The sequence below is a fragment of the Bos taurus genome, chromosome 16, assembly GCF_002263795.3.
Source record: "Bos taurus isolate L1 Dominette 01449 registration number 42190680 breed Hereford chromosome 16, ARS-UCD2.0, whole genome shotgun sequence".
Taxonomy (NCBI): Eukaryota; Metazoa; Chordata; class Mammalia; order Artiodactyla; family Bovidae; genus Bos; species Bos taurus.
In genome coordinates, this window is record NC_037343.1 from 17082415 (window position 1) to 17154503 (window position 72089).

Below are 72089 nucleotides of genomic sequence, written 5' to 3' on the forward strand. Positions count from 1 at the left end.
AACTGAAAAATACATACATTTTAAGAAGTCTAATTCTCACTTGAAAAATGTCCGTTTTCTTGCGTACCAATTCTAAAAAGAGAAATTTATACTTTCTAAATTTCTCTAAAAAATAAAAAATATTATAAATAAAATATATAAATTCTAACAAAAGACAGATGACTCCCTACGATTTTCTAGAAAACCAGAGAATGAAAAATTAAATATATCAAACTTGATTAAAAGCATGCAAAAATCCAAGGAGACCACTCTAGTAGAGAGACAGAAAAAAATTATCCTTTAGAGTATTTCAGCAACAGTTTCAGGCAATTTATTCCAAGATTTCTAGGAGCAGATAATATGCACATCCTTCAAACTGACACTCGAAACAACCAAAATGTAAAACAATTGAAAATGCAAAGGAAAAAAATCCCATTCACAATAGGAAGGTACTTTATCAAATGCATAGCAATAAAATTAATAACAAATGGCAGAAATTATAAAACTTAGCTGAACAACATAAATAAAACTTGGCAAAACAGAAATCTACATCTACATTGGTATTGGATACACCCATTTGTTTTCAAAATTAATCTAAAATTCATTAAAATACTAAAAAATTCCAGACTTTTTCATATAATTTAATATGATATTTGCCATTATCTATAAGTGAAAGTCAGTAAAATATCTACATTAAAAATCTCTGAAAAACATTAGAAAAATGAGGTAGACCTTGTCTCATAAGGTATTAAAATATTTCCACTGATTTAGGAAAAATTGAACAATTTAGTTGTATTTAAAAGAAACGTTTTTTTAAAATGGCAATCCACTCATGTATTCTTGCCTGGAGAATCCCATGGGCAGAGGAGCCTGGCAGACCTTAGTCCATGGGGTTGCAGAGAGTCAGACACGACTGAAGCAACTAAGCATGCATGCATGCAAAAGAAATGCTTACTTCTGTGAATTTTTTATAAACATAATATTTCTAGAAAACTTTTATAAGAAATATTTTGGTGTATCTGATTTAATTTAAACATTCTTTAAATCAAGAATATAAATCATACTTATATTCTGTAAATTGATTCTCAGAGCTTAGAAAAAAATAGCTGCTGCTGCTGCTAAGTTGCTTCAGTCGTGTCTGACTCTGTGCGACCCCATAGACAGCAGCCCACCAGGCTCCCCCATCCCTGGGATTCTCCAGGCAAGAACACTGGAGTGGGTTGCCATTCCTGGTGCAATGCATGAAAGTGAAAAGTGAAAGTGAATTTGCTCAGTCCTGTCCAACTCTTCGACCCCATGGACTGTAGCCTACCAGGCCCCTCCATCCATAGGATTTTCCAGGTAAGGGTACTGGAGTGGGTGGCCATTTCCTTTTCCAAGAAAGAGACAGAGTTAGTGTAATAAAGTAATTTTCAAATTTCAAAGAGCATGTCAAACATGAGAGAGAATAAAACTGACTGGAAAATATACAATAGAAAGGTGACTCATAAAACATATCAAAGGATTTCTAACCTTCAGCTAACACATCTAAATTCTTTAAGTTCAGTTACCTATACAAACCTTTCCCCAGGGCATGGCAACCCAGTCCAGTATTCTTGCCTGGAGAATACCATGGACTGAGGAGCCTGGTAGGCTATAGTCTATGGGATCACAAATAGTTGGACATGACTGAAGGACTAACACTTTCACTTTCATACAAAACTTTAAGAACAACTAAAAGAGGTGAATTTCCTTTATTCATGTTGAAACTTATGGCAAACAATGAGAAGAAAAATACTGTTATAAAAACATATAAAATATATGCAATATACTTTGGGTGAGGGGTCTTCACAGGTGGCTTAGTAGTAAAGAATCTGCCTGCCAATGAAGGAGACCTGGGTTTCATCACTAGGTTGGGAAGATCCCCTGGAGAAGGATATGGCAACCTGCTCCAGTATTATTGCCTCAGAAATACCACGGACATGGTGGGCTACAGTCCATGGGGTGACAAGAGTCAATACTTAGTGGAGACATGGCTTAGTGACTAAACCAACCAAATACTTCACTTTGCAAATTAGGAAATTATTCTGGTATGACACTGTATGTGTTCTTCTGGTTCTTTAGATTTCTTCAACTACCTTTAATATAAGAACAATCCTCTTTTCAGATGGCAGTTATGGAAAATGGTCTGACTAAAAAGAAAGATCATTTCAGTTCAGTTCAGTCCCTCAGTCACGTCTGACTCTTTGCAACCCCATGGACTCCAGCACTCCAGGCTTCCCTGTCCATCACCAACTCCCGGAGCTTACTCAAACTCATGTCCATTGAGTCAGTGATGCCATCCAACCATCTCACCCTCTGTTGTCCCGTTCTCCTTTTGCCTTCAATCTTTCCCAGCATCAGGGTCTTTTCCAATGAGTCAGTTCTTTGTATCAGGTGGCCAAATTATTGGAGTTTCAGCTTCAGCATCAGTCCTTCCAATGAATATTCCGGATTGATTTCCTTTAGGATGGACTGGTTGGACCTCCTTGCTGTCCAAGTGACTATGAAGAGTCTTCTCCAACACCACAGTTCAAAAGCATCAATTCTTCAGCGCTCAGCTTTCTTTATAGTCCAACACTCACTTCCATACATGACTATTAGAAAAACCAAACCTCTGACTAGACAGACCTTTGTTGGCAAAGTAATGTCTCTGCTTTTTAATATGCTATCTAGGTTGGTCTTAACTTTTCTTCAGATGGATGGATATCTGGGTCTCTAGTTTTTTACCACTGACCTGGAGGAAGTATAGATTTCTGATATAATAAATGTACAAATCAGTTTAAATTTCAGCTGAAATCTCAATATCTAGTAACAGTAACAAGTGATAGTTGTACCAGTATTGTTTCTATTACTAATGTGCTCATTTTATTCATTTGCTTATGAATGCATTTTATGAATGCATTTTAGCATTATATTCTCTTTTCTTTTGTTAGTTAAATTCCTAAGGGCATAATTGATTTCATTAAGATATGTTTTCCTCTATTTCTTTGCATTGAGTCTGAGTGAACTCCGGGAGTTGGTGATGGACAGGGAGGCCTGGCGTGCTGCGATTCATGGGGTTGCAAACAGTCAGACACGACTGAGCGACTGAACTGAACTGAACTGAACTGAAGATATGTTTAGAGAGATTGATATTTTTTCCAGCAATCTTAACTCCAGCTTGTGATTCATCCAGTCCAGTATTTTGAATGATGTACTATGCACAGAAGTTAAATAATCAGGGTGACAATGTAGAGCCTTGTCATACTCTTTTCCCTATTTTTACCCAGTTGTTCCATGTGCAGTTCTAATTGTTGCTTCTTGACCTGCATACAGGTTTCTCAGGAGACAGGTAATGTAGTCTGCTATTCCCATTTCTTCTAAGAATTTTTCAGATGATACCCACTGTAATGGCAGAAAGTGAAGAGGAAGTAAAGAGCCTCTTGATGAGTGTGAAAGAGAAGAGTGAAAAAGCTGGTTTAAAACTCAACATTCACAAAACTAAGATCATAGCATATGGTCCCATAACTTCATGGCTAATAGAAGTGGAAAAAGTGGAAGCAGTGACCAATTTTATTTGCTTGGGCTACAAACATCACTGAGGACGGTTACTAAAGCCATGAAATTAAGAGGCAATTATTTTTTGGAAGGAAAGTTATGACAAACCTAGACAGTGATTATCACTTTGCCAACAAAAAAGCAGAGGTAATCACATTGCCAACAAGCATCCTTACAAAGCTATGGTTTTTCCAGTAGTCATCCATGGGTGTGAGAGTTGGAACCATAAAGAAGGCTGAGCACCAAAGAATTGATGTGCTCAAACTGTGGTGCTGGAGAAGACTGCTGAGAGTCCCTTGGACTGCAAGGAGAGCAAACCAGTCAATCCCATAGGAAATCTACCCTGAATATCCATTGGAAGGACTAATGTTGAGGCTGAAGCTTCTATACTTTGGCCACCTGATGTGAAGAGCCGACTCACTGAAAAGGACCCTGATGCTGGAAATTGAAGGCAAAAGGAAAAAGGGACAGCAGAGGATGAGATGGTTAGATAGCATCACCGACTCAATGGACATGAATTTGAGCAAACTTCGAGAGTTAATGAAGGACAAGAGAGCCAAGCATGCTGTAGTCCATGGGGTTGCAAAGAATTGGACGTGACTTAGCAACTGAACAATACGAGAGATTTCATTCAAAATTATAATGGAACTAATTTAATACAATGTAAATTAGTTGAGATTGTAAATGATGAGGTACAAAATTCTACATAGATATTTTTGAAATTTTGACAGTGAATCTTCCAACTTTGTTATTATTTTTCAAGTTGGTTAGGTTATCCTGGGTCCTCTGTATTTTCATATGACTTTTAGGGGGCATTATTCAACTACTACAGTCTGCACTGCTATCCTCAAAAATTCACATTCAACCCACATGGAAAATATGATTCCTCCATCACAGAGTCAACAAAAATATCATCATATTCCACTATCAACACAAATGGAAAATACATCTAAGTTTCACTAGATCAGAAATTTCTAATTTTTCCATCTAAATCATCTAACTATCAACAGGTGAGGATCCAGTGTAATCCATCCAAAAGTAGAAGTCCTCTCTATCCATCTACTTATAAAACTAGAAAATAAGTTATTTATTCTCAAAGTACTATGGTGGGACAGGCATAGTATAACAGCTATAAACATTTGTGCTCAAAAAAGAGACAATGACAGAAAACATTCAGTCACCAGTCACAATTTTCCAACCAAATTCCATCATTTCTTAGAAATAACAGAATAACCTTCTGTGGTTTGTAGCTCGGCCCTTTAGACTTGTGGCCCCACTCTCTAAGCCACCATTTATGTTTCTAGACAGACAGCATATATTTACATATCTACAGAAGTCAAGTATATTTTTATCAGTTGTTTTTTTACCTGTAGTACAACTGTCCTCTTTCATTTCATACTTTGTGCCTTAGACCTTGCTTTTCAAGCTGGCAGCTTTCCTGCTGGTATAAAACTTTCAAGATCCTTGTCTGTCTTTTGTGTATAAAATGTGGTTTCACCTCTTAGAAAATGGTCTCCTTCAGAGAGACTTCTTGGATAATCACATTTTTGTTACCTCCTTCATCTGTAATGGCTGAGGAGCTGAGGAGATCCATGAACCATTGGTACAGCCTTTTCAAAGGGCCCTCGGTGTGACCAAATGCTCTGGCCTATTGATTTAAGTTGTTATCCAGTGTCATTTCATTTCAACATAAAGGACTCCTTTTATTTCTAGTTCATCATGTCTGCTAGTGACACATCCTTTCAATTTTTGATGATCTGAGAAAGTCTTAAGCTTTCCTTTACTTTTGGAAGAATGTTTTGTTGGATGCAGAACTCTTGTCTGACATAATTCAAGGACTTCAAATATGTCAATCCAGTTCTTTCTGGCTCCCACGGTTTCTTAAAACAACGGTCAATCTTATTGAAAATCTCTTATATGTGATATCACTTCTCTCTTGCTATTTGCACAGTCCTGAAACTTTTTTTATATATTATTTTTTATTGACGGATAATTGCTTTACAGAATTTTGCTGTTTTCTGTCAAACCTCAACATGAATCAGCCATAGCTATACATATATCCCATCCCTTGGAAGCTCCCTCCCATCTTTCTCCCCATCCCATCCCTCTAGGTTGATACAGGGCCCCTATTTGAGTTTCCCGTTGGCTATCTATTTTACATCCTGCAAATTTTGCCTTTGATAATCTTATTAAGAGGTTTCTAGATGTGAATTTCTTTGAATCTATTCTATTTGGAGTTTGTTGAGGTTTTTGGATATACAGATTAGTTTTTCATCAAATTTGGGATAGCTCTGGCCATTATTTATTTTTCCAATATGTTTTCTACATCTTTTTTTTCTCTGTTCTCTTTCTGGGACTCTCATTTTACCTATGTGGGCATGCTTGATGGTGTCCCAGTATCTCACAGGTTGTGTTCATCTTCATTCTTTTTTTTCTGTTTCTTAGCCTGAATAATTTCAACTGATATATCTTAAATTTTGCTGGTTTTGCTAAACATCTTTAATGAATTATTTTAACTTAAAATTATAGTTTCTACATCTCAGATAAAATTCTGTATTTGGTGAGAAACTGTTCTCATATGTTTCTTTAGTTTTCAGATATTTTTTTTTTTCCTATGAACATAACTTAAAATTACCACTTTAAAATCTTTGTCTCATTAAGTCCAGATCTGGGCTTCTTCTTAAGATGATTCCTATGGACTGTTTTATTTTTATGGACTGTTTATATTTTTCTTTCTTTCTTGAGATCATCATTTCTTATCTTCGCAAGTCTTGCAAATTTTGATTAAAAACTGGATGTTTTAAAGGTCACAACATGGCAACTTTATTAAGTAGTTTCTCCCACATCTCCAGGGTTTGTTTTGGTTTCTGTTTGTTGTTGTTTGTTTATTCAGTAATTTTTCTGAAGTAAACACGTCAAGTCTGTATTCTGTGCTTATGTGGCCACCAAGGTGTATTCAGTTAGCTTAATGGTCTGTCAGAGACTGAACAAAGATTTGGTAAGATACCTGAAATCCGCAAGTCTCCTGTTTATTACCAAGCGTCTCTGTCTCCGTATTAAAATTCACCTTCAACGAACACCCAAAGCAGTTTACTACTCCAGCTTAGCCTTCACTTCCTGCCGGTGTGGAGCCTCAGGTTAGCCAAGGTGAGAGCTCAGTGTCTCTTTAAGTGTTTTATGAGTATGTCCAGTTTGGGCATGTACACAGCCTAGCCCATGCTGCTGCTGCTAAGTCGCTTCAGTCGTGTCCGACTCTGTGCGACCCCATAGACAGCAGCCCACCAGGCTCCCCCGTCCCTGGGATTCTCCAAGCAAGAACACTGGAGTGGGTTGCCATTTCCTTCCCCAATGCATGAAAGTGAAAAGCGAAAGTGAAGTCGCTCAGTTGTGTCCGACTCTTCTCGACCCCATGGACTGCAGCCTACCAGGTTCCTCCGTCCACGGGATTTTCCAGGCCAGAGTACTGGAGTGGGATGCCATTGCCTTCTCTGAGCCTAGCCCATACATGTGGCCAAATCTCCAGAATATGCTGTAGCTTATCAAGCTCTCTCTGGATGTCTTACTCTCCAAATTTTTCCTTTTAAGCTTTTTAGTTAGCCTATAGTTTGTCTCATCTGTTATCTACCACTTAAGGCAGCAGTTCAACATTTCCTTTGTTTTGATGAATGATTCCTCAAAAAGGAGCACTTGGTGAGCTCAGTCTGCCAAATAAAAGGCAGCTTTGCAAGCAGTCTTTCAGGGAACATGGTCCTGAAGAAACTCCATTCCTACTTTGCCCCCCTACCCCCCAGCCTAGGGGCTGCCAGGCTGCTGGTTTTCATGCTGAATTCAGGTTTCTGGTTTTCAAGAATACTACAGAATTGAGGAGGGAGAGTTGGAAATGGGGCAAATTGAAATGCCATAAAGCTCACTGTTCTCACTGAGAGTCCACAATTTTTGTTTTTAATAAACACTCTTCAGGACTGCTGCCCATGGTGGTTAGTTTTCAGAATTTTGGAAAAGTTGGTTCTGACATTTTTTCTTATTTTGGTGGAGAAACAAATTTCTGGAACTTCTTATTCCACTATTCTTGCTGAGGTCACACTTCTGCATCACTTGAAAAACTTGGGCAAAGTACTTTATTGCACTACTATTAACTTCTTTTGTATGTAGTCAATCATAGTATTACCACTTTTATTATTATCAGGCTGTACTGGGCTATCTAAATTTTCCCAAACTATCTCTTTTATTACTTTTTTTTCTTTTCTAATTTATTCATTTCCATATACCAATTATATTTTCTTTTCAAAAATTATTTCTTGTGTTTTTGTTATTTCAAAGCACAATTTAACTCACAACCCATGAACAAATACACAGATTATCTTTTTCTTTGGAACTGCTTATGCTGAATAATATACTTCCAGATACAGTAGTATTTTTCTCTCTGCACCTACCCATCTCCTCATTGCCCAATTCTTTAGGTAGAAGCTGTTATTCATATTTGTGGAGGTGTTTGTGTTTTGTTGTTTTGACTTTTTCAACTTCTTTAGCTTCAAAATGTTTTTCTTCTTATCTTTTAATCCTGAATATTACCTGAAAAAGTTATCTTCCCCACTGTAGTTTTTCCAGTTTACTTATTTCCCCACATCAAAATAGTATGGATTTTTGAAATTAATTTACCTGTTGCTTCAAGTTAACTTTTATTATATGCCATTGTTTGTGGATCCACTTAACAAACATTTATGGAACATTTTGTTTGTTTGTAGTAGTGGCCTCAATACATTTCATTTTGTTTAAATGGTACTTATAATTACCCTTTAGCAAATTAAATTTCTCATGATATTCTCTTTTTTTCATGTACGGATTAAAACTGATCTCTTCTTAAAAAAATAAAATAAAATAAAATATTGCTTTTTTTTTTTTTTTTTTGAGGCAGGGGATTGGTTTCTACTTTGGTCCAAATTGCTTTAAGATATCTTGGATTACTTTAGCAAGGAAAGAAACTTACTGCAAGCATTCTGAAAGTTCACAAATTCACCTGAAAGTTTAAAGATCAAAGCTCAGAAAAGGAATAGGAACTAAGATAGAGAAAAGCCTCACTTACATAAAAGTCTGTGGGGGCAAGGTCACAAGCCCTGCTGCCACTCAACATCCTCTCTTATTTATTATTTATCACACTGTTTTATTTAGGTACGTTATTACAATACCATTTGATATTTGCAAAGTTATGGTTTACTTTATTATAAAGTACTTTGACTGTGTGGATCACAATAAACTGTGGAAAATTCTGAATGAGATGGGAAAACCAGACCACCTGAACTGCCTCTTGAGAAACCTATATGCCGGTCAGGAAGCAACAGTTAGAGCTGGACATGGAACAATAGACTGGTTCCAAATAGGAAAAGGAGTACGTCAAGGCTGTATATTGTCACCCCGCTTATTTAACTTATATGCAGAGTACATCATGAGAAATGCTGAGCTGGAAGAAACACAAGCTGGAATCAAGATTGCTGGAGAAATATTAATAACCTCAGATATGCAGATGACACCACCCTTATGGCAGAAAGTGAAGAGGAACTAACAAGCCTCTTGATGAAAGTGAAAGAGGAGAGTGAAAAAGTTGACTTAAAGCTCAACATTCAGAAAATTAAGATCATGGCATCTGGTCCCATCACTTCATGGGAAATAGATGGGGAAACAGTGGAAAGTGTCAGACTTTATTTTTTGGGGCTCTAAAATCACCGCAGATGGTAACTAAAGCCATGAAATTAAAAGACGCTTACTCCTTGGAAGGAAAGTTATGACCAACCTAGGTAGCATATTCAAAAGCAGAGACATTACTTTGCCAACAAAGGTCCGTCTAGTCAAGGCTATGGTTTTTCCAGTGGTCATGTATGGATGTGAGAGTTGGACTGTCAAGAAAGCTGAGTGCCAAAAATTGATGCTTTTGAACTGTGGTGTTGGAGAAGACTCTTGAAAGTCCCTTGGACTGCAAGGAGATCCAACCAGTCCATCCTAAAGGAGATCAGTCCCAGGTGTTCATTGGAAGGACTGATGCTAAAGCTGAAACTCCAATTACTTTTGGCCACCTCATATGAAGAGTTGACTTATTGGAAAAGACTCTGATGCTGGGAGGGATTGGGGGCAGGAGGAGAAGGGGACGACAGAGGATGAGATGGCTGGATGCATCATGGACTCGATGGACATGAGTTTGGGTGAACTCCGGGAGTTGGGGATGGACAGGGAGGCCTGGCATGCTGCAATTCATGGGGTCACAAGAAGTCGGACACTACTGAGCGACTGAACTGAACTGAACTGAAGTTGTCTTATAATGTTATGACCCACCTATGCACAAAACTACTTTCTGCAATTAAAGATGTCTTAACATAATTCGTTTTTGGTTAGTTGATTCTGTGTACTGATCTATATTTTGTATAGAATTAATTGATAATGTCTCATTATCTCAGGTATATATATATATATAAATTATTCAATGTCTCAAGAGCTATAGGCACAGAATATATGGAAAGAAAATAAAGAGGAACTCTATCTAAAGTTCCTGCCCATGATTTATCAAACTGTGAGCATTCCCTTTATCTACCAGTTACCCTCCCCTCTTAACCTTTCCTCTCATCTTGTCAAATGATTTTTCATTAGGACTAACTAGGGACTGCTCCTTTCTGTTTGGATGATCTGTATGATTTAATCATTTTCTGTTCCTCAAGATGGTATCCATTTTTAGCAAACCTTGTTGGTATTTCTGCTAATTGCCTTTGGATCTCTTACATTATGTTGATGCTCTGCTCCCTGGCTTTGGTGGGCTTTGTTTTCTATTACCTGTACCCAGGACTTGCAGCAAAACACAGCTTCCAGGTATCTGGAGCTCCACTTCTCTATGTACACCTATAGTAAGATCCCTCGTGTACCACTGCTTGCCCAGACAGCTCTTAGTTCACAAATAACTGCTGTATAAATATGAAAGCCTATTCCCCTGAGCTCTCTTTGGCTTGGGTTGGACTTTACTGTAACTATACCCTTAGTTCCTCCCTCTTCCCAGATTTCCTTCCTGAGTGCACTTCACTCGTTATGTTTTCTGACCTGTCACAGGTATCTATATCCTTCCTCAGCTGTTTAAACTTTTCTACTGCCAAATTCATAACTTAGTGCTTAAGCTGAGCTGCATTTTAAGACATATTTCTTTTTGAACTATTCAGCATTAATCTTTCACTTTATTATATACAGTAATATTAGCTGTTAGCCCTGTTTATCCTGATTCTTCCATCGCAAATTATTGTTTACATGCTTCAGGCTGAGTTCTAGTTATAATATCTGATTTCATTCACATATTTTAAAATATTCATCTGTGTCTGTTTTCTTGTTTTCCTGGATCTTATGCAGTTGCATTTTATTGTTATTTTTAATAACAGCTTCTGCTTTCCACTGTATTCCTAACTATTGAGTGCCACATTTTATATATGAAAATGAGTAGAAATAACTTGAAATTCAAATAATGTTATTTTACCTCAGAGATCCTTTATTTTTCTTCTGTTGCCTATTTAGCACTCTGATGTCTTTAAGAACAACTTTTATATTTTTTCAGCTTTTCTAGTTGTTCTCAGTGGGATAATGAATTATAATTAGATAATCTACAATTAATAGAATTTCATCAGTCACATAATATTTATGTACCTGTTTACCTTCTTGTGTTTCACAACAAATTGTGTCCTTCCTAAGGGCAGTAGCTTTATCTTATCCATCTTAGATGCCCAGCATCCTGTATGTTGTAACTGTTCTCCATACGCACATATTAAACTGTCAATGAAAAACCAGTGGACTAAGATGGTTGCTAATAAATAACAGGAAATCCAGGAAATGTGATAAGCACTCTAGGCAAATAGCAGCCTCCAGTAATTGTAAGAGATATCATACTTATTGCAGCCTGAAAGATCTGATATGAAATTCTGCTGCTATAAATTCAATAGCTTTCAGAATTCTGTGCAAGTATTAAAAACTCATCAATTTCATTTTTTTATGTAAGATGAACTAAAATTGTTCCAATGAGAAAACAACTTAGTTGACATAAAGTTCCTAGAAAAATGAATAAATAACGCATGAGTGCTCAAACACTGAACTTTTATTATTGTAATTATTATTACCTGATATGTGTACTATGCTAGAACCCAGCCTTGAGGTATCAAGTAGCATGTGAGCAGGAATTTGGGATGGAAGAAGAGGATAAACAAGGCTAGTTGAGCTAATGCTTCCAACACTTAAAATGACTAAATTAGCTATATCTCTTATAGAGATTAAATTTCTTCTAATTCTTTCTCACAAGTCTTATTCTCTAATGAGTGAGTACTTTTGTGCTGTTGCTTTCTGGGAACTTAAGAATTCCTATCTCTCTTTTACTACATTCTAGACAGGAAAAAGAAATCCAGTAAAATTAAGAACGCTTCAGAATTCCTTAGTGACGTTTTCTCTTGTATCCCCTCAAAACTATTAGTGGCTACACTTTTACTTTATGATTGGCAATGAGTAAGAACATACAAGCCAAAGTACCCAAAAGAAACTAAACCTGTGTAGCAGACACATGATTTTGCTGCCCAACATTCATCCCAAATCTGCCAGTCAAACTGTAACTTGGGGATATCTCTTCGGGAATCTCTCCTCTCTTGTTGAAACAAAGCTATTTCAGTGATATTCATTCCAATCTTAGATTCAATGCCAAGGTTTCAATTAAACAGTTGGCCTCAGGGACTGTCATACAACCCAATTCAGCCATGGCTAATTTTGAAAATGTTTAGTGGGAATCTGGGAGGTCAAGTTCTTCACTCTCCTCTCTGTGGTTTTAGAAGCGAAATATTCTCTCCCCACTGGACCTGAAAAAGAAAGTTTTAGGCCACAGGAGCCTATAGCAGCCAACTGCTGAAGAAATCATTTTGAAAGGCATAGGGGAAAACTGAAAAGAAATTATTAATTTTTAAAAATCTTCAGCCAGGTAACTTCTTACCTGATTTAACTTTTGGTTTTCTGTTTGTGTAAACCAATCAATTACCACTATACTTTAAGCTGGTTAAATTGAGTTTTGGTAAATATATCTGCAAACTCTTATCTAACTTGCACATAAAATAATTCTGAATAGCACATTTTGTGTTTCTTTGATTTCTAAATATATTCTTTCCTTTAAAAAGCAGATATAGACATTTGATTAGTAACCAAAGTGTAAAACCATTTACAATGGTTTTCAATTGTTGAAGATCATTTAAAATCTTTTATCGTGTAAGTTTTTCTCACTTTTGTAACTTCAACTTAATTTTTTAATTGTATGTTAACAGTAGTTATGTAACAATTGTTTTAATGTTTGAAATGGTACATTTTATGTTATACTCTCATAATAAAAAAAAAAAAAATCAAAACAAAAAGTTTCCAAATGAGTGGAAAAAGTGAAAAAGGATGAGCACTGAAGCAAAGTTACACAGCTTAAAATAGCCTGGAGTTAAAACTCCCCTCAGGGTCCTCCCCACCCTTGTATACAAACAAAGAACTCTCTCAGGGAAGAAAAAATGGACATTAAGTTTAATTATGCCCAGCTCCCAGCCGGTCCCAGCCTCAGGCTGATCTCCTGAGTTCCTTGCCCCAGCGTTTAAAAGATAACTAATCCAAACAACCTTGGAGAAGAACAGGCCCCCTTAAGACAGATTTCCACATATATGCCTGTACATACTTATACTTTTCTTGGGTTAGTGCAGCAGCTCACTAATCTGACTGCTGCCCCTTCTCGCCTTATTAAAGGTGATACGTTCTTGTAAAGCGCCGGACTCCTTTCTCCGAACCTCGCTTTCTCTAATTCCCTTACCCTACAAGCATAGGCCTTGGGGACTTCAGGGTGGAAAAGAAATCTGCAGGTGTCATTTTTTAGTGGAATCTAAATAGAGAAAGGACACTGGGGGCTGCGACCCTGGTGGGTTTTCTTTGTCCACCCCTCCACTCTGAGCCCAGGCGTCCACAGTGTCCCACCCCTCACTGTTCTGGATCACCGACCTTAGATGGAAGAGAAGATGAGACCCCTGATGGCCTGGAGCCAGCAAGTTATGGGGGCCAGGGTGCTCAACTCCTCGAAAAGGGGCAGCCTCCAGCCCCAAGGAGTTGGTGGCTCTTTCACAAGCAGCTCGCCAGGCCCGCATAGACTTCCCAGAAACTTCATCTTATAGAGGTGGGAACACGCGAGGCTGAGATCACGTGCATCCTCCGACGACCCAAGGCGCAGCCTCTGATGTCACGGGTCACAGGTCGTGACCTCTGACGTGGCAGAGCGCGCTTGCTGGTGTGTCACGTCCTTATGGACCCATGTGGATAGGCAGCTCTTGGTTTCCACGTAGTGTGGTGCTCAGTTTGGTGGAGTGTGGTGCTTCCGCGAGGAAACTGGTCGTGATGCAGGCTAGTTCCTGGCGCGGGTGCCTGGTGGAGGCCGAGGGGACCTTTTCTGCCATCCTGTGTTCTCGGGGCCACAGCATTCCAGATGAAGATGTCCATGGGTGAGCCCTGTGACCCCTGCAAAGTAGATTGTTCTTGAAAGTGGATTCCGAGCCCAACTCAGATCGCAGTCTCTGCTGAACCAGCCTCTGATGTTATTTGCATGGGATCGGGTGGTCTGGACGAGGTTCCCTGGCCTTGAGTCTCTGGGACGCCGACCCTGGACCACACTTAGACCTGCCCTCCTTCTGCGCAGGTGGCTGCCATGGGGGACGATCAGACAGGGCAAGTTCGGCTAGGGAAATGCTAGTCGGACAACCAGAGTGACCGTGTTTCTCTTTTTTCCCTGCTCACCTAGGGAAGATGTGTCTCCTGGAACCCGAACGCAGGCAGGTGTGTTTTCTGTGCCCTTCTGTGCTCATGGCCGGGTTAGAAGAATTGCATTTCTCATTGAGATCCACTGGGTCTGTTTTTAACCGGAGCCTCAGAAAAACACAAAAAGCACATCGCAACTGGTAGATGCATTTCATATTTCAGCAAATATCTTTGAGTGCTGTTTGTATCAGTCCTTGTTCTTAGCCCCAGGCATGCAGTAATGCACAAGGATGAAACCTGGCATTTATCAGGATGAGTGTGAGAAGGAGGGGAGACAGACAAAAATACATAAACCAAAAATGCTATGTCAGGTGGTGACGCTTGCTGTTAAAAACAATGTAGTGAAGGCAGAAGGGAGAACTGACGGTAAAGAGTATTCATCTTAACTAGTGCAATCCGAAAGACTGCATTGGTTGATGCTGCCTGCATGCTTAGTATGGTAGATAAATAAGTTGTTATTGTTTGGTTGCTAAGTCGTGTTTGACTCTTTTGCGACCCCATGGACTGTAGCTGGCTAGACTCCTCTGTCAACGGAATTTCTCATTTAAGAATATTGGAGTGGATTGCCATTTTCCTCCTCCAGGGGATCTTCCCAACACAAGGATGGAACCCCTGTCTCCTGCGGTTTCTGCTTTGGCAAGTGAATTTGTACCACCTGGGAAGCCCGTAGTTCTAGTAAAACATGGTATGTGATGTACCGGCCATATCCCTAAATTCGCAGATTTTTTTTTTTTTTCTGAATTAATGCCCTTTATCTCGCTAAGAAGGATATTATATGCAACACTATTAGTTCTTTTATTTATTTAGATGTTATAAAATATGCTGGATATTGACAAAAAAAATTATGTATGTAGTACTCCAAAGAACACTGATAATTTATGAATTTCTATTAATCCCATTTTACTCTATTTTATTGAACTTGAGAGCTGTGACCTATCTAGAGATTTCAGTTAAATTGAGCTAATTAAAGCTTGGAAATAGCAAGGGTGAAAATGGCATACATGTAAATTACTTAATGCAAATTTAAATTAATGAGTACAGCAAATTTAGAAGTGCCCTGTTTTTATACAGTTAATACACCGTTGTCTTTTTGCCAGTACAGTAAAGTTACAATTATAATATCTATTAAAAAGTGATTTTTTTGAAGTTTGACTTTTATACATTTTAATATTTAGAGATTCAGGATAATTTTAATAGAAATCCTTTCTTTTGAATTTTTCTGATTCACTGTAGTTTATCTTAGGGTTATATGCTGTAAAACTTACTTTGCTATGTATTTGTGTTTTATTTTTAGTGAAACCACTTTGTAGTTGTTTTTATCTGTAGCACAACATACATGCATGCTTAAAATCATAATTTGATTACATAAATACAGTTAGTAAAATGGGGACATGCAGAAAGAAAGGGATGGAATAAAATTAAGTTGATTGAAAAGGATATGGAGAAAAATGAGAACAATGGTAAGCTAAGAATTAAAGATATATTTAAATGTTTCCTTGAATATTTATTTGGTTTGTACATGCACAGACACATACATATATGCATGTGTGTGTGTGTGTGTGCACGTGTGCACGCACTAAGTCGCTTCAATCCTAACTCTTTGCAACTCTATAGATTGTAGCCCATCAGACTCCACTGTCCATGGGATTCTCCAGGCAAGAATACTGGAGCTGGTTGTCATTTTCTTCTCCAGGGATTTTCCCAACTCAGGGATAGAACCTGTGTCTCTTATGTCTTCAGCACTGGCAGGCTAATTCTTTACCACTAGTGCCACCTGAGAAGCCAAAAAAGAAAAAAAAAGGCTACTAATAAAAATCTAGGTTATGATAATATGTGTAAATAATGTATATATGTATGCATATGTACACACACATGCACATGTGCACACACATGCACATGTAAATATATGCATGTGTACATATATGTACATGTGTGCACATATGTATATGCTACTGCTGCTAAGTCACTTCAGTCGTGTCTGACTCTGTGCAACCCCATAGATGGCAGCCCACCAGGCTCCCCCATCCCTGGGATTCTCCAGGCAAGAATACTGGAGTGGGTTGCCATTTCCTTCTCCAATGCATGAACGTGAAAAGTCAAGGTGAAGTCGCTCAGTCGTGTCGGACTCTTAGCGACCCCATGGACTGCAGCCCACTAGGCTCCTCCGCCATGGGATTTTCCAGGCAAGATACTGGAGTGGGGTGCCATTGCCTTCTATACATCCACAAATAAATGCATTATTTAAATATATTATCATAGCCTAGATTTCTGTTAGTAGAATTTCTTTCTTCTGGCTTTATTGAAGTAGAATTGACAAAATTTTATTTCCTTAAGGTGAATAACATTATTTCATATGTATACATTGTAGAATAGTTCCCACAATCAACCTCATTAACACATATTTCACTTCCTATGGTTATTATCCTTTGTGTGTGTATATCATGTGGGGTGTGTGTGTGTAGTGAGGATACACAAGATCTACTATCAGTAGATCTCAAGTATACAGTACAGTAACATGAATTATAGTCACTGTGCTGTACATTAACCCCCCTGAACTTACTCATCTCATAACTGAGAGTTTGTACCTTTTGACCAGCATTCTCATGTTTCCTCCATCCACCAGTCCCTGGCACCACCATTGTATGAGTCTGGCTTTTTTTGATTCCACACCTAAGTGAGATCATACAGTATTTATCTTTCTTTGTCTTCCTTATTTCACTTAGCATAGTATTCTCCAGATTCATCCACATTGTTTTAAATGAAATAACGTGTTTTCTTTTTATGGTTGAATAATATTCCTTTGTATATATTTATGCCACAATTTTTTTATCCCTTTGTCTGTTGTTGGACACTTAATTCATACAGCAGTGAATATGGGACTATAGATATATCTTAGAGATCCACATTTCACTTCTTTAGGATATATATAACTAAATATAAGATTGCTGTATCATGAAGTAGTTTTACTTTTAAAGAAATTTCCATTATATTTTCTTTAGTGGCTGTAACAGTTTACATTCACATCAACCCAAAGTACTGGGTTCCCTTGTCTCCATATCCTCAGCTGTACTTGGTATCTCTTGTCTTCTTGATAACAGCTATCATAACGAGTATGAGGTAATTTGATTGTATTATGACTTGCATTTCCCTGATGATTAGTGATGCTGAGCACCTTATGATATACCTGTTGGCCACTTTTATCTCTTTGGAAAAATGTATATTTGGGTCCTTTGTCCTTTTATAAATTGGATTATTTGTGTTTTTGCTTTTGCTATCAAGTTGTATGAGTTCCTCATATATTTTAACTCTTAACTCTTTATCATATATGTGGTTTGCAAATATTTTCTCCCAATATGTAGGTCACTTTTTCATTTTTGTTGATTATTTCCTTTGCTGTACAGAAGTGTATTAGTTTGATGTAGTTTTACTTGTTTATTTTTACTTTCTCTGCCTGTATTTTTAATGTCTTATCCAAAAAGCATTCAGTTCAGTTCAGTCGCTCAGTCATGTCTGACTCTTTGCAACCCCATGGATTGCAGCACGCCAGGATTCCCTGTCCATCACCAGCTCTCAGAGCTTGCTTGAACTCATGTCCATCGAGTCGGTGATGCCATCCAACCATCTCCTCCTTCATCTCTATCTCCTCCAGCCTTCAATTTTTCCCAGAGTCTTTTGCAGTGAATCAGTTTTTGGCATCAGGTGGCCAAACTATTGGAGTTTCAGCTTCAACACCAGTCCTTCCAATGAATATTCAGGACTGATTCCCCTTAAGATGGACTGGTTGGATTTCCTTGCAGTCCAAGGGACTCTCAAGAGTCTTCTCCAACACCACAGTTCAAAAGCATCAATTCTTCGGCACTCAGCTTTATTTATAGTCCAACACTCACGTCCATACATGACCACTGGAAAAACAATAGCCTTGACTAGATGGATCTTTGTCGGCAAAGTAATGTCTCTGCTTTTGAATATGCTATCTAGGTTGGTTATAACTTTCCTTCCAAGGAGTAAGCATCTTTTAATTTATTTGCTGCAATCACCATCTGCAGTGATTTTGGAGAAGAGCAACCCACGTCCAAAGAGCGGTGGCTGCATGGGCACAGGAGGGCCGAGAGGAGCTACTCCACGTTCAAGGTCAGGAGGGGAAGCTGTGAGGAGATACCCCTCGTCCAAGGTAAGGAGCAGTGGCTGCGCTTTGCTGGAGCAGCCATGAGGAGATACCCCACGTCCAAGGTAAGAGAAACCCAAGTAAGACGGTAGGTGTTGTGAGAGACATTAGAGGGCAGACACAAAAACCATAATCACAGAAAACTAGTCAATCTAATCACTCAGACCGCAGCCTTGTCTAATTCAATGAAACTAAGCCATGCCATGTGTGGCCACCCAAGACAGAAAGGTCATGGTGAAGAGGTCTGACAGAATGTGGTCCACTTGAGAAGGGAATGGCAAACCACTTCAGTATTCTTGCCTTGAGAACCCCATGAACAGTATGAAAAGGCAAAACAATAGGATACTAAAAGAGGAACTCCCCATGTCAGTAGGTGCCCAATATACTACTGGAGATCAGTGGAGAAATAACTCCAGAAAGAATGAAGGGATGGACCCAAAGCAAAAACAATACCCAGCTGTTGATGTGACTGGTGACAGAAGCAAGCTCTGATGCTGTAAAGAGAAATATTGCATAGGAACCCAGAATGTTAGGTCCATGAATCAAGGCAAATTGGAAGTAGTCAAACAGGAGATGGTAAGATTGAACGTTGACATTCTAGGAATCAGAGAACTAAAATGGACTGGAATGGGTGAATTTAACTCAGATGACCAATATATCTACTACTGTGGGGAAGAATCCCTTAGAAGAAATGGAGTGGCCATCATAGTCAACAAAAGAGTCCAAAATTAGGTACTTGGATGCAATCTCAAGAACGACCGAATGATCTCTGTTTGTTGCCAAGACAAACCATTCAATGTCACAGTGATCCAAGTCTATGCTCCAACCAGTAATGCTGAAGAAGCTGAAGTTGAAAGGTTCTATTAAGACCTACAAGACCTTTTAGAACTAGCACCCCAAAAAGGTCTCCTTTTCATTATAGGGGACTGAAATGCAAAAGTAGGAAGTCAAGAAACACCTGTGGTAACAGGTAAATTTGGCATTGGAATAAGGAATGAAGGAGGGCAAAAGCTAATAGAGTTTTGCCAAGAGAACGCACTGGTCATAGCGAACACCCTCTTCCAACAACACAAGAGAAGACTCTACACATGCACATCACCATATGGTCAACACCGAAATCAGAATGATTGTATTCTTTGCAGCCAAAGATGGAGAAGCTCTATATGGTCAGCAAAAACAAGACTGGGAGCTGACCATGACTCATATAATGAACCCCTTATTGCCAAATTCAGAGTTAAATTGAAGAAAGTAGGGAAAATCACTAAACCATTCAGGTATGACCTAAATCAAATTCCTTATGATTATACAGTGGAAGTGAGAAATAGATTTAAGGGACTAGATATGATAGATAGAGTGCCTAAAGAACTATGGATAGAGGTTCATGACATTGTACAGGAGGCAGGGATCAAGACCACCTCCAATAAAAAGAAATGTAAATATGCAAAATGGCTGTCTGAGGAGGTGTTAAAATAGCTGAGAAAAGAAGAGAAGCAGAAAGCAAAGAGGAAAAGAAAAGATATAAGCATCTGAATGCAGAGTTCCAAAGAATAGCAAGGAGAGATAAGAAATCCTTCCTCAGAGATCAATGCAGAGAAATACAGGAAACAATAGAATGGGAAAGACTAAACATCTCTTCAAGAAAATTAGAGATACCAAGGGTTAATTTGATAAGTTCATAACACTCTCTTACAAAGCTGCAGTAAGCAAAACACTATTGTACTGTTATAAGAACAGAGAACAGACCCCTAGGCCATGGCACAGAATAGAAATCCCAGAAAAAAATCTCATGAACATATAGTCAACTACTCTTTAATAAGGGCACCAACTATGTTAGTATTAGTAGAGTTTTTCAATTAAAGAAAATAACTTAGGTAAAGAATATTAGATCAAGAGTTACTGAAATCTGACACTATGTTTCCATTAGTTTTTAATCTATAATCTCATAATTCTGTATTTTCATTATAAACAAGATAATTTATCACAAGCTCCACTTGTAAATTCAAAATCCTACAAAATGTCTTCCAAAATCATCAAGCAAATTGTACTTCTAAAATTGTACCTACACTTTTCCATGACTTCTTAACTAATCATGTATGGTTATCAGGTTACTGTATTCTATATTTCATCCTTTATTTTAAAGAAAATTGTAATAGTAGTTTTAAATGCCAAGAATTCTCTGTGCTTTGGATTGCTTTAACTCATAGCTATCCATCAGTTAATTGTGATTGTCACACCATCATTTTAAATTTTATAGTGATTTTTAATTAAAAAATAGTTTTAATGTTTTCCTCTGTCCATAAGTTGTCTGTTTCCTCTGGAATCTCCTTTGTTCAGTGTTTACTTTATTCTCTTTATTCTTCTTTATTCTATGTGTATTTTATCTGCATGACTGTTTTTTCCCAGACTTGGGGGATTTTTAATAATTCCAATTCTAATTAAGAATCAGATTGATTATTACATATATCTGTGGTAGACCTTGTTTGAAGGTAGGAAGGTCTTTCCCAGTTAGATTGTAGAAGACCAACTATATTTTTATTAAATTATTTTTATATGTATAATGAAGTATGTTTTCTCTCCTATGAACGAGAGCTAATAGGAACTTGAAAATTATTTAACTTCTGCTTCATTGACTACAGTAAAGCCTTTGACTATGTGGGTCACAAAAAACTGTGGAAAATTACTGAAGAGATGGGAATACCAGACACCTTACCTGCCTCCTGGGAAACTTTATGTGGTTCAAAAAGCAAGTTAGAACTGGACATGAAACGATGAACTGGTTCCAAATTGGGAAAGGAGTATGTCAAGGCTGTATATTGTTACCCTGCTTATTTAAATTCTATGCAGAATACATCATGTGAAATTCCAGGCTGGATGAAGAAAGCAAAGAAGAAATAAAGAGCCTCTTGATGAAAGTGAAAGAGGAGAATGAAAAAGCTGGCTTAAAACTCAACATTCAAAACACAAAGATCATGGCATCCAGTCCCATCATTTCATGGCAAATAGATGGGAAACAATGGAAGCAGTGCCTGACTTTATTTTCTTGGGCTTCAAAATCACTGCAGATGGTAACTACAGCAATGAAATTAAAAGATGCTTGCTTATTGGAATAAAAGTTATGACAAACATAGATGGCATATTAAAAACCAGAGACATTACTGGAAAAGCTTTGTCTAGTCTAAGCTATGGTTTTTCCAGTAGTCATGTATGGGTGTCAGAGTTGACCATAAAGAAAGCTGAACCCTGAAGAATTGATGCTTTTGAACTGTGGTATTGGAGAAGACTCTTGAGAGTCCCTTGGACAGCAAGGAGATCAATCCAGTCAGTCCTAAAGAAAATCAGTCCTGAATATTCATTGGAAGGACTGATGCTGAACCTCCAATACTTTGGTCACCTGATGTTAAGAGCTGACTCAAAAAAGACCCTGATGCTGGGAAAGATTGAAGGCAGGAGGAGAAGGGAACAACAGAGATAAGATGGTTGAATGGCATCACTAAATCAATGGACATGAGTTTCTGCAAGCTCCAGATGGTGAAGGATTGGGAAACTTGACGTACTGCAGTCCATGAGGTTGCAAAGAGGCAGACATGTACTGAATGACTGAACAGCAAAAACAACAAATTGTGTTTTTACTTTGTAATTTCTTTGCTTATATTATCCTAACTTTGATAATCATGAAGGTGTGATCACTCATACTCACCTAGAGCCGGACATCCTAGAATGTGAAGTCAGGTGGGCCTTAGGAAGCATAACTCTAAACAAAGCTAGTGGAGGTGATGGAATTCCAGTTGAGCGATTTCAAATCCTAAAGATGATGCTGTAAAAGTGCTGCACTCAATATGTCAGCAAATTTGGAAAACTCAGCAGTGGCCACAGGACTGGAAAAGGTCAGTTTTCATTCCAGTCCCAAAGAAATGCAATGCCAAAGGATGTTCAAACTACCACACAATTGCACTCATCTCACACGCTACTAAAGTAATGCTTAAAATTCTCCAAGCCAGGCTTCAGCAATATATGAACCGTGAACTTCCTGATGTTCAAGCTAGTTTTCAAAAAGGCAGAGGAACTAGAGATCAAATTGCCAACATCTGCTAGATCATCAAAAAAGCAAGAGAGTTCCAGAAAAACATCTATTTCTGCTTTATTGACTATGCCAAATCTTTTGACTGTGTGGATCACAATAAACTGTAGAAAATTCTGAAAAAGATAGGAATAGCAGACCACCTGACCTGCCTCTTGAGAAACTTGTACGCAGGTCAGGAAACAACAGTTAGAATTGGACATGAAACAACAGACAGGTTCCAAATAGGAAAAGGAGTACATCAAGGCTGTATATTGTTACCCTGCTTATTTAACTTATATGCAGAATACATCATGAGAAACGCTGGGCTGAAGGAAGCAAAAGCTGGAATCGAGATTGCCGGGAGAAATATCAATAACCTGAGATATGCAGATGACACCAACCTTATGCAGAAAGTGAAGAAGAACTGAAGAGCCTCTTGATGAAAGTGAAAGAGGTGAGTGAAAAAGTTGACTTAAACCTCAACATTCATAAAACTAAGATCATGGCACCTGGTCCCATCAGTTCAATGGAGTCGCTCAGTCGTGTCCGACTCTTTGGGACCCCATGAATCGCAGCATGCCAGGCCTCCATGTTCAACAACAACTCCTGGAGTTCATTCAAACTCACATCCATCGAGTCAGTAATGCCATCCAGCCATCTCATCCTCTGTCGCCCCCTCCTCCTCCTGCCCCCAATTCCTCCCAGCATCAGAGTCTTTTCCAATGAGTCAACTCTTCTCATGAGGTGGCCAAAGTACCGGAGTTTCAGCTTTAGCATCATTCCTTCCAGAGAACACCCAGGACCGAGCTCCCTTAGAATGGACTGGTTGGATGTCCTTGCAGTTCAAGGGACTCTCAAGAGTCTTCTCCAACACCACAGTTCAAAAGCATCAATTCTTCGGCACTCAGCCTTCTTCACAGTCCAACTCTCACATCCATACATGACCACAGGAAAAACCATAGCCTTGACTAGACGGACCTTTGTTGGCAAAGTAATGTCTCTGCTCTTGAATATGCTATCTAGGTTGGTCATAACTTTCCTTCCAAGGAGTAAGCATCTTTTAATTTCATGGCTGCAGTCACCATCTGCAGTGATTTTGGAGCCCCCCCAAATAAAGTCTGACACTGTTTCCACTGTTTCCCCATCTATTTCCCATGAAGTGCCATGATCTTAGTTTTGGCAAATAGATGGGGAAACAGTGGAAACAGTGGCTGACTTTATTTTTCTGGGTTCCAAAATCACTACAGATGGTGATTGTAGCCATGAAATTAAAAGACACTTACTGCTTGGAAGGAAAGTTATGACCAAACTAGATAGCATATTAAAAAGCACAGACATTTCTTTGCCAACAAAGGTCTGTCTAGTTAAGGCTGTGGTTTTTCCAGTGGTCATGTATGGATGTGAGAGTTGGACTATAAAGAAAGCTGAGCGCTGAAGAATTGATGCTTTTGAACTATGGTATTGGAGAAGACTCTTGAGAGTCCCTTGGACTGCAAGGAGATCAACCAGTCCATCCTAAAGGAGATCAGTCCTGGGTGTTCATTGGAAGGACTGATGTTGAAGCTGAAACTCCAATACTTTGGCCACTTGATGCGAAGAGCTGACTCATTTGAAAAGACCCTGATGCTGGGAAAGATTGAGGGAAGGAGGAGAAGCGGACAACGGAGGATGAGATGGCTGAATGGCATCACTGCTACAATGGACATGGGTTTGGGTGGACGGTGGGTGTTGGTGATGGACAGGGAGGCCTGGCGTGCTGCGGTTCATGGGGTCACAAAGAGTCAGACACAACTGAGCGACTGAACTGAACTGAACTTTGTGTTATCTTTTTTTTTTCCTTTCTAGGAATGAAATATAATTTAATTCAAATATGATGCACTATTGTCTTTATTATTTTTCCCATCATGGCTAAAATACTTTAATATATGAAAATGCTTGTGAGTGAAAATCCTAATAAAAGTGAAATAGTTTAGTTTTTTATCTATATAATCCCAATGAACCTTAATCACATACATAATATTTGGATAATTAAATAATTTCCAAGTGGCTACTCTTTTGTGAACCTTCTCATATTTGCCTTTCTGAAACTAAAAGTGCATTAAATCACATCTTCTGCTTTGAAATACTGTATTACCATTGCTCATCTGTAAAATAGTTATGATAATTTTATTACCATGATATTTCCTTTATTTAATTAAAATATGTACCTAAATTATTTTTCTTTCTTCTTAAGGTCCTATGTTTCAAGCATTTTGGTTTTAAGTTACATTAATGTATGTTTACAGGCAGTTGGCAGCATGGTGAATTGCTTTTAGAAGGCTAAAAATATTTTTATTTTTCAGTATTTAAATACCGAAAAAATAATTATTGTTTGGTAATTAAGTGGCACTGCTTACTTTTTCAAATTTACATTTCATTTTTTCACACATTAAGGATAATCACACTTGAACTTAATATAATTACCTATTTATTATAAACTTAGGTTGAGCCCTGAGATTCAAATATTTTCAAACCCACATTACCTTGAGGCATATTCATTTTGCTGAATATAAAGACATCAGTTATTCCATGAATAATGTTTTATGTATATTTCAGTGATAGCCATACTTATTCTATCTGCTTACTACCTATAAGTTCTGATCCTTCATTAACAGTCATTCGTTAAATTATTTATATTCTTAAATATCTTGAACATGTTGAATGACTTAAAGTTGTACAGACAATTGAAGTAAGGTAAAGAGATCCTTTGTTTGCTTGTTTAATTTTGACTGTATTTTCCCTTTCTATAGATACATGACGGAGAAGGCAATGGCACCGCACTCCAGTACTCTTGCTTGGAAAATCCCATGGACGGAGGAGCCTGGTAGGCTGTAGTCCATGGGGGTCACAAAGAGTCGGACATGACTGAGCGACTTCACTTTCACTTTTCACTTTCATGCATTGGAGAAGGAAATGGCAACCCACTCCAGTGTTCTTGCCTGGAGAATCCCAGGGATGGGGGAGCCTGGTCGGCTGTCGTCTATGGGGTTGCACAGAGTCGGACACGACTGAAATGACTTAGCATACCATAGCATAGCAAAGAATGACTAAATCCAGGGTTCTACTTACTTATGCTAAAAGAATGTACTCAAAAACACATTTTGCTTTTTATCACTCTCAACATATTCAAGAAGACTTTACAAAATGGCTTTTGTACATTTTGAAATTGAATAGTACAGTCAAAGAGAGAACCTTTTAATTTTGTTGACAGACATGACGCTTGAATTCAAATAAAGAGAAAGAGCTTCTTCACCTACCTATTAGAAAAAAAGAAAAACAAAGTCTCAGTAACAGAAATAGTATATATACTCTGGAAAGTGGGGTAAATAAGAAACAAAACCAGAAAGTCAATCACTATTTTTAAATATCCAGTCAAGGGGATAATGAGACTCACTAAGCACAACTTTTAGGTTACATGCATTTTTTCAGTTGACACTTATCATACACTGCATTAATATGAATCCTGTTTTGATACGGCAAGAAAACCTCAAAGAACTATAGAGCATTCATGCTTAGTTACCTGAGACTGCATTATATACAGCACATACTTAGAATAGTACCCTGAAGACATTGAATGTATTTTAACTAAATGGCCTGCGAATAAAAATAGTCACAAATCTACTGAATACACTGGTCATTTCATAGTACACTAAGGAAGTTTTTGACATAATTCTAATACCTTTTTTATTGTGAGACTATGTTATGAAATTTATATATCACTTGATTTTCCAATACTTTTAAAAGTGTATTTTATATTAAAATCTTAAAACTTGTACATACTTATGACAGCAATATTGATAATTACATGTGGAATCAAAGGGTTGTTTTAATTCTTCAAATCACAACAACCTGGAATATATGTATATATTAATAATTAAATTTATATTATATTAATATGTTAATCATTGTATATTAATATCTATCCTTATCTCATGTTTGTTTATTCAGTGTCTAGTTAAATATACTTGTTGATGGAATATTCAGAGTTTTTTATCTAATTGCAACTGTAAGTTCTAGGTTTAACAATAAACTTGTATATAAATGATTTTTTTAAACCTCAAAGAGACTATATAAATAGAATCTCAATTGTTATTACTGATCCCAGACTTATTACAGCTGAAAATTTTATCAAAAATTAGAAAATATGTTTTAAAATAAAGAATATGCATATAAGAGAGATGATCAATATGTGTAGGTTTTAAATAACTGTGAGGTGAGTGCAGCATTTCAAATTCTTTGCCAGGTGATTAAAATTTCACTTGGCAAGTTTCAAAAGCACCTGGTAAATGATGCTAAAAATGGAAACCAGACATACTTCACACTTTCTATCTCAATTTGGTAAAGTACATTTGAGTGAAATGTAGAAATGAAGTAGAAATCTCATAGCTCCTTGCTATGCTGTGGATAAGTAAAAATATAAAGGGTAGAACCTCAGGAGATGCAATGCATTTCAAATTAAATGCAGCGTCTTCATGTGTGGAAAATGGACAGGTCTGACCCAGTATTTTTTAAACATTACCTTATCTTATAAAAACTCAGAAATTTTATCATAGGGAAAAGGAGTTACCTTTTCTGTAGCATTTCCTTTGGAAAATCTTCATCTCAGTTCCTCACTAAGAACATCTGCAAAACATGTCTACTAGACTAGTAATATTTACTATATTTATAAGTAAATATTTCATTTATGGGAAAAAAAAGACTTTAGTTCTTAAGGAGACAAAGAATTGTTCTTACTTGTGTTCAACAGCTCCATTTCATAGTTGATTGTCCAAATGTATTATGTAATTTTATTTTATTTTTACATGATATGAATCATTGATGTCTAAAAAGAAAACATATTTGATTCAGTTTGTTTATAAATTTTAGTATTGGGACTTTACATTTTAGTCATGATATTGTATGATTTTCAGAAAAGGAATTATGTTTTATCTCACATTATTTTCACACAGCCCCCTGAAGTAATCAGTTATTATTATTCCCTTTGAACAGTTAAAATAGTTGTAACCAACAAACGTTTTGTGTTACTGAATCAAAGTTAAACCACTTGTAAGCTGTGGATGAGAGACATAAAAGTGGTTTTCTGGCTGCTACTCTTATGCCGTTCCTTGCAAATACTTGAGCCAAGAAAAAACTAACTAAAGAAAAAAGAGAGATAATGGAATATTACCAAGGAAGAATGAATTTTTTTTAAAGTATCATTTTATATTCTTATCACATTTTATAAAAGTTTTGCCTTATAAGGCAAAATATCCAGAGGGTATAGCTTCAGTTAAATAATTTTGAAGTATGTTTGTATATTTAAAAAGCTGAACATTAGAGAAATTAGATAAGATAATTACTTTATAATCAAATACCTATATCTGTGACATATTGATTTGTGGCAATAAACTACATGTCAGAATTAATTTGCACATTTAATTTAAATGTTCTGGATATAGCACAGGACTCTCAAGAGCTTTCATGGAATCTTAAAACTGTACAACTTGGAAACAGAATGGCATACTTGATATTTGTAAACCAATATGAAAATTAATAAAGTCAGAAAATGGTGAATGATTGACACATTCATCATATAAGGGTTCTTTATAAATGAAACAATGTAAAATTCCTGAGAGTAGCAGAAAAAAAAATGCTTGAGCATCAGCAAGCGAATCAGCTTGCACAGGGCTTGCTGTAAAGGGATTGATGTCTCAGCGTTTCTCCTCTCAGTGGAAAAAGACCTATTCTCGAATTAAGCCTGGCTAAACAGATAAAGGTTGAACTTTTCAACTGCAAAGTAGGTATAGGAATTGCTCCCTTTTTTTTTTTTTTTTTTCCTGAGACAAGCAGTAAAATTTTACTACACACATCGTCAATTGGGTTTTTCAGCATTAAATACCAGAGAGTCTATTGTGTGGTTGTCTGCAATATAAATGAGGGCTGCAGAGGGGAGAGATAAACAGGCATCTCAAATGTTTCAGAGGAAGATGGAGAATCAAAAGTAGTAAAGCACCTGCTTTTCTTTGATGAGGTTTCTGACTTCTTGATATTTCAACTTTCATGTGACAGAAACACTATGGGAAAGGAGTGGAAAGAAAGGGTTGAATGAAACTTTGAAAAGTAAAAATGGAAGTTTGTATGGCTGGGCCAGATGTATAAAATCATTAGTTTTATCCCAGTGACAGAATTTTATGGAAAACGATAAAAGCTGCATAAAAGAATGCTGATAGCATCACTTTACTCTCTATTAGCATTAGTTTAGATGTGTATGAGAGCGAATATGCACCAGGGAGAAGAAAGGATGGAGACATTTTTTTTCTTGACCATTAAGTTAATGGAGCTGATAAATGGAATTGTAACATTGACACTAAGTGACAGTCTTGTTCCTTTAAAATCTGCTGTTTCATTCTAGTTACTTCAACCTTGAATTTCTAATGTGTTCAGCTATTACATTTAATAGTTGTGTTTGGTGATTTTATGAGATTCCAAAGAATAATAAAAGAAATGCCACTTCTGCCTGAGTAAACTAAGTTAAAACACATTAGTGAAATTTCAAATCTATATCTACGTATAATTGTTGCAATTTCTTTAAAATAAAATCCATTTGATTTTTCAGACTGAAGACAAGAAAGAACAGTGCCATGTAGCCAGTGAAGGAGACTTATTTCTTCCTGTATTTAAAGAAACAAGGTAGAGAATGAAATCTTTTTGTTTGTTTTCATTTAATTGTTCTCTTCCTGGGACAGCAAAACATATCTGTGTGTATACCTTCCTGGAGAGAAAAATGTAGTCCCATTCTATATCTTTTCAAATATGTAAACCTAGCATCTGTTAAAAAAATAGTAATTAATGCTTATGGCCTATATATATTTAAATGAATAAAATTTAGCCAAGTAGTTTGGAAAGACTAAAAGTAAAATTTTCTCTGTCAATACTCGAAAAATGTGTTGTTTGACATGAAGGATAAAGGACTGATTTCTCTTTGTTAGACCTACTTGAATTCCATTCAAATTATTAATTAGGCATATAAGTTTTTAAGACATTTTAATTCTTTATCATACTTTTATATTGCCACAGACTTTTTGAAAATAAAATTGTAACTTTTAATGATTTGGGAGAATGGTATTAAAACATGTATAATATCATATAAGAAACAAATCGCCAGTCCAGGTTTGATGCAGGATACAGGAAGCTTGGGGCTGGTGCACTGGGATGATCCAGAGGAATGGTATGGGGAGGGAAGTGGGAGGGGGTTCAGAATGGGGAACACATGTACTCCCGTGGTGGATGCATGTTGATGTATGGCAGAGCCGATACAATATTGTAAATTAAAAAAATAAAAAATAAAAAAATTGTTGCCAGATATTTTAACAGTAAAAATTAATTATGAATCCAGGGTGGAAAGTTTATAGATTTTTATATTAGTAAAAGAAAAACTCTGGCTTAAAAAAATTGTATCTATTCAAAAAGAAAAAAAAAAAACAGAAGGAAAGAAAAGAGAGAGGAAAGGAAAAAAGGAGCTGATAGAGCAAAACTAATCCTTAAAGTTGTGCAATAGTAAGTGTAGGTTATTCTTTTTTTAATTATAAAATTTTAGAAGATTCAAGTTCTTAAAAATATAAAGCCAACTATAAAAGTAAGTAAACAATCTCAGGGAACAGCTGTTTCCAAAAACTGCTTCTTTCATACCAAAAAATAAATAGACTGAAGGATTATTTTTGTAAAATTGACATGTTTGTAAATACTTGATGGGGGTCAGGGGCAAGAGAGGAATTAATTCCAATTGATATCCATATCTAGATGGGAATATTGAGACTCCATCCAACTGTTGTGACTGAAAGTAAATAGGATATATGAAAAGCATTTTAGAGAGTGCAGTATTACACACAAGCTACTGCTGACACAGTTGATTTATAAGTAAAAGTTCAAGTTGATTTATACTTTGTCTTTTTTCCAAAGGACATTTTCAGTTAATTAATGTCCTTGATTGTAAAACTAGCTAGCATAAATGGATGATTTTATAACTTGGATATGCTTATTGATGAATAAATGACTCTGGGTGTATAGCTCTCTATTTTGAAGAGTGCTTCTCTGGAGTGCTTCTGTGTAGAATCTCTCAACTGGACAGCCAGTGTATGAAAAATAGATGTCAAGATATTGTCCAATCTTACTTTCACTTATTCATTCATTTATGTATATATTTATATATGTATACACTTTCAGCATGCATCCATAAAGGCTTTAGGAAAAGAATTTTAACCAGTCTTTCTGTTACATATCATTATATAACAACTCTGAAACACAGATGTATACTACAAAAATTATTTTAATTTTCTTACATGCTTCCTTGCCATGGGCTGAGGTCAGCTGAGATGCCGTCATGCTGTGGTTGGGTTGGACTGGAGGATAGTGACTAGAATAAGCAGGCTTGCTGAGATGACTAGCGCACTCCTTTCAATAGTGCCCCCTCCCAAATTCACATCCACCCACAATGTCAGAATGTGACCTATTTGGAAATAGGGTCACTACAGATCAGGGGGTCCCTGAATCCCAAAACTGGTGTCTTTATAAGAAAAAGGAGAGAGGTTCATACCCAGAGACACAGAGGAGGCACTCAGCAAAGAACCACCATGTGAAGATGGAGACGGAAATTGAAATGATCTGCATAATGGCCAAGGGAACCAAGGACGGCTGGTCACCACACTGAACTCGGAAAGAGGCCTAGACAGATTCCCCCTCCCAGACTCAGGAAGTAAGCAGCCCCACTGACACTGGGTTTCACATGTCCAGCTTCCAGAACTGTGACAGAGTAGGTTTCAGTTGTTTTAAGCCATACGGTTTATGGTACCCTGTTGCTGCAGCTCTGGGAAACGAACACAATTAGCTGTCTTTTTCTCTCTCCATGTAGCTCAGCATCCTTCCCTTTCATGTGGCTTCACCACCTGTCTCTCTATGTGGTCTCTCCACCTGGACAACTGAACTTCTTCCATGCATGTTCAGGGTGAGCACGAGCCCAAACTACTCTAAATAAAAGCCGTCAGGGTAATGAAAGCTGAGAAGTAGAAGGGGCATTGTGTTACTTCTGCTAAATCTGGTTCAGTTCAGTTCAGTCACTCAGTCGTGTCCGACTCTGCAACCCCATGAACCACAGCACACCAGGCCTCCCTGTCCAACACCAACTCCCAGAGTCTACACAAACTCATGTCCATTGAGTCGGTGATGCCATCCAACCATCTCATCCTCTATCATCCCTTTCTCCTCCTGCCCTCAATCTTTCCCAGCATCAGGATCTTTTCAAATGAGTCAGCTCTTTTCAAGCAAATCTCAGGTCACACCCAGGTTTGTAGGAGACTGTAGCAGTGATGAGCACCAGCAGTTATATATATCATCAGTGGCCTCTAGTGTCAGTAGAATAATAGTCTTCCTCACACAGTTAAAGATAACAAATGTCAAACAGGCAGTATGGATTAAAATATGTTGTAAAACATTAAGGTTCTGTTTCAGAACGACTAAGAAATAGTCATGCTCTGAGACAGAAAGAAATCACAATTTAGCAGGTTTTCCTTCTTATTACTTTCCTATGTTACTAATATCTATTAAAATGAAAACTGTTTATTTGTTACATCCATATCGAATCTTCAAAATTTTGACTTGTAGCTACCAAGGACAAATCAAGTTGTATTGCTTTGGTCTTAACCATTCAAATCTGCCTTTAGAGCCCTTTAGTAAATAGACCAAAATTAATGTAAACATAAAAGCTGTTAAGTTTTGAGAATTTTGTCAACACCTCAATTGAGAAATTACATTGCTGGATAATTATACAATGTGAAGCTTTACAATAGATGGTAAAGATGATGCTTCTAGATAATTACCTTGCCTTAATGAAGCTTTCAGTCTATTGGATGATACAGGCACTATCCAAGAGGAAATATATCTAACAAAAATCCAGTAATAACTGTGATGAAAAGTAAAGCAGGGTAATAAGTCATACAAGTTTCATTAGTGTTCACAAAATGTTTTCTGAGATGATAAAAGTTTGAGCAGAAAGATGAATTAGCTAAGAGTATAAGACACTTCAAGATTTTGGGGAAGCTGCAGGCAGAGAAAATTGTGAAAACAAAGGCAAATGGATAAGAATACAGTAGTAATTTCTAGAATTTGGGCAGCAGCATTTCAATAGTTTTAATTTGGTCCAAAGATGCTTATTATTTCTTTCATGCCTTACTCTTTTCTGATGTGCCAAAACCACAGTGGATCAGATAAAACTGCTATACAAATCCTTGTCAATTAACTTACCATTTAACAGTATCTTGCCAAGGCATTTGATTTTTTCTTTTTTTTGGATGGCTTTTAAATCTTGGATGCCAAAAAGAGATTCATTTCTTTAAGGATTTCTTGGCACAAATTGAGACATTGGTCCCATGAAGTTAGCCTCACAACTCAGAATCAATTGAAAGAAATTTTATGTGTGTTTCAAAACCTATGATTTATCTGAAATCCATATGTAACATCCTAAATATAGGTTCCTAGAACTTTTTTGAAGCTCAAAAATTATTGAAGTATAAAACCTGTTGTAAAAATTAAGATGGAAATTCTAGTTCAGAACCACTACAGCTCTGGTGTGTGCTCTCCACCTTGCTGCTGCTGCTGCTGCTAAGTGGCTTCAGTCGTGTCTGACTCTGTGCGACCCCGTAGACGGTAGCCCACCAGGCTCCGCCGTCCCTGGGATTTTCCAGGCAAGAACACTGGAGTGGGTTGCCATTGCCTTCTCCCCTCTCCACCTTACCACCTCATTAAACAGAACTATCAAAGAAAGTAGATTATTATTTTTTTTAAAAGGATTTCCTCACAATGGGCATCATTGAGCAGGTTTTGCCAACTTTAAAATAATTGAGAGGAAAACACCCAACAACTACATTATGCTGTCACTTTTGTCACCTGATACCTCGAGAAGAAACATATTTTCTTTAACAGTCATTTCACTTTCTTGTATATGGTGGTCACCAATGGCACCCCACTCCAGTACTCTTGCCTGGAAAATCCCAAGGACGGAGGAGCCTGGTAGGCTGCAGTCCATGGGGTCGCGAAGAGTTGGACACAACTGAGCTACTTCACTTTCCCTTTTCACTTTCATGCATTGGAGAAGGAAATGGCAACCCACTCCAGTGTTCTTGCCTGGAGAATCCCAGGGACGGGGAGCCTGGTGGGCTGCCGTCTATGGGGTCGCATAGAGTCAGACACGACTGAAGCGACTTAGCAGCAGCAGCACCGTTCCAAGTGCTTTGTTATTTCATTTTGTTCATTTGATTCGTTTCCCCACAGAGTTTTCCTTAATTTTTGCCCCCACTGCAGTGCCTTTATCACTGAAATTGTCTCGGCCAGCTACAGGTTTTCCCTTTGGAAAATTGTGCAATATGTAGCAGCAGAGGCTCCAAAGGCTGCATTCTGGTTACCAGCAGTGTTCTTTTCAGATTATTTATTTTTTATAACTGAAGTTAAGATCAATTAATATACTTATAAAATTACCATTACCATCTTTGCTTTTTATTAATAATTGAATATTTAGATAATTTATATTGATATCTTGTGCAACAGTGGGGATTCCCTGGTGGCTCAGCCGGTAAAGAATCTGCCTGCAGATCCAGGTTCCCTCCCTGTGTCAGGAAGATCCCCTGGAAAAGGATATGGCAACCCCACTCCAGTATTCCTGCCTGGAGAATTCCATGGGCAGAGGAGCCTGGTGAGCTACTGTCCATTGGCTCACAAAGAGTCAAACACGACTGAGCAACTAACACTTTCATTTTTGTGTAATTTGGATATGTTTCGGTGTAAATCTGTGATTTGATATCTATTTTCTAATTATCTAATCTTTTCTTTCTTCTACCTTCTTCTATATAAACTAAATTTTTGTGATTTTATCTTCTTTGCCTCTTGCCTATAACTCTTTGTGTTATTTTAGTAGTTGCATAGGGTTACATTAGAACAGTTCAATTTATTACAGTCTGTATTCAAATAATATACTGTATCACATAATTTTTAAGAATCTTGCAAAAATAAACTAGTGCTTGTCATTCCCTGGCCTTGATGCTTATGTTGTATGGCCTTTTATTTATATTTATACTGTTTTATATTTTCTTTAATCAGTCCATTATATTATATAGAGATTTATAATTTTAAAAATTATTTTATGTTAATATTTCCTCACAGTTATTATTTTCAGTGTTTTTCACCCTGCTTTGAATCACTTTCCTTCTTCTTGAGGGTTTCATTTGATATTTTTGCTGATATAGATCAGTTGGTTGGTATTTCTTTCAGCTTCTGTATGTCTGGGGGAAAAAACTCCTTATTTTTATTTTCTTTTTGAAAGCTAGTTTTACTGGAGATAGGCCCCTATGTTGGCAGGTTTGTTTGTTGCTTTTCCTTTCAGTACTTTAAAAATGTTGCTTGTCTGTCTCCTGAGTTAGATTGTTTTCAATGAGAAGTTTCAACAAGAATAAGAAGACTTCTCTTTGTAACTCTGTATGTGGTATGTGTTTATGAGTTCCTGGGTCCAGGGCAGCCATCCTCTGAGCCACCCTAACCTCCGTTCCTTCAGCTAGTCTTCTCCCCACCCCCCAACCCCTCCTTCTGGACTCACACTCACTACACTTACTTCCCCCAAGCCACACAGCATAACCTGTGGTCTACCACTGTACTGTATTTCCTTCCTTCACACATTTGTTCTGTACATCCGGTCCAGGCCCCACCCTGGCCTCCAGAGTCCATCATGGTGTTCAGAAGAGAACATTTCCTGCCAGAGGGGTTAGCCAGGAAGGGCCAGCCCCTACCTCCCCACCCCTAATCCACCATGCTGACAGTTGGGCTGGTCAGATTGAGAGAGCAGTGCTCTGAGGCTGTTCTTCAGGGAAAAGGCTCTGGTCAGAGGAAAGACAAGGATGAACTTCGAGGATGAGGAGTAGACACCTCCTACTACCAGGAGGAACATCTGGCCCCTCAGACATGTGGGAGAGCCTGGGTGTTTTTGTTTGCATGTAAGTGCAGAACTTACTGAGTGAGTATGTGTGTATGTGTATGTATATGTGTTTTCATGTATTTTTTTCTCCACCTTCTATGTGAAGTGCACTTATTTGACTAAGGGATTCACTCTTCTTTGAGAACAGTGTCAGAATGGGGAGCTGGTCCTATGGTGCCTTAGGACCAGTTGTGGATGGTATACTTGTTACTGTACTTTGGGTTCCAGATATAAGGGCTGTTCTTTCTCTGGGACTCAAATGAACTGAGAAGGCCATTTCATTCACAGGGATAGTCACCTAGATATGTTTGTGAGACTATCTACCTTTCCACAGTTTTGGGCATCAAGCTATTTTTGTGTTGTTGTTGTTTCACAGTAAGGATCTGAGAGGCTTGGATAGCCTGATTCATGATAACAATGACTGTGTTTTCTCAGCCACATACCACTATGACACTATACTGAAAGATATCCCTTGGCTCAGTTTTCTACTGGGCTGTCCAAAGAGATGAATCTCCTCAATTCAAGACTCTGACACAAAGCAAAACTTTTGGATCACAATTTTTCTATACAGTGACTTAGTCTGGAGTTAGGGGCAGAGGTGGAAGCATGGTAATGTAACACACATATGAATAGTCATACAAAGTACTAGCTTTGTATTAGCAAATAGAAAACAAAACATATACAAAATTTTGTAACTTTACAAAGTGTGAATTACTACAGAAATGTAAAATGACTCAATATAGACCATCAGTTAATATAATCACCATATTGATATGGTTGAGAAGTAAAAATCACATGATTAACACCATTAATGTTTAAATGAACACCAAAAAAACACATATTTTGTTTAAAATCACCTATGATTAAATTATGAATTCACATTTAAGAACATTAAAATATTGATACTTAAGTTCAGAAAACATCATCCTATTTAAAGAGAAAACATTAGAGATGCTCTTATCAGTTCAGTTCAGTTCAGTTTAGTCGCTCAGTCATGTCCGACTCTTGCGACCTCATGAATCGCAGCATGCCAGGCCTCCCTGTCCATCACCAACTCCCAGAGTTCACTCAGGCTCACGTCCATCGAGTCAGTGATGCATCCAGCCATCTCATCCTCTGTCATCCCCTTCTCCTGCCCCCAATCCCTCCCAGCATCAGTCTTTTCCAATGAGTCAACTCTTCGCATGAGGTGGCCAAAGTACTGGAGTTTCAGCTTTAGCATCATTCCTTCCTAAGAAATCCCAGGGCTGATCTCCTTCAGAATGGACTGGTTGGATCTCCTTGCAGTCCAAGGGACTCTCAAGAGTCTTCTCCAACACCACAGTTCAAAAGCATCAATTCTTTGGCACTCAGCCTTCTTCACAGTCCAACTCTCACATCCATACATGACCCCAGGAAAAACCATAGCCTTGACTAGATGGACCTTTGTTGGCAAAGTAACGTCTCTGCTTTTGAATATGCTATCTAGGTTGGTCATAACTCTCCTTCCAAGGAGTAAGCATCTTTTAATTTCATGGCTGCAGTCACCATCTGCAGTGCTTTTGGAGCCCAAATCTGTCAGCTCAATGTCTGACACTGTTTCTACTGTTTCCCCATCTATTTCCCATGAAGTGATGGGACCAGATGTCATGATCTTCGTTTTCTGAATTTTGAGCTTTAAGCCAACTTTTTCACTCTCCACTTTCACTTTCATCAAGAGGCTTTTTAGTTCCTCTTCACTTTCTGCCATAAGGGTGGTGTCATCTGCATATCTGAGGTTATTGAGATTTCTCCCGGCAATCTTGATTCCAGCTTGTGTTTCTTCCAGTCCAGCGTTTCTTATGATGTACTCTGCATATAAGTTAAATAAACAGGGTGACAATATACAGCCTTGCCGTACTCCTTTTCCTATTTGAAACCAGTCTGTTGTTCCATGTCCAGTTCTAACTGTTGCTTCCTGACCTGCATACAAATTTCTCAAGAGGCAGATCAGGTGGTCTGGTATTCCCATCCCTTTCAGAATTTTCCACAGTTTATTGTGATCCACACAGTCAAAGGCTTTGATGCTATTTTAAGTCAGATATATTCATTGCCCTATTATTGAATTAGAGGCATTGGCTAATATTATTAGGAAAGAGATAGAAACAAGTTAATACATATTGGAAAACAAAGTAAAATTGTCTCTTTCTTAATAGATTACCTGGAATCTATGACACTGTCAAGCATGGTTTATGTGATCAGGAATGAAGAAGAGGAAATTCAGGGTGAAGGAAGGGTGGGAAACTGAGAAAAGGATGTGAAGAAAAGAGTTTGGAGAGCAGTGTTAGGGAGACCATCTGCAAATTGATTTGCTTTTTACAGTTGTAAATAAATAATCATATTCTTTCAGTTGAGTTCAGTCATTTAGTCTTGTTTGACTCTTTGTGACCCCATGGACTGCAGGATGCCAGCCTTCCCTGTCCATCAACAACTCCCAGAGCCTCCTCAAACTCATGATCATCGAATAAGTGATGCCATCCTGTTGCAGTTCTTTAATAGACTGGAACTTGGCAGTCTGGAGTAGACAATAAGAAAGTGAAAGAGAGAGAGAGAGAGAGAGAGACAGTGACCCAAGCTCTGATGGAGCAAGGGTGCTTTATTAACAGAAACGTAGGCTTATATATCTTTAGTAAGATCAGTCGCTCAGTCGTGTCCGACTCTTTGCAACCCCATGAATCGCAGCATGCCAGGCCTCCCTGTCCATAACCAACTCCCGGAGTTCACTCAGACTCACGTCCATCGAGTTAGTGATGTCATCCAGCCAACTCAGCTATTACACAGGGTGAAATTTTATCAATAGCCACAATATGGATAATCTAATACATACAAGGTCGCTGATGCTGAAAAGAATCACTGAAAGGGAGTTACTAAAAGGAATCCAAGCAGATACCCTTTCCCATGATCTCAGTCCTGAGAACTGCGTGCCGTTTCACTCGTTCCCATTGCCAGGAGCTGATAAGGAACAGAGGATTTATGAGAAATAGAAAACAGCATGCAGGAATCCTGTTAAATGTTCCCTGACACCATCCAACTATTTCATCCTCTGTAATCCCCTTTTCCAACTACCTTCACTTTTTCCCAGCATCAGGATCTTTTCCAATGAGTCAGATCTTCACTTCAGGTGGCCAAAATTGGAGTTTCAACTTCAGCATCAGTCCTTCCAATGAATATTTAGGACTGATTTATTTTAGGCTTGGATTGGTTTGATCTCTTGCAGTCCAAGAGACTCTCAAGGGTCTTCTCCAACACCACAGTTCAAAAGCATCAGTTGTTCAGTGCTCACCTTTCTTTATAGTCCAAATCTCACATCCATACATGATTACTGGAAAAACTATAGCATTGGCTAGATGGACCTTTGTCACCAAAGTAATGCTTCTGCTTTTTAATATGCTATCTAGGTTGGTCATAACTTTTCTTCCAAGGAGCAAGTATCTTTTAATTTCAAGGCTGCAGTCATCATCTACAGAGATTTTGGAGTGCAAGAAAATAAAGTCTGTTTCCATTGTTTCCCATCTATTTGCTGTGACGTGACGGGACCGGATGCCATAATCTTTGATTTTTGAATGTTCAGTTTTAAGCCTGCTTTTTCATTATCTTCTTTCACTTTCAGCAAGAGGCTGTTTAGTTCCTCTTTGCTTTCTGCCATAAGGGTGGTGTCATCTGCATATCTGAGGTTATTGATATTTCTCTTGGAAATCTTGATCCCAGCTTTCGACTCATCCTGGCTGGCATTTTGCATGATGTCCTCTACATATAAGTAAAATAAGTAGGGTAACAATATACAGCCTTGGAATACTCCTTTCCTAATTTTGAACCAGTCCATTGTTCCATGTCCAGTTCTGACTGTTGCTTCCTGACCTGTATGAAGATTTCTCAGGAAGAAGGTAAGGTGGTCTGGTATTCCCATCTCTTGAAGAATGTTCCACAGTTTATTGTAATCCACACAGTCAGAGACTTTGGCGTAGTCCATAAAGCAGAAGTACATATTTTTCTGGAACTCTAGTGTTTTTTCAGTGACCCAACAGATGTTGGCAATTTGATCTCTGGTTCATCTGCCTTTTCTAAATCCAGCCTGGACATTTGGAAGTTCTTGGTTCACGTACTGTTGAAGCCTGGCTTGGAGAATTTTGAGCATTCTTTTCCTAGCATCCTAGTTGAGTACAATTGTGCAGTAGTTTTAACATTCTTTGGCACTGCCTTTCTTTGGGATCAGAATGAAAACTGACATTTTCCTGTCCTGTGGCCACTGCTGAGGTTTCCAAATTTCCTGGCATATTGAGTGTAGCACTTCAACAGCATCATCTTTTAGAATTTGAAACAGCTCAGCTGAATTCCATCACCTCCATGAGCTTTGTTCGTAGTGATGCTTCCTAAGGCCCACTTGACTTCACATTCCAGGATGTCTGGCTCTAGGTGAGTGATCACACCATCGTGGATATCTAGGTTATTAAGAATTTCTTGCGTAGATTTTCTGTGTATTTTTGCCATCTCTTCTTAATATCTTTTGCTTCTGTTAGGTCCATACTTTTTCTGTCCTTTATCATGCCCATTTTCACATGAAATATTCTCTTGGTATCTCTGTGTGGGAGTTGCAGGACCATGGCCTCCGCTGTAGGCAGACAGCATTTCCTTTCCTCCTGCTCAGCTGTTTTGACCTTGGACAAGTCATTTTGTTATATCCTTTTGCCTCTTGTATTTGCAGTCACCTTACCCCTAACATGAATATTAGGAAAACTGGAGTAATATGGGAGGGCTTGGAGCTGGTGCAGTCTGTGGCAAAATGTGGTCTACTGGAGAAAGGAATGGCAAACCCCTTCAGTATTCTTGCCTTGAGACCCCCATGGACACTATAAACAGTATGAAATCATATTCTTAGAGAATTCTTAGTCACACAGTCCTATCTGACTCTTTGCAGTTTCGTGGACTGTAGTCCACCAGGTCCCTTAGTCCATGAAATTATCCTGGCAAGAATACTGGAGTGGGTAGCCATTCACTTCCCTAGGAGATCTTCCCAACTCAGAGATGGAACTCAGGTCTTCTGCATTGCAGGAGGATTCATTAGCACTGAGCAATCAGTGAAGCCCATTTTTAGAGATTATTAGATTCTAATTAGTAACAAATCATTTGAATGATGAACAACTTGAGTTAAGGTTAAATTTGAGAACCCCATGAAGAGTATGAAAAGGCAAAAAGGTATGACACTGAAAGATGAACTCCCCAGGTCTGTAGGTGCCCAATATGCTACTGGAGATCATTGGAGAAATAACCTGAAAGAATGAAGAGATGGCGCTGAAGTGGAAACAACACCCAGTTGTGAATGTGACTGGTGATGGAAGTAAAATCCAATGCTGTAAAAAGCAATATTGCATAGGAACCTGGATGTTAGGTCCATGAATCAAGGCACATTGAAAGTGGTCAAACAGGAGATGGCAAGAGTGAACATTGACATTTTAGGAATCAGTGAACTAAAATGGACTGGAATGGGAGAATTTAACTCAGATGACCATTGTATCTACTACTGTGTTCAAGAATCCCTTAGAAGTAATAGAGTAGCCATCATAGTCAACAAAAGATGCAGTCTCAAAAACAACAGAATGATATCTGTTCATTTCCAAGAAAAACCATTCAATATCACAGTAATCCAAGTCTATGCCCTGAACAATAATGCTGAAGAAGCTGAAGTTGAAAGGTTCTATGAAGATCTACAAGACCTACAACACCAAAAAAAAGATGTCCTTTTCATTATAGGGGACTGGAATGCAAAAGAAGGAAGTCAAGAGATACCTGGACTAACAGGCAAATTTGGCCTTGGAGTACAAAATGAACAAGTCAAAGACTAAGAGAGTTTTGCCAAGAGAACACACTGGCCATAGCAAACTCCCTCTTCCAAGAACACAAGAGAAGACTCTACACATGCACATCACCCGATGGTCAATACCAAAATCAGATTGATTATATTCTTTGCAGCCAAAGATGGAGAAGCTCTATACAGTCAGGAGAAACAAGACCAGGAGCTGACTGTGGCTCACATCATGAACTCCTTATTGCCAAATTCAGACTTAAATTGAAGAAAGTAGGGAAAACCACTCCACCATTCAGGTATGACCTAAATCAAATCCCTTATGATTATACAGTGGAAGTGACAAATAGATTTAAGGGACTAGATATGATAGATAGAGTGCCTAAAGAACTATGGATAGAGGTTCATGACATTGTACAGGAGGCAGGGATCAAGACCACCTCCAATAAAAAGAAATGTAAATAGGCAAAATGGCTGTCTGAGGAGGTGTTAAAATAGCTGAGAAGAGAAGAGAAGCAGAAAGCAAAGGGGAAAAGAAAAGATATAAGCATCTGAATGCAGAGTTCCAAAGAATAGCAAGGAGAGATAAGAAAGCCTTCCTCAGAGATCAATGCAGAGAAATACAGGAAAACAATAGAATGGGAAAGACTAAACATCTCTTCAAGAAAATTAGAGATACCAAGGGAACATTTCATGCAAAAATGGGCTCAATAAAGGACAGAAATTGTGTGGACCTAACAGAAGCACAAGATATTAAGAAGAGGTGGAGAATACACAGAAGAATTATACAAAGAAGATCTTTATGACCCAGATAACCACAATGGTGTGATCACTCACCTAGAGACAGACATCCTGGAATGTGAAGTCAAGTGGCCCTTAGGAAGCATAACTACAAACAAAGCTAGTGAAAGTGATGGAATTCCAGTTGAGCTATTTCAGATCCTAAAAGATGATGCTGTGAAAGTGCTGCACTAATATGACATCAAATCTGGAATACTCAGCAGTGGCCACAGGACTGGACAAGATCAGTTTTAATTCCAATCCCGAAGAAAGGCAATGCCAAAGAATGTTCAAACTACTGAGCAATAGCACTCATGTCACATGCTAGCAAACTAATGTTCAAAATTCTTGAAGCCAGGCTTCAATAGTATGCAAACCATGAACTTCCAGATGTTCAAGCTGGATTTAGAAAAGGCAGATGAACCAGAGATCAAATTGCCAGATCCGCTGCATCATAAAAAAGCAAGAGAGTTCCAGAAAAACATCTACTTTTGCTTTATTGACTATGCCAAATCCTTTAACTCTTTGGTTCACAACAAACTGTGGAACATTCTTCAAGAGATGGGCATACTGGACAACCTTACCTGCCTCCTGAGAAATCTGTATGAAAGTCAAAAAGCAGCAGTTAGTACTGGACATGGAACAGACTGGTTACAAATCAGGAAAAGAGTACCTCAAGGCTGTACATTTTCACCCTGCTTATCTAACTTATATACAGAGTACATCATCCAAAATACTGGTCTGGATGAAGCACAAACTGGAAACAAGATTGCCAGGAGAAATATCAATAACTTCAGATATGCAGATGACACCACTGTTATGGCAGAAAGCTAAGAAGAGCTAAAGATTCTTTTGAAAGTGAAAGAGAGGAGTGAAAAAGCTGGCTTAAAACTCAACATTCAGAAAACTAAGATCATGACATCTGGTCCCATCACTTCATGGCAAATAGATGGGGGAACCATGGAAACAGTGACAGAGTTTATTTTTGTGTGTGTGCTCCAAAATCACTGCAGATGGTGACTGCAGCCTTGAAATTTAAAGATGCTTGCTCCTTGGAAGAAAATCTATGACCAATATAAACAACATATTAAAAAAGCAGAGACATTACTTGGCCAACAAAGTCTGTCTAGTCAAGGCTATGGTTTTTTCAGTAGTCATGCATGGATGTAAGAGTTGAACTACAAAGAAATTTGAGTGTCTAAGAATTGATGCTTTTGAACTGTGGTGTTGAAGAAGACTCTTGAGAGTCCCTTGTACAGCAAGGAGATCCAACCAGTCCATCCTAAAGGAAATCAGTCCTGAATATTCATTGGAAGGATTGATGCTGAAGCTGAAACTCCAATACTTGGCCACCTGATGTGAAGATCTGACTCATTTGAAAAACCCTGTTGCTGGGAAGGATTGAAGGCAGGAGGGGAAGGAGACGACAGAGGATGAGATGGTTGGTTGACATCACCAACATGATGTACATGTGTTTGAGTTGCTCCAGGAGTTGCTGATGGACAGGGAAACCTGGTATGCTGCAGTCCATGGGGTTGCAAAGAGTCCGACACAACTGAGTGACTGAACTTAACTGAGCTAATTAGTAACATTTTTTCCCTTTTAATTTAAGTGGATTTTCTTAACAGACTATATAAGTCAGTCAATAGTACTGCCTTAAATCCGACTTCAATGAAATTCATTGAGAATGGAGAGGATTGTATCATCAACATTCACTTTCTAAGTAGAGGGTTCACATTTGTGATAAAATGAAAATGTATCTGGAATTAGAATATGTATTTAAATCTCCTATCAAAAAAAAAGATCATCTTAAAAATATTATTAAAGAATCTTTGGTTTGGGGGAACTTTGAAATTTCAAGCTTGACAGGGTTTTGGCTTTCATATTAGCCCATTTTGAACATTTAACTATGGTAATAAATTATATCTTTAGTCTTACCATGCAAGGAATTTCTTTAATTTGAAGCAGCTTTGACTGTGTGGATCACAATAAACTGTGGAAAATTCTGAAAGAGATGGGAATACCAGACCATCTGACCTGCCTCTTGAGAAACCTATATGCAGGTCAGGAAGCAACAGTTAGAAATGGACATGGAACAACAGACTGGTTCCAAATAGGAAAAGGAGTACGGCAAGGCTGTATATTGTCACTCTGCTTATTTAACTTATATGCAGAGTACATCATGAGAAACGCTGGACTGGAAGAAGCACAAGCTGGAATCAAGATTGCCAGGAGAAATATCAATAATGTCAGATATACAGATGACACCACCCTTATGGCAGAAAGTGAAGAGGACCTAAAAAGCCTCTTGATGAAGGTGAAAGAGGAGAGTGAAAAAGTTGGCTTAAAGCTCAACATTCAGAAAACGAAGATCATGGCATCCGGTCCCTTCACTTCATGGCAAATAGATGGGGAGACAGTGTCAGACTTTATTTTGGGGGGCTCCAAAATCACTGCAGATGGTGACTGCAGCCATGAAATTAAAAGACTCTTACTTCTTGGAAGAAAAGTTATGACCAATCTAGATAGCATATTGAAAAGCAAAGACATTATTTTGCCAACAAAGGTACGTCTAGTCAAGGCTATGGTTTTTCCTGTGGTCATGTATGGATGTGAGAGTTGGACTGTGAAGAAAGCTGAGTGCCGAAGAATTGATGCTTTTGAACTGTAGTGTTGGAGAAGATTCTTGAGAGTCCCTTGGACTGCAAGGAGATTGAACCAGTCAATTCTGAAGGAGATCAGCCCTGGGATTTCTTTGGAAGGAATGATGCTTAAACTGAAACTCCAATACTTTTGGCCACCGCATGCAAAAAGTTGACTCATTGGAAAAGACTCTGATGCTGGGAGGGATTGGGGGCAGGAGGAGAAGGGGACGACAAAGGATGAGATGGCTGGATGCATCACCGACTCGATGGACATGAGTTTGGGTGAATTCCAGGAATTGGTGATAAACGTGGAGGCCTGGCATGCTGCAATTCATGGGGTCACAAAGAGTCAGACACGACTAAGCAACTGAACTGAACTGAACTGAGAAAGTGTCATGTACTATGGGGGAAAAATAAATGCTACAAGTTATGGAACCTAAGTTTTGATTCTTGTAACTTTTTCTTTCATATAGCATACACTTATACAGTTTATATGTATTTACTTGAATGTAAGCTCAAAGAAATTGTAACACCTTGAGATTAAAAATTTGGGCATGTCTTCAGCTTTGTAGAACAGATATAGGAAACACACACACATAAAATTTTACAACTTATTATTCTTTTATAAAATGAATATAATGTTTGCTTTGGGACACAAATGTAGTAAATTATGCTTATGTTTTAAATCTTTTAACAATTCTCCTGGGATATTTGATTTTGAAACCTGTATCTTTGGGAGCAAGAATATCATCTGTCAGATGCTTCTATTGCTCTAAGGCTCAGTTTTAAGGATTAAATTAATATTGAATGAATGCCCTACTTTATTTAGGCAAATACATTTATTTAACTGAAATGAAAGAATGATATATTCTGACCTTTATTTTCTACTTTTCCAAGATGAAAAAAGTCATAACAGTGTTATGAAGGAAAATACGTTCCTGCTCTGAGGTTTGTTACGTAAACAGACCTCTAATTGTTGGTGCATATTATTTTAAAAATATATTCTTGTCTATCAGCCAAAATATGAATTAAAATATAAATAAAAGTTATGTATCAATACCTGAAGTATATGTAATCATATCAATTACTTCAGATCTTGTTTGATTAGAAACAATCACTATGGACAATTGAAACCCCAATGTCAAGTTATTTCCTAAATTTTTCTCTTAGAGGAAAGCATTCTCCTGTATCTGATGTTTACAGGCCCCATTTATTAAATCCTTTCCCTACATTTATATGTTCTCTTAAGCCATATTTAATATTACTTTACCCAGTTTTGAAATACATATCATTTTAAAAAGTTTTCGTGAGTGAATTATAGGATGTTCCAGATGTTACTGTATATGTTAATTGAAGAAAAAAGTATTTTTTCTAAAATATCATGTATATAGGTTTATATTATTTAATTTGCATGCACCTTTACTAAAATGTTGTCTGTTTTGTACAATGTAGTATATAATTTATTGAATCCTAATTTTTTTGCAGCTTAATATATTTGTATTATCCTCCTATGTTCAGTATAATAATGACAGGGTTGTCCAGAAATTCAGAGATATAAAGTTTTGTCCTTTTTATAAGGTTGCTAGAATTTTTATAGTGTGTGCAAAGAAATGTATACAAACTTTCTTTGTTGACATCATTAACACACCCATGTTAAAAAAAATTAAAATAAAATCCCAAACCCCATAAAATCAAATACTATAAAATGCATAATGTCACTGACATGGAAGGTAATTTTTTTAAGTCTTTATATGAATTTTTTTTAGATTCTTATCTAATTAGTAGCCAAGAGCAATGAAAGAAATAATGCATGTCAGTAGAGAGAGTCTTATATTTTTCCTAAGATCACCTTTTTTTTAAATCACTTTTTTAATCATAGTGTTTGTTAGTGTTGAATGCTAGTCATTTTAAAATGTCCAAATCAATATGTATAATTATATCAGTAAATGCAATTTAACATTAAACTCACCTATTGAGAAAAAACATTTCAATTTCAATCATTTTTTCTATGAGCATTGTTCACCCGATTATGAAAGAAAAACACACTTTGTGCTTGGATTGCATTAACTAGGGACAGTTGTAGGGAAAAGAAATGCAAAAAAGCAAAATGGCTGTCTGGGGAGACCTTACGAATAGCTGTGAAAAGAAGAGAAGCAAAAAGCAAAGGAGAAAAGGAAAGATATAAGCATCTGAATACAGAGTTCCAAAGAATAGCAAGAAGAGATAAGAAAGCCTTCTTCAGTGATCAATGCAAAGTAATAGAGGAAAACAACAAATGGGAAAGACTAGAGATCTCTTCAAGAAAATTAGAGATACCAAGGGAAAGTTTCATGCAAAGATGGGCTCGATAAAGGACAGAAATGATATGGACCTAACAGAAGCAGAAGATATTAAGATGAGATGGCAAGAATACACAGAAGAACTGTACAAAAAAGACCTTCATGACCCAGATAATCACGATGGTGTGATCACTGACCTAGAGCCAGACATCCTGGAATGTGAAGTCAAGTGGGCCTTAGGAAGCATCACTATGAACAAATCTAGTGGAGGTGATGGAATTCCAGTTGAACTATTCCAAATCCTGAAAGATGATGCTGTTAAAGTGCTGCACTCAATATGCCAGCAAATTTGGAAAACTCAACAGTGGCCACAGGACTGAAAAAGGTCAGTTTTCATTCCAATCCCAAAGAAAGGCAATGCCAAAGAATGCTCAAACTACCACACAATTGCACTCATCTCACATGCTAGTAAAGTAATGCTCAAAATTCTCCAAGCCAGGCTTCAGCAAAATGTGAAACGTGAACTTCTGATATTCAAGCTGGTTTTAGAAAAGGCAGAGGAACCAGAGATCAAATTGCCAACATCTTCTGGATCATGGAAAAAGCAAGAGAGTTCCAGAAAAACATCTGCTTCTGCTTCATTGACTATGCCAAAGCCTTTGACTGTGTGGATCACAATAAACTGTGGAAAATTCTGAAAGAGATGGGAATACCAGACCACGTGATCTGCCTCTTGAGAAATTTGTATGCAGGTCAGGAAGCAACAGTTAGAACTGGACATGGAACAACAGGCTGGTTCCAAATAGGAAAATGAGTATGTGAAGGCTGTATATCGTCACCCTGCTTATTTAACGCATATGCAGAGTACATCATGAGAAATGCTGGATGGAAGAAGCACAAGCTGGAATCAAGATTGCCAGGAGAAATCTCAATAACCTCAGATATGCAGATGACACCACACTTATGGCAGAAAGTGAAGAGGAACTAAAAAGCCTCTTGATGAAAGTGAAAGTGGAGAGTGAAAAAGTTGGCTTAAAGCTCAACATTCAGAAAATGAAGATCATGGCATCTGGTCCCATCACTTCATGGGAAATAGATGGGGAAACAATGGAAACAGTGTCAGACTTTATTTTCTTGGGCCCCAAAATCACTGCAGATGGCGATTGTAGCCATGAAATGAAAAGACACTTACTCCTTGGAAGGAAAGTTATGACCAACCTAGATAGCATATTCAAAAGCAGAGATATTACTTTGCCAACAAACGTTGGTCTAGTCAAGGCTATGGTTTTTCCTGTGGTCATGTATGGATGTGAGAGTTGGACTGTGAAGAAGGCTGAGTGCCAAAGAATTGATGCTTTTGAACTGTGGTGTTGGAGAAGACTCTTGAGAGTCCCTTGGACTGCAAGGAGATCCAACCAGTCCATTCTGAAGGAGATCAGTCCTGGGTGTTCTTTGGAAGGAATGATGCTAAAGCTGAAACTTCAGTACTTTGGCCACCTCATTCGAAGTGTTTACTCATTGGAAAAGACTCTGATGCTGGGAGGCATTGGGGGCAGGAGGAGAAGGGGACGACAGAGGATGAGATGGCTGGATGGCATTACTGACTCGATGGACGTGAGTCTGGGTGAACTCCGGGAGTTGGTGATGGACAGGGAGGCCTGGCATGCTGTGGTTCATGGGGTTGCAAAGAGTCAGACACGACTGAGCGAGTGAACTGAACTGAACAGAACTGAGTCTTGACCAATAGATCAATATGAAAATAATACAATTAATCTTGTTTAGTTTTCTCTGATAATTAAGTATCCACACCCAAGTGCTAACATGTATCAAATAGCATAATTGAAAATACAAACATTCCTACCGTTTGAAGAGGTTTCAAACAAAAATTGTTTTACATACAGAAGGTTTTAAAAAATATTTCCCCGTAACTTTTTTTTCATCTGCTGCTGCTGCTGCTTCTAAGTCGCTTCAGTCGTGTCTGACTTTGTGTGACGCCGTAGATGGCAGCCCACCAGGCTCCGCCATCCCTGGGATTCTCCAGGCAAGAACACTGGAGTGGGTTGCCATTTACTTCTCGAATGCATGAAAGTGAAAAATGAAAGTGAAGTCGCTCAGTCGTGTCCGACTCTTAGCGACCCCATGGACTGCAGCCTACCAGGCTCCTCCATCCATGGGATTTTCCAGGCAAGAGTACTGCCAACATTTATTCATCATTTAATCTTCACTATAATGCTTTAATAATGGCAGAAGTTTAATGGTCAGTTTCTCAGTGCCAGACATCTAGTCAGCATCCATAATAACAGTTGTTTGGAATAGTGCCAGTTTGTAATGGCGTTAATACTGTAAGATGATAAAGTAGGCTTTTCACAAAGGTTAATGACTTCAGTTAGGTACTGGAACTTTTTTTTTAATATGCTGAGCATATGACCTTTGCATTATTATTATATTTTTAAATTGTAGTAAATATTATTTATAGTAGATATTAATGATGTATATCTATTTTTTATTTCAGAAATTTAGAAGATAACTTATTTCATTTTTCTTTTACTATGAAGTGCTTTGTTTAAGAAAATCATGAGCTGCATATGAAACGAAAGAGTAGCAGAAAAATAATCTTATTTTAACTGGTATTAACAGCCTGTATCACTGAATTATCAAATGGAGAATGACTCACAGTATCTTTGTGTCTCACAGGGAACATTACATAAATGTAAAATAGTCATTGTCACATAAACCACTTGGGATTATATTTTTACTGTTGTGTGACCTAACCTATGTTCTCTTCTATTTCTTCTATTGAGATATAATTGACATCTAGCTTCATATTAGTTTTAGGTATACAATATAATATTTGCACATGTTGCAAAATGATTACCACAATCAATAAGTCTAGTCAACATCCATCACCATATATAGTTACAAATTTTTTCTTGTGATAAGAACTTTTAAGATATATTCTCCTAATTATATATTTTTAAATTTTATATTTTTAAAACTTCCTGGGCAACATATTTAAGAAAGTAAAAGATATTAAAAAATAACTTAGAGAAAGCTTTGTTTCCATGTTAGAGGGAAAACTGATTTTTGTGAAAAGTGTTTTGCAATATATTCAAAATTTGCTATCAACTTATTTAGATTTTTCTTTCAACCTTGTTTTTCAACACATAGCTAGTGGGCCTACTTATATAAAAAGTGATCAAAGGAATTAACTAAGAGTTTATCAATAGATGTTACCAAAGTATAGGTAGAAAAGCAAAAAAGCATATGTAAGATAAGCCACGTAGAAATAACTAATCCAAGGATAAATATAGAATTTCAGATGTAATTCTAAGACCCGAAAGCAATTAGCCTCTGGTTTTAAAATATATGGGTGCTAAGTTGCTATAATTGTGTCTGGCTCTTTGTGACCCCATGGAGTATAGCCAGGAAGGCTCCTCTGTCCATGGGGATTCTCCAGGCAAGAATACTGGAGTGGCTTGCCATGCCTTCCTCTGGGGGATCTTCCCTGACCCAGGTGTCTCCTGCATTGACAGATGAGCCCTTCACCACAACGCCACCTGAGAAGTACGATTAAATAGGTGGTAAATTAATAGAGAAATAAGGTAGAAATTATGTAAATTGAAAAACAGACACCTAAATACCACATGGAAACTAACAGATACAAGTATCAATAGAAAGAAGCTGGTGAAATGGATAAGGAACAAATAGAATGCAATATGCATATATGTACAGAAGAAACAGAACAAGTGAAAATTTTCCAAAGAATTGCCATTAATATATAAGAAGAAACTCTGAATATACATATTGAACAATAACTTGATGTTCTATGGAAAAATAATGTAGTTAACAAACAAAAAGACATTTATTAAAAACACTAAACTTGAAGAGATAATGGGTAAAAGTCACATATTACAATATCCTAAAAAAAAAACAATAACTTTATATTAGTTATATGAGTCCAAAAATTTGAACTTATTTTTTCTTAAGAATACAAACATAGTAGAATAAACTAGAATACACAGTATAAAGATACTCTATGTATTATTTCTTGGTGGTAGGATCCTATGTAAAATGATAAAAAGTAATTAAAAATGCAAAATATGTGATTTGAAATGATTGGGATTACCAAATTAAACACATGTTAATGAACTGTACCTAAATGATTAAGACATTGCTTACTATATAAAATATAAGTACACTAATTATTAAAAATTAAATTATTTAAAATAAGCAACATTCTATTGGACTTGGAAATCTACTTAATAATACCCTCATCCTTTGCAATAGTCAGTTAAGATGTTTAAAAATTATAAATCAGAGGGTGTTACAGATTGGTAAAGCTGGAGATCGACTTTATAACCTGAGAGGCTGTTTTGAGTGCTAAAAGAAACATGGTAAAAGTATGTGCTCAGTTGCTCAGTCATGTCCAACTCTTTGAAACCACATGGATTACAGCATGCCAGGCTTTGCTGTCCATGGAATTTTCCAGGCAAGAATTCTGGAGTGAGTTGTCATTTCCTCCTCCAGGGGGTCTTCCTGACCCAGGTATGGAACCCACATGTCCTGCATCTCCTTCATTGGCAGGCAGATTCTTTACCACTGAGCCACATGGAAAGTCCAGGAAAAGTATATGTATGTTAAAAAGTACAGAAAGTCAAGATAAGAAAAATGAGGAGTTCTAGAGAAGTGTAATCCAAAATGGAGAGTTTGTTTTAAACAAGGGCCTATTAAAAAGAAGACATTTGAACAAAAACATGAAGGTGATGTCAAGCCAACAGTGCTCCTACCTAACAATGCTTCTGGAGAAAAACAACCCAGAGGCAGAGAGAGCTGTTGGTACAAAATGTACTCATTGTAAGCACGATGGATTTTAAATTAAAAGAAATGGGAGGACCATTCGAATTTTGTTATGTTATAAATGATCTAATCTAGTTTGAACTTTAACAGATTGCTCTGGCTGTTTTGAAAATGTTTGTAAATAAGCAAAAGGGAAAGCTTAGAGACAAGTTGATATCCTTGCAGTAATTCAGAAGAGAAAAAAAGGTGAAACAGAACATAATAAAACAATGGACGTGCTGAGAAGTGGGTAGTTTATACATATATTTGAATGTAAAGCCAGTAAGATTTTCTGATGGACTGAAAGCAAGGTGAAAGAAAAAGGCATCAAGGATAATTCTAAGGCATATGGCTTGAGCAAATGGAAGGATAGACCTACCAATGGGTGAGGTGGTGGAAATCATCTTCTGAGCAGTTTTTTTATTTTATTTTATTTTATTTTTAAACTTTACATAATTGTATTAGTTTTGCCAAATATCAAAATGAAACCATCACAGGTATACATGTGTTCCCCATCCTGAACCCTCCTCCCTCCTCCCTCCCCATACCATCCCTCTGGGTCATCCCAGTGCACTAGCCCCAAGCATCCAGTATCATGCATCGAACCTGGACTGGCATCTAGTTTCATACATGATATTTTACATGTTTCAATGCCATTCTCCCAGATCTTCCCACCCTCTCCCTCTCCCACAGAGTCCATAAGACTGTTCTATACATCAGTGTCTCTTTTGCTGTCTCAAACACAGGGTTATTGTTACCATCTTTCTAAATTCCATATATATGCATTATTATACTGTATTGGTGTTTTTCTTCTGGCTTACACTTTTTCTATAAGAATTCAGGAGTTAAAGTTACGACATATAAAAAACTTAGCTGTTTGTTACAAATGTATAGTGATGACAATTAGTTTGAAAAGGAAAAATTGAAATTCAAGGGACGTGCCTAGAGTGGAGATGTACATTTGGAAGGATTTAGTCAGTTCAGTTGCTCAGTCGTGTCCGACTCTTTGTGACCCCATGAATCACAGCACGCCAGGCCTCCCTGTCCATCACCAACTCCTGGAGTTCACTCAGACTCACGTCCATTGAGTCAGTGATGCCATCCAGCCATCTCATCCTCTGTCGTCCCCTTCTCCTCCTGCCCCCAATGCCTCCCAGCATCAGAGTCTTTTCCAATGAGTCAACTCTTCACATGAGGTGGCCAAAGTACTGGAGTTTCAGCTTTAGCATCATTCCTTCCAAAGAACACCCAGGGCTGAGCTCCTTCAGAATGGACTGGTTGGATCTCCTTGCAGTCCAACGGACTCTCAAGAGTCTTCTCCAACACTACAGTTCAAAAGCATCAATTCTTCGGCACTCAGCTTTCTTGACAATCCAACTCTCACATCCAAACATGACCACAGGAAAAACCATAGCCTTGACTAGATGGACCTTTGTTGGCAAAGTAATGTCTCTGCTTTTGAATATGCTATCTAGGTTGGTCAAAACTTTTCTTCCAAGGAGTAAGCATCTTTTAATTTCATGGCTGCAGTCACCATCTGCAGTGATTTTGGAGCCCAAAAAATAAAGTCTGACACTGTTTCCACTGTTTCCCCATCTATTTCCCATGAAGTGAAGGGACCAGATGTCATGATCTTCATTTTCTGAGTGTTGAGCTCTAAGCCAACTTTTTCACTCTCCTCTTTCACTTTCATCAAGAGGCTTTGTAGTTCCTCTTCACTTTCTGCCATAAGGGTGGTGTCATCTGCATATCTGAGGTTATTGATATTTCTCTTGGCAATCTTGATTCCAGCTTGTGTTTCTTCCAGTCCAGTGTTTCTCATGACGTACTCTGCATATGCGTTAAATAAGCAGGGTGACAATATACAGCCTTGACGTACTCCTTTTCCTATTTGGAACCAGTCTGTTGTTCTATGTCCAGTTCTAACTGTTGGAAGGATTAAAGATATATATTTTAAAGTTATGACAATGCATATTTCTGTATGGGAATCAGTAAAAATAAAGACCAGTAGAGAAAATCATTTTTAAAAGAAGAGTTGATAAATTTTTCAAAGAGTAAGTCCTGGTGTGTCAGAAGTAGAGAATGGGAAGAATAATTGTCAAAATTAATGAGAAGAAATGCTTCAAGTTGGGTAGAAGGAAAATCATATGATTATGATGCCCTGAAGGCCAAATAAAGAAAGCATTTTAGGGAAAGTGTATCACATTCTCTTGATTAACCAAGTGAAAGGAGTATGTTCAATTTACCATGAGGTTGAATACCATAGAGGTTATTTGCAACTTAAAATATATTTTTGCTAAAGTAACGGAGTTAAAGTATTGATCAGTGTAAGGTGAAAAGAAAATTGGGTCTGAAGAATTCAACATAGTGAATATAGATTATATTTAATGCAATCTGATGTATAGGGAAATAGAGAAATAAGAGAAATAGACCCAAATAAAATCAACTGATCTTTGACCGAGCTGGAAAGGAAATAAAATGGAGCAAAGATAGCCTTTTCAACAAATGGTGCTGGAACAATTGAACATCCAAATGCAGAAAAAAAAATTAAATCAGCATATAGACTATACTTTTTACAAAAATTAACTCAAAATGGCTTCCAGCACAAAACTATAAAAGCACAAACTACAAAGCACAAAACTATAAAAATCCTAGAAGATAATGTAGGAGAAAACCTAGATGACCTTGGTTGTGGCTTATGACTTTTAAGATCCAATACCAGAATCACAATCTGTGAAAAAGGTATTTGATAAGCTGGACTTAATTAAAAAGTTTATGAAAGATAGTTTCAAGAGAGTGAGAAAGCAAGCCATAGACAGAGAAGAATATATGGTGTATATGATAAAGGACTGTTATCAAAAATATTTGAAGAACTCTTAAAACTCAATAATAAGAAAATAATCGATCTGATTAAAAAATCTGCCAAAGATACTAACATACATCTCACCAAAAGATATACAGATGATAAGTAAACATATGAAAAAATGCCTTCTATCATATGTCATCGGGGAAATGCAACTTTAACAAGAAGAAGCTACTATTTATTGAGCTCCCCTTGTGGCACTAGTGGTAAAGAACCCGCCTGCCAATGCAGGAGACATAAGAGACACAGGTTCGATCCCTAGGTCAGGTAGATCCCCTGGAGGAGGACATGGCAACCCACTCCATCATTCTTGCCTGGAGAATCCCATGGAAAAACTGTTTATTAGAGTGGCCTAAATCTGGAACATTGACAACACCAAATACTGGCAACTATGTAGAGCAACAGGAATGCACATTCATCACTGGTGAAATAGTACAGCCAGTTTCGAAGACACTTTGGTAGTTTTTTAACAAAACTTAACTTACCCTTATCCTATGATTCAGCCATCACACTTTCTAGAATTTTACCTAAAGAAGTTCAAAACATGTGCACACAAAAACCTGCATGTTGATCATAATGGCAGATTTGTTCATAATTGCCAAAAGTTGTAAGCAACTGTGATGCCCATCAGTAGGTGAATGGATTAACAAATTGTAGTACGTATGTTGTTGTTGTTCAGTCACTCAGTCATGTCTGACTCTTTGGCAACCCCATGAACTGTAGCACACCAGGCTTCCCTGTTCTTCACCATCTCCCTGAGCTTGCTCAAACTCATGTCCATTGAGCCAGTGATGCCATCCAGCCATCTTCTCCTCTGTCATTCCCTTCTCCTCCTGCCTTCAATCTTTCCCAGCATCAGGGTTTTTTCTAATGAGTTGGCTCTTTGCATCAGGTGATCAACATATTGGAGTTTCAGCACCAGTTCTTCCAATGACTGTTCAGGTTGATTTCCTTTAGGATTGACTGGTTTGATCTCCTTGCAGTCCAAGGGACTACCATATAGATGCAATGAAAAAGTCATGGAGGAAACTTCAGTGCATATTACTAAATGAAAGAAACCAATCTGAAAAGCCTCTGTATTGTATGGTTCCAACTACATATGTGATATTCTGGAGAAGGCAAAATTATGGAGACAGTAAAAAGACCAGTGGTTCCTAGGGGTGGTGGTAGGAGAAATCATGAATAGGCAGACCACAGAAAATTTTTATGGCTGTGAAAATACTCTGTGTAATATCATAATGATGCATTCACTGAACTATACATTGGTCTAAATTCAGAGAATGTTGCATTCCCAAAGAGTAAATAGTATTATAAACTGAAACTTTGGGGTATTTTGATGTGTCAGTGTAGGTTCAGTAATTATAACACATGTACATTCTAGTAGGGGGTGTTTTTAACAAGGGGTGCTGTGTGTATGGAGCGGCAGGATATGTGGGAAATCTCTGTCAATTTACTGTGAACTTGAAATTACAGGGCAATCCAGCATTGCCCTGTAATTTCAAGGGATCGCAAAGAGTCTGACACGACTGAACAACTGAACAGTAAGAACTAAAACCACATGGAAAGATAATCTTAAAAAGAGATATATATATATATATATATATATATATATATATATATATATATATATAATGCTGACCAACATAGCCTTACTATTTCTCTAAGCTTGGCCAAACTTCAGACAGACTTCTTCCTGCCTCTTGGCCCATGACCTCACTCCTACTCTGGCCCTTGTGAAATCCATGTAGCCTAACCACAGAGGTTCCTCAGCTCTCTTATCCTGGAACATTTACCTTAGAAAACGTGTGAACTTGAACACTTCTCTGTCTCTTTGAGATACAAACCTTTTTGAAAAGTGTCTTACCAGTTTTTCAACCCATGACTGTCTCCGTCTAGGACTTGGAGTGTCATCGTCAAGGATGCTACCATTGCTGCCTGCATCCTAGTCTCTGTGGGAGAGTTGGGAGCCTAATCTCACTGTGCATCCTGCTCAGAGTTATAAAACTATCCTATAGCTCCCATCATGAAACAGACCAATAGGCAAACACAAATGGTCTAAGATTCCTTGAACTCCACTCTTAAAAATTCTCCTTTTTGTTTTTGTTTTTTTTTTTTTGAGGAGCTGTGTTCAGACCGTGTTACGTTCTCTCTAGTCTGTTTTAAGAGCCTCCAAAACAATCTTCCTTTACCTGTTTAACTGCAATTTTTGCTTTAACTATACTTAGTGTCATTTTTGTTTTATGAAATGAGAGTTTCAAGAAAGAACAGTAAGATGAAAAATACAGATGAATAATACTGATTAGAAATAAACTGTATTAGAATAGCCATCCTTTTTGTTTTCTCGAAAATATCCTTCAAAAGCACAGATCTGTACAAGTTTCAATTCTAAAGCTAGATATAATCGCTTAGAAAGGTTGGACTAGCAGAGCTTCTTCTTTAGCACATTGTGATTGGAGTATGGTAATTGTGTTCGTTTTAATACTTCTGATTCAATGCGTAGCCATTGGCATTTGCCCTGAATATAAAGGAAATATCTTGGACTAAAAATCAATAATAGCAGTTTTGAAAATCATTTTCTATTGATGAGATTCTGCTTCCAGAATAAGACTTAGCCCACAATTTGAAACTTTATAGTAACATGAAAACAGTTCACAATTACTGTAATTTAAAATTTAACTCACATTCAAATTGAAATGGGAGGAAAAATAAATCCCTGTATGAAGCTGTTCTCACTGTATGTGTTTTGAAGCTTATTCTAAAATGTAAAATCAACATTGCTATTCTAGTCACAGCAATGCACTTTCCCAAATGCCGTATTAAACTCATTACTGGGAGAATGACAAGGCTTGCTAATGTGATTGTTCTTTCCTCATAATAAAGGCAAAATTACCAGTGCTTCTGAACTTAAAATAAGATGTGATTGGAGTTAGATGAATTAGTTCTGATGAATATGTATTTCAAATGGTTATGTTTAAAAATATGTATCCGTGAGTATGCTTTATTTCAATTTTTAAGCTGTAGTTAGCAGACTAAATTTTTACTTTGAATATTCTCATAATAACTTTCTTGATATCAAAGTTGCTGCAGAGTTGCATAGTAAAGAAAAGGTTGACACAATATTTGGTGTAAATTGAAAGGTTTTGACTTTCTTTTTCCTAGTCTTGGTTATTTACTTGCATCATGCTTATATAGTCTTTGTCACTCCAGTTCCCATTTCCTTGACTTCCTTTTAGAACACTATAATGTGTTATTCTCTTTGTGTTTGGTGAAATGGTTGGTAGAAAACAAAATTGATGGATATTTCATGAAACATTTTAGCTACATAAAACAGATGCCAGTTTTTTTGAAGTAAATTATAATAGACTACAATAAACATTTGCTATCATCTTTCAGCTACATCTGCAACTATTATGCTTAGGACATAGTAACAATTTTCTGATTGTAACAAATTATGTTATTGATATGTATGAGAAGTTTTAGATAAATGATGGAAGACATTTTGAAATTAGAGGAACATTTGAAAAAAATAGATACATTTTAGTATACAGGTTTAGGTTTTCAAAGAAATATTTTTGTATATGACTTTAACTTCTCTTCAATAAATACTGAGTGAATAACTAATATTTTCTCTCCATTGCCCCCTACTGCTTTTTAAAATTCTTTTTTTTTTCATTTTGTTTTTCTCTGCCACTTTACCGAAATGACCTTACTCATTAAATCAAATTGGCATTTTTCAATTTACCCTTTATTGGTTTCTTTATCAACATTCCACATATTTGACCAACCTCTGGTTTTTGAGATCCTCTTTGCATTCCTTTCCTCAGGGTTATTTTTCACATTTTACCAGTTTATCCTAGATTGTATCCTTTGCCGAGCTAAAATCTTCTCTCTTAAAGAATGGTAAAGGTCCTTAGGTGTGACCTTAGGGTGTTTTCAACTCCTATTCTCGTTTTTTGCTTTAGTTCATTTGCTATCAAGTACAGTTAACATTAGAATCACCCAGGAATAACTGAAAGCCTGCACATTTTGAGACATCTGCACACAGATTTACTAGTAATGACAAAACAATGTAGGCCATCTCCATAGCTCTTGGAGTGGATATCAGAGACAGTCCTGCCAGAGTAATAGAAGACTTGAGCTCTAGCCTTTGACCTGCAGAAATGGCTGGGGATGGAATTGGTCCCCAGAACTTCACCTGACCTGTGATAAAGACAAATTTGAACTTCAAACTACTACTGAGTATAATAAATGTGACTATTAAGAATTTCCAATTTTCTTCCCAGAAAAAGATATTTTGTTGGCGCTGACTCTTTGTATACACACACAAGTTTTCATTATATTAGAGAATCATAATATATCATTATTCTGAGCTGTATCTATTCTGAGTAGAAGGTTCAGGTTTGTATATGTTGCATTTAGAAAAATACATCTTCCTTAATGAGGATTATTCATATATTTCTCTGAGATTTGCACTATTTATCTTTGTAAACATTTCTCTCTCTGTTTGAGTATATTGGGACAAGCCTCTTATCCTTGTGATTAAGTGATGAAGTGGTAATCTTTATCCTACCCTGGACCAGGAGCTGGAATGTAATGAACAAGCAACAAATTGGTATTTGAAAAGTCACACTGAGCTGTCTTGTTTATTGCAGAAAACAGTACCAGAAAAGAAATCTACTTTGGTTTTAGAGACTACAAACTCAGTTCACACATGTAAAAATATCCCTGTGGTCAGAACTTTCTCTTTATCATATCACCCAGCTGCCTGGTTTGAAGTCTTTATTCACTTGATCTGTGCCAGCTGTGTATCACTTCTTGGTCTCAGTTGCCTCAATGTCTTAACAGTCAGGGAGCAAACTTTATCTTCATTATCTTTTTCCAGCATAATTTTTTTAAACAATGATACCTAAAAACATTACTACATCTTTGAATTTCTCAAGAATTTGACGAAGGCTAACAATGGAAGCTCTGCTGATGATATGATTATGTAGTGGGTAGGCAGCCTGTTGATAATGAATTTACTCCAGCATTACTTTTTTCTGGATATTATTAAAAGGAATCTCTAGTTACCTTTTAAAATAATGTCCATCATTGGGTCCCAGAAGCCAAAGGTAGCTAAACATTGTTGGCGTATGCATTCACATCAATAAATTTAGTCTGACAGAAAATTATCTTGCTTCTTCTTTTCTTGACAATCATACAAATATGTTTATGGATACACTGAGGTTAGCCCAGCATCTATAGCTGCCTGTAATACCAGAGATATTTACCATTTAGAAACCCGAGCATCGGGGTCAGAGGGAATGTAAAAGCATAGGTGTTGCAGAAGTGTCACATGGTTGAAGAGATAAGATTGGCAGTGAAGGTCTACCAAGAGGGTAAAGATAGGAGTGATCAAATTCAAAGAGAAAAGAGACCTATGGAGGAATAAGCCCCACATTCAGCTTGGCAACTGAGAGACTTTGATTCCAAGTAGAATGTGGCAGTTATGATACTAGTCACACAGAAGTTTTGGCAGTCTCATTAGTTGAGAACGCAGACTTTAAAAATGTCCAAGGAGGAGTGCCCCCAGCAAATTTCTTTGACTTTAACTAAAACCCCAGAAAAGCTGTTCATTAGAATTAAAGTCAAATAATCCAGCCCTGTTCAAAACTAAAGTTTCACATGAATCAATTCAATCACTATTTAGGGAAGAGAAATCTTAAACTACCATAATTACCTGTGGAAAACTGTTCATTCCTCTCTGTAGGAATATGCAGTCATTAAGACCTTCACATTTTTAAAATATGCTAGTCATTCAGTAAAGAATAAACAAGCCAGCTAATAAACAGGACCAAATGACAAAAGAAGAGCTCTTAACAGATGCTTTTAAATAACTAAGTCAGGTAAACCCAGGAACTCATTTCTGAACCTTTATAAAGTACATCAGACCTTATTCTATTCAAAATACTTTCATTCAGTTATCTGATTTCATCTACATGGTAGTCCTTGAGCCTGGCTGAGCAGACAACAGAAATAGACGAGTTACCAGTATATTGTAGTTATTAGACAGGGTCTTTAAAACAATTTTGATTAACTTATCCTCAGAATAAGTGATGAAGAGAAAAATCACACAAAAAACTGTCATCTACTTTATTCAATAGAAGTTTTAGAAAGCCAAAGGAAGTCATAAAACTTAAGAAATAAACAGATTAATGTATAGTATTCAAGACTGCTGCAGATAATAATAGTGATGTGGAAGAGTTTGTATTCAAGCCATGATCATTAACTAGTATTTTATATAATTCTTTTCATTTATATATGTAAAAAGTTGTAGTTAATTGGCTTCCCTAGTGGCTCAGATGGTAAAGAATCCACCTGCAATACAGAAGACCTGAGTTCAATCCCTAGGTCAGGAAGTTCCCCTGGAGAAGGGAACGGGTACCCACTCCAGTATTCTTGCTAGAGAATTACATGGACAGAGAAGCTATATCAAAAATACTTATTTTAATAAAGTCAATGAAAATTCATGTTAAGAAATTATTTCTTCCTAATGATAAAAGGATTGGTGGGCCACAAAGTCTTTTCTTGACTCTAAAAAATGTTAGATATGTTACAAACATGTTAGCTTTTTTTTTGGTAAGAGAGTTTTGGAAAATAAATTTTCTTTATAGATTTTGAGGCACATTGAAATATGCCAGTTGCTGCTTTCAACATTACAAAGAATAATAAAAAGAATAGATGTCAAAAAAGCACAGAACTAAGTCCCTTGGACTGCAAAGAGATCCAACCAGTCCATCCTAAAGGAGTTCAGTCCTGGGTGTTCATTGGAAGGACTGATGTTGAAGCTGAAACTCCAATATTTTGGCCACCTTATGCAAAGAGCTGACTCATTTGAAAACACCCAGATGCTGAGAAAGATTGAGGGCAGAAGGAGAAGGGGACAACAGAGGATGAGATGGTTGGATGGCATCACTGACTCAATGGACATTGGTTTGGGTAGACTCTGGCAGTTGGTGATGGACAGGGAAGCCTCACGTGCTGTGGTTCATGGGGTTTCAAAGAGTCAGACATGACTGAGCAACTGAACTGAACTGAAATGAATGATGTAAGAATTCAGAGAATCATTTGTTAGGTGAATACAGCTCAGTACATGTATGTTGTAGCATACCATTGATTTCAGGCTTTTCATTTGTTGGTTGAAAATACGTTGTAATGAACATTACTTTCAGCCCTATGAAAAATTCAACGTTTTTCTAAAAGTGAAAAGAAGTATCCAGTTCACTTCACTTGTATATGAGTCTTCATTTCTCTCTCCTCTCAGTGAGTAGCAATCATGTTTTTCTTTTTCATCATAGTATTACAAAAATATTTCTTTTTATTTCCAGGTTTCAGCAAATCATTATCTCAAGACATCCTTACAGTTTTTAAACATTCAAATCAATTACAGAGCTATTTTCTTCCTTACCTTTTATAATTTTCTAAATGTATTTGATATCATTATAGTTGAGAAGTAGTTTCATGTCAGTCTGTTTATATATCATGGTCTTCACCTTTTGACAAAGCTATGAAATGTCATTTAAAAATGAGTGTCATGTATTATTTATAATAGCATTTCACATACTTCAGATTTTACTGCAGTGTTAAATGTTCAATGAGTAGATAAAGAAGCAGGCTGAAACTGGAAGGACAATTTTTCTTTGAAAGTTTTGAGAACAGTTTAAATAAGAAAACTTTTATGTTCAAAATAGTAATATTTGTACTTTAAATAGATTATTTTAAAATGATCATATATACTTGCATAATTTGCTCTGCAAGCAGAATATACATATACAAGTGATTATTTGAACTTTTGCATGACTTTTAATGTTATCTGCCAGAAATTAAAACTACCTTTGCTTCAAACTTTTGTGAGATAATTCATGATAAATTATGAAAGAAACATTGAGAATGATAATGGACATAATATTAAGATGATGACACAAGCATTGGGTAAAGATTTTAAAATTTTTCTCTGCATAATCCATAAATAAATCAATTTATTTAGTGCAGTGACTTCAAATGGACTCAGTTTGAGCAAACTCTGGGAAAGAGTGAAGGACAGGGAAGCCTGACGTGCTACAGTTCATGGGGTCGCAAAGAGTCAGACAAAACTTTGCAACAGAAAAACAACAACAACTCAAATGTTAACATTTTTTAGGACTTTTTTGTGCCAGATAAAAATACTAAGCACTTGACGTGGATTATCCCAACTGATCCTCAGTACTTAGAACCCTATGCTGAGGAAATTTTAGAATATATTACTGTTTCACAGTTGAGGAAGTGAGAGTTTGAAACTATAATGTGGACATTGTCACACAGCTATTATTGATAAAATTCAGAAGTGAAAATAAGGTCATATAAACACCAGAAACTTAAACCTTTCCCATTAGCTAACTTGGGTAGCAAAAAATTTGTAAAATTTTGATAAATATGAAATAGATGAAACATCAATACAGAGAGAGGAAGGGAATATATATTTGAATCGGTATATATGATATCTGGTTTTGAAAAAAATTTTTTGTGATTTGCACTTTTATATTTGGTAATCATATCATGCTGTGTGTGTGTGCTAAATCACTTCAGTCGTTTCTGACTCTTTGTGACCCTATGGACTGTAGCCTGTCAGGCTCCTCTGTCCATGGCAAGAATTCTCCAGGCAAGAATACTGGATTGGGTTACCATGCCCTTCTCCAGGGGTCTTCCTGACCCAGGGATCAAACCTGTGTCTCTTATGTCTCCCTCATTGGCAGGTGGGTTCTTTACCTCTAGTGCCACCTGGGAAGCCTGGAAATCATATTAGCTGAAGAAAATAAGGATTGTTATCATTATTTAAGTATACCTTATTATAAGATAATGTAAGCCTTCTTGCTTGAAGACAAGAAGCCTTCAAGCCTTCTTGAAGCCATAAGCCTTCAAGACTTATGGTGGAAGAAGACAGAAAAAAAAAAAAGTTCTGGAAGTCCTACTACAGCGATTAGAGAAGAAAAATAAAATAAATCCAGATCAGAAAAGGAGAAGTAAAGCTCTCACTGTTTGCAGATGACATGATACTGTATATAGAAAACCCTAAAGATAGCATCAGAAAATTACTTGAGCTAATCAGTGAATTTAACAAAGTTGCAGGAAACAAAATCAATACACAGAAATCACTTGCATTTTTATATACTAACAATGAAAAATCAGAAAGAGAAATTAAGGAATCAATCCCATTCACCATTGCAATTAAAAAAAAAAATTAAATATCTAGAAATAAACTCACCTAAGGAGACAGAAGAACTGTACACAGGAAATTATAAGACACTAATGAAATAAATAAAAAATGACATAAACAGATGAGCGATATTCCATGTTCCTGGGTAGGAAGAGTCAATATTGTAAAAATGACTATACTGCCAAATGCAATCTACAGGTTCAATGCAATCCCTATCAAATTACCAATGACATTTTCCACAGAATTACAACAAAAAATTTCACAATTCATATGGAAACACAAAAGACCCAAAACAGCCAAAGCAGTCTTGAGAAAGAAGAATGGAGGTGGAAGAATCAAACTTTCTGACTTCAGATCATACTACAAAGCTACAATCATCAAGATAGTATGGTACTGAAACAGAAATATAGGCCAATGGAACAAGATAGAAAGCCCAGAAATAAACCCATGCACCTATGAATACCTTATTTTTGACAAAAGAGTAAAGAATATACAATAGGGCAAAGACAGCCTCTTTAGTTAATGGTGCTGGGAAAACTGGACAGCTACCTGTAAAAGAATGAAATTAGAACATTTCCTAACACTGTACACAAAGATAAACTCAAATTTTACATTTTTGATTTACATTACATTACATTTAGGATTAAAGACCTAAATGTAAGACCAGAAACTATAAAACTCTTAAAGGAAAAGATAGGCAGAACACTTGATGACATAAATCAAAGCAAGATCCTCTATGACCCCCTCTTAGAGTAATGGAAGTAAAAACAAAAGTAAACAAGTGGGACCTGATTAAACATAAAAGCTTTTGCAAAGCAAAGAAAACTATAAGTAAGGTGAAAAGACAACCCTCAGAATTTGAGAAAATACTAGCAAATGAAACAACTGACAAAGGATTAATTTCCAAAATATACAAGCAGCTCATACAACTCAATACCTGAAAAACAAAGAGCCCAACCAAAAAGTGGAAAAAAGACCTAAACAGACATTTCTCCAAAGACATACAGATGGCAAACACATAAAAAGATGCTTAACATTGCTCATTATTAGAGAAATGCAAATCAAAACTACAACGAAATATCACCTCACACTGGTCAGAATGGCATCATCAAAAAGTCTATAAACAATAAATCCTGGAGAGGATGTGGAGAAAAGGGAACACTCTTGCACTGTCAGTGATACAGCTGTAAATTGATACAGCCACAATGGAAGACGTTATGGAGATTTCTTAAAAAACTAGGAATAAAACCACCAAGTGACCCATCAATCCCGACCCTAGGAATACCCTGAGGAAACCAAAATTGGAAAAGCCACATGTATCCCATTGTTCCTTGCAGCACTATTTACAATAGCTAGAACATGGAAGCAACCTAGATGTCCACTGACAGATGAATGGATGAAGAAGTTGTGGTATATATACGCAATAGAATATTATTCAGCCATTAAAAGAAATGCATTTGAGTCAGTTCTAACTAGGTGGATGAACCTAGAACCTATTATAGAGTGAAGTGAGTCAGAAAGAGAAAGATAAATATCGTATTCTAATGCATATATATGGAATCTAGATAAATGGTACTGAGGAATTTATACTTATGTGTGGGGCTATGGTGGATAGACAGACATAGAGAATAGACTTATGGACATGGGGAGAGGGGAGGAGAGGGTGAGATGTATGGAAAGAGTAACATGGAAACTTACATTACTATATGTAGATAGCCAACAGGAATTTGCTATATGGCTCAGGAAACTCAAACAGGAGTTCTGTGTAAACAGAGTGGTGGGATGGGGAGGAAGATGGGATAGAGGTTCAAAAGGGAGGGGATATATATATATACCAATGGCTGATTCATGTTGAGGTTTGACAGAAAACAACAAAATTCTGTAAAGCAATTATCCTTCCATAAAAAAAATAATTAAAAAGCTTTGAATGCAGGTAGTTGTATGTAAGATAAAATAAAAAGCAAATGGAGAGTAGGAGGTGCTCTTTTATAAAGGATCCTCTTTTGATATTTGAGGGCTTAAGCTGAGGCCCAAATAAAAAGAGAAGACAAGGCTTGTAGGTACTACATATGATCAGTCCAGACATAGAGACCAGCACTCAAAGGCTTGGAGAGGTATCTGTAGTGGGATTGAGGACTTACAAGGGAGAGGTACAGTTGGAGTCAAGCAAAGAGAACAGGGTGAGTAGGAGATGGTATCAGAGAGGTAACTGGAAAGCATAAGTAGAACGGGGAATCTTTTGATGAAGAGAGTAGTTTTGTTTTGTTTTCTTTTTTTTGTTTGTTTGTTGTTGTTTTTTTTTTTTTTTTTTCATTTTTTTAGTGAAATAGGAAATCTCTGAAGGGATTTGTGACTGGAGTGACAGAATCTGTCATTTTCAATAAGAACATTTGGGGAATTACTGATTTGAAGCAAACATAAAAACAGGGGAACCATTTTCATTTAGGGTACACAGGAATAGTCCAAGAAAGAGATGAGACTGGGTTGGGATAGATAGTGTGGTGATACATATACACATTCTGTAGAAGAATTATCTTTGATTATTACTTTCATTCAAACTACCAACTTTCTCAGGAGTAAAACTATATGAAAAAGCAAACTTAGAGCCATGTGGTTGAACTTCTGTTTAGCTATAAAATGTATGAATTTTACTCCACCTTTATTAACAGATAAGCAGTTATGTAAAGTCCTTTATATCCTGTGAAATTTTCTTTTGGGTGAAATACTCAAATCCTTAGGAGTTTTTAGAAATTCAGTTAATTAGACAAATAAGCAAAATGCATTTTCAGATTGAACATAAAAGTAAAGGAGATAACCTGAAAAAGTCTTAAACAAGCTAAAATCCTGTGTTTGTGCCAGGTTTGAAATATAAACCTACTTTTCCCCTCTGATGAGAATTATAAAGTTATACATTTGGGTAAGCTTCCTATTACCTTTGCAGTTTTAAATTTTCCATTTATGATGTAATTAAACAGCTTTATTTGCAAGTCCACGTATGAGTACTATAGATTGCTAGGCATTTCTGACCTGGGAGATCAAGGGTTTGGTCCATTTCTTTTCATGGGCTTATCCAGAGCTGAAATCCTAGCAGTGACAATACCATAACAATTACCATGGATGTTTTAAAACTATTGTTAACAGCTATTTTGTTTTAATTTAGTATAAAGAAAGCAAATATCACATTGTAGTATATGTGCTATTTTCGAGAAAGTAAATATTGAAATTATTGTACACTTTGAAAGTGAACAGTCCAAATTTTTGAGATACTTGGCCCCAAAACATGAAATGCAACCACAAATTGCAGCCCAAGGAAGGCGATATGGAGGAATTTGATCTGTTGGTCCTGAATCAGTGATAGATTTACATGCTCATTTCATGTACACTTCAGCTGATTTGTGTTTTACATTTAACCCTTTTAACTTTGTGGTATACTTTATAATTTATTCCTTTAACTTAGTGTTTAGTCCACTGTTTGTATCATCTTTATATATAAAGAAAAAATATATATATAGAGAGAGAGAGGCCTCTACAAATGAATATTTTCTTCTATTTGCAGATTACTGGTTTGCTTTTACTACACATCATGTTCATCATTTTATCCTAATTATAAAACATATAAAGAATTATAACATACTGTGTTTTCTTTCCAGTGTGAGCCAGCCTCTCAATATTTCAATACCAATCCAACAACATTTTCTCTTGGCTCTCCTAGGCTGAAATCAGTCTTGCCTCTCTCCATGGCAGTTTGACAGCCCATTACCTAGGAGTAGGCCTCTTTGTTGCAATTGAGCACAGTCAACTTCTGTTATGTTAAGGCACACTGCTAGGTTAATTCCCCTGAGACTAAGTACTTTCTTATGTATCTTATATTATATATTAAATTACAGACATATGATAAACCATTTATGAACTGACACTTATCCATGGAAACTACTTGTCCAGGGACTTCACTCTAGTGAAAATTGAACTGAGAACCATGTTTTCAACCAGAAGAAAATACCATTTAAAGAATGTGGCTTGATGGTTTGCCACATTTATAGTGTCACAGATATCACATCCTTTGAGATAATTTATTGAAAACAGCTGGCGTGGTCTCATGATAGATACTTCAGTACTGTTTGTTATGAAAGATCAGTGTGGCTAACATGATCTGGAATTGGCAGTGAGGAGTTAGGAATGTTGCTCTCTCATCACAAACCCAATTTAAGACTAGTGTAGAAGAAACAAAATGCAACCCCTGGAGAGACCTTCAGCCAAAGCAGTGCTCTCAAGGGAAATACATACATGAATCAGACATAGATGCTGAGAAATAGAAGAGGCTCAAGATGGAACATCCTTTAGTCACATTGACAGCCAATGTTTAGAGCTGGGAAAGGGTACATGTGGATTGAGATTAGGGAATGTACAGAACTATGTAGGGATGGAAGATGTGGGTAATGAGTGACATCCTGGGACTCTGGGATTTCATGTGGTCACTGACAGAAGAGAGATGGAAGTGGTGAGGGGTTGTGTCCTGATTGTTTCTTAGGCAGAACTCTGGGGTGTCTGTGGCTGTTTGTCACTGGAGCCGTGTGTTAGCACTCTGTTGTCCCTACTTCATTCTTGCTTCAGGAGGGACAGTGTAGCAAGGAACACATAAAGTTCAAGAGTCTGGTTCTCATTCCTGCTCATGGTGTTTTAGAGACAGAAGAATGTTTCTGGGATCATAGTGAGCTCTGCATATTCTTCACTCCTGTCTATTCCCTCAGGCCCCAGAGGTGTATTTACCACATGGAACTTCAGAATTATAATGCAGCATTATTTATTGGTGATAGCATAGTAATTTCATATTTTTAAAGTTTAATATTATGAAAGTTTGTTTATTTATTTAAGAATGCTTATGCTCATTAGCAGAGAATTAGTGCCTCACCTAACACAGAAGTCCAAGAATTAATATTTAAGTAGTTGTTTGCAGATTTAGAGCAAAATGGTACCAGGAATCATTATTTACTCAGGATATTTTTTTCTTGCTTCTTGATCTTGTACAATAAAAAAGTTACCTAAGAAAATTATATGGATTAGGACCTGATTCAAATAACAGAAATATAAATGTTTTGAAGGAAACAAAATGTGTAGAGAATACAGAAGACAGTGAACTGCTTTGTGCAAACAGCAATCAAGACTGAGTTTTGAGTATAGCCCCTGAATACTACCACTCAGCCCTCTTCCTTTCCAGATATTGGAGAGTCTTTCTTCAAGAAAACTGAAGTCACAAGACTCATTTTTAAGCACAGGCAAGTCTAAGAGTTCAAGATAATGCCACATTACAAGGTAACACTTAAACTCTTTTTTTTTTAAAGGTAAGATTTAATGGATGTTTAATAAAATTAGACTTTCTTCTTATTCTAATCATGAAAACAAATAAAATGGTAGAAAGAGAAATTATATATATATATATATATATATATATATATTCACAATGGTTAGTCTCCTTTCTTTTGAGAAAAGTAGTTCATGACTCCTGATCTGTAAATATGAATGGTGACTAGAAGTAGGGAGATATATGAAAGAGAAAATTTCAGTTTAGGCTAAATGACAACAGCTTATACTTCTAACAATTTACATTAACTGTCCAGAAAGCTTCCTTTGCTTTCTCAAAGGATGTCTGAAAAAGTTAATGTTAAAGGCAGAGTTGGACTCATGGTTTACAGCATTTCAGTTTCAATCCAGTTGTATTCCCCTTATACACTGTTCTGTAGTTGATAGGATGTTACAATTAATATAACTAATAAACTTTAAGTGTTTGTTATGTATAGGCACTTTACACGGATAATCTAATTTAATTTAATCACTACTTCAACCCAATTTGATTAGCATTGCATAGCCAGTAAGCTGAAGAGTTCCTATACTATCCTATGGACTCATTCCACAAACTGCTTTGCATTGGTATGTCCCATTTTTAGATCATGAGGGTCATAATGAGGACAGTGAGTGTGGCAGACCAGACAGTGTCTGTCCTGACTCAAATAGTGTCTACTTCTCATTTTATAATGTTTCCCTACCTTATAAACATAGTAGGTTTCCAAGTAGGTTGAATTACCTAACCATAGCATTCTGTGAAATATTTCAGCCACATAAACATGGTATAATACATAAAATGAAAGCAATTTAATATGAGTTTGTCCAGGATTTGTCCTTGAAAGCATGCTGAGTGAGAGCTGAAAAAAATAATTGCACTTATTTGACAATGGTTGAACTACACATCTGAAATTCTCTATAATCCTAGGGTCAAGCATAATGTTCATAATTATATAAAATACCTTGAATAATCTAAAAATCATTGAAGGCCCTAGGTACTGTGGCAGTCTCAATCAAAGTAAGTTCACTGGTGATATGCTTTTAACCGAACATTCGGCAGACCCTGGAGACACCAAGTACATCAATCTGAGGGACTCCTAGAACAGGTAAACTGTCATTAGGTTTGGAGGGAAGGTCAACATAGCAGTAATTTTCAAAACACAGTCAAGTAGAAATGAATTGAATATAATCCCTGGGCTGCATATATTCCAGATCAGCTGCTCCTACTTTAATAACCTTTTGGATAAAGGAATTTTTAACAGTTACTCCCTCTGGTCAGCTCATTAAAATGGTGTCTTGCACATTAACTTTATGAGGGGCAAGAAATCAGAATACACATAAAATGTGAAGGGAGAGAAATTAATCTATGTCATCTATTAAACAACTACCTGAAATCTAGTTTTAAGTATATTGTGTAGTTTAATCTGAATAGCAATACAGTTTTTTTTGTTTTTTTTTTTTTTTTAAGAAAAGAGATTGCACGAACATGAGAAAGAAAATTTTCAAGAAAATCTTGTTTCCATATCATACATATCCTTACTCGAAAGCTTCTCTAGTTTATTTTTTCCAACCCTTCCCTATTCTCACATCTTCTGTGTCTAGTAGGAAGAGTTATCTATTCAGTGATTATATCCCTGTTTTGTTTTTTTTTTCTTTTGCTTAGACATCAGTAATGTGTTATATATTCAAATCAGTCCATAGCCTTATGGTCTGTAAGCCATTTGCTTAATATTATCATTTCTCAATAATAAGAAAGACCATCTATATCATTGTCTGCATTTCATTTTCTTCAGTGGCACAGGAAATTTAGAAAAATAAATTGTTCTTACTCTCAAACAACTTCAATCAAGTAGGGGAAATATAGCATGAACATACATACTTATGGAATGTTATTGTTGATCTCTGTTATTTTTAAAGCCTAATATTATTTTTAAATCTTCTTTTTAAAAAGCTTTACTCTACATGAGAGTTAAAGGGGAAAATGATATTAGAAGTCAGAGAAAAATAAGCTGCTTTGAAATAAAATAGGAGGTCAATAACAGATATCAGGAGAGTATATTCCTTCCTTTTTTCATTTAACAAATATCTAATAAGCAAATCACACTCTACTCAAAGTTCCAGGGAAAAGCTTGATGGTTAACAGGATGACACAGTTTCTGTCCTCATGATATTTAAAAATTGATGAGATTGAGAGATGTGAAAAAGCTTGCATGTAAATTAAAGGAGAGAGAACCAGGACAAATACAGAAAGGAAAAGGCAAATACATTACTTGGGAAAATAATAAATCTACTTACTACCTTAGACAAATATGATTAATCTGAAATAGGATTGGAGACAGCCAATTAGGAAAGACTCCGAAGAAAATTAAGAACAAGCTTAAATCATACATTTTTTTTTTCCATAGGCGATGAGGAGTTGTTGAAAGTTTTTCAACAGAGCATTGGCATAAAAAAGAAGTTTTGAGGAAAATGAGTAGCCTGTAAGGTGAACATAGGAAAGAGAGGTTGGAAGTGGCAGTTAGGACAGTCTGGGGGTACTTGTGATTTATCCCTCCAGAAGGTGGTACCTCTGAACACAGAAAGGAAAAGATTAAACCTTGAGTAAGAGGAAGGAAAATGATATTTATTGTTTGTGTTGTATATGTGTATTTAATGTGTGAACCTACTTAATTCTCATAAA

The 72089-nt window shown here is 36.9% G+C and overlaps 1 long non-coding RNA gene across 1 annotated transcript; it reads left to right on the plus strand.

Annotated features, from left to right (window-relative positions):
* Positions 1 to 20859: 20859 nt before the first annotated feature.
* LOC132342446 (uncharacterized) lies at positions 20860 to 29422 on the plus strand. Its single transcript, XR_009490825.1, has 3 exons — positions 20860 to 23043; positions 25379 to 25452; positions 29224 to 29422. It is a non-coding gene; the product is annotated as an uncharacterized lncRNA (long non-coding RNA).
* The last annotated feature ends 42667 nt before the right edge of the window (positions 29423 to 72089 follow it).